Raw genomic sequence first — 72,089 nt, forward strand, 5'->3', positions numbered from 1 at the left:
AATACACTGCTGACAAGAAATTGTCTAGCATTGAAGAGAGTATCAATCAATTGACCCAACATCTGATGAAGAATGAGAAAGCAACTGATCAACGAATCTCCGCTCTAGAACTACAGATGGGTCAAATTTGCGATGCACTGAATACAAGAGAAAAGGGTAAACTTCCTAGCCAGCCCCAACAAAATCCAAAGAGGATATTTCAAGCAGGAACATCATCTTGCAATGAAACCTCACCCGATCAAGCCCATTCCATCACCACTCTCCGAAGTGGTAAGATTGTTGAGAACAATGTAGGCATACCACAATCAAATGAGTCTGAGCCAAGCATATCATTGCCTACACCACCAAAGAACACCTCCAACTTAGAAAAGGAACCTGAGTACATTAGCAAAGCCGACAATCCCACTGTTGTGAATACCCCTCTAACTCCTAATGCTGATGTTGCTCCATATCCTCAGAGGTTAGTTCGCCAACAGATAAGCACCCACTACAATGAGATGTTAGAACTGTTCAAAAGAGTCAACATCAACATTCCTTTTCTTGAGGCAATTAAGCAAATCCCTGCATATGCCAAATTCCTCAAAGACTTGTGCACTCAGAAGCGCAAGATCAATGTGCACAAACGTGCTTTCTTAGCTGAACAGGTGAGTTCCATCATTCTGAACAAAACTCCACCTAAGTTTAGGGACCCAGGTTGTCCAACAATTTCTTGCACTATAGGAAACCACATGGTCAGTAAAGCTTTATTAGATCTAGGTGCAAGTGTGAACCTCCTGCCATATTCTGTTTATGCGCAGTTAGGTCTTGGAGAATTAAAGCCAACACCCATAACTCTCCAATTGGCGGACCGATCCGTCAAAGTCCCTCGAGGTGTAGTTGAGGATGTCTTAATTAAGGTTGATAAGTTCTACTTTCCTGTAGACTTTATTGTCTTAGACACTCAACCTGTACAAAACCCGGATAGTCACATTCCTGTCATTTTAGGACGTCCTTTCTTGGCGACATCTAATGCGATCATCAATTGTCGTAATGGAGTGTTGAAGCTGTCTTTTGGGAACATGACTGTCGAGCTGAATGTGTTTAATGTTAGTCAACAGCATGTGAATCTTGATGATGAGGATGTACATGAGGTCAATATGATTGAGAGTTTGATACAAGATTCATTGACTGGCATTATGTCAAAAGATCCCTGGCAAGCATGTTTGGAAGATGTTAACTTGGAGTTGTATGATGATGAATACATTAGTGAAGTCCAATCTTTGCTCGAATCTGTACCTCAAATGGACATCACCAAATGGCAGACTACAGTGGAACAACTCCCACTTTCTGAGAAGTCTGTTATATCTTCGGATGAGTCTCCTAAGGCCAAACAGGAATTGAAACCATTACCTGATACTTTGAAGTATGCATTTCTAGGTCCTTCTGATACTTTACCTGTTATCATTTCTTCACGATTAAACATAGAACAGGAAAACAAGCTTTTAGGAGTACGTGAGGAGCAGAAAGAAGCCTTAGGATGGACCATCTCAGATCTCAAAGGGATAAGCCCCACCATTTGCATGCATCACATTAATCTGGAAGAGAATGCCAAACCATCTAGGGAAATGCAAAGGAGACTTAATCCTAACATGAGAGACGTTGTTAAGAGTGAGATCTTGAAGCTACTTGATGCGGGTATCATATATCCGATTTCAGATAGTAAATGGGTTAGTCCCATTCAAGTTGTGCCTAAGAAGTCAGGCATTACTGTAGTTCGGAACGAAAAGAACGAGTTAGTCCCTTCACGTACAACCACAGGATGGCGAGTATGCATCGACTACAGGAAGTTGAACACAGTAACAAGGAAGGATCACTTCCCGCTTCCTTTCATTGACCAAATGCTAGAACGTGTGTCTGGACATAGTCACTACTGTTTTCTAGATGGCTTTTCCGGTTATAACCAAATTCACATTGCTCCAGAAGATCAGGAAAAAACTACATTCACGTGTCCATTTGGGACGTTTGCTTATAGACGTATGCCCTTCGGGTTGTGTAATGCACCTGCTACTTTTCAGCGTTGCATGATGAGCATTTTTTCTGACATGATAGATAGTTTTCTCGAGATCTTTATGGATGATTTCTCTGTTTTTGGTTCTTCGTTTGACGAGTGTTTGAAGCATCTTGCCCTCGTGATATCCAGATGTAAAGAAAAGAACCTTGTTCTAAATTGGGAAAAATGTCATTTTATGGTGAATTTAGGAATAGTTCTAGGACACATCATCTCAGAGAAAGGAATTGAAGTGGATAAAGCTAAAGTTGACCTCATTCAACATCTACCACAACCTTGCTCTGTGAAGGAGATCAGATCATTTCTAGGTCATGCTGGTTTTTACCGGCGATTCATCAAAGATTTCAGCAAAATCTCCAGACCTCTGTGCAGTCTTCTCTCCAAAGATGTTGCCTTCAATTTCGATGCTGCCTGTGTGAATGCATGGGAGGAATTAAAAACCCTTCTCACCACCGCTCCTATAGTCCGACCACCCGATTGGAAGCTTCCGTTCGAACTTATGTGTGATGCCTCTGATTATGTTGTTGGTGCTGTTTTAGGACAGCGAGTTGATAGACTGCCATATGTGATATACTATGCTAGCAAAACCCTTAATGATGCTCAACTCAATTATTCAACTACCGAGAAGGAATTGCTTGCCGTCGTTTTCGCATTAGACAAGTTTAGATCTTATCTGATAGGGTCTAAGATCATCATATACACAGACCATGCTGCTTTGAAGTATCTTCTTTCCAAGAAGGATGCTAAAGCTCGCCTTATTCGATGGATACTCTTATTACAGGAATTCGATCTCGAAATCCGTGATAAGAAAGGTTGTGAGAATGTGGTTGCTGATCATTTGTATAGATTAACTTTAGAGTCTATTGATGATTGCGAGCTGATTAGAGAATCATTCCCAGATGAACAGCTGATGTCTATCTCAAACCTTCCTTGGTTTGCCGACATTGTTAACTACCTTGCTACAGGTAGAATGCCATCACATTGGTCGAGACAAGACCGCTCTAAATTCCTGGCTGAAGTCAAACATTTCCTTTGGGATGACCCATATTTGTTTAAGTACTGTCCAGACCAAATCATTAGGAGATGTGTCCCCAACACTGAACAGAAAGATGTGATATCTTTCTGTCATGACCAAGCATGTGGAGGCCATTTCAGTGCCAAGAAAACCGCTGCAAAGATCCTGCAGTGTGGATTCTATTGGCCATCATTGTTCAAGGATTGCCATGATTATTGTGTTGCTTGTGAACGCTGTCAAAAGCTAGGAAGCATTTCGAGGAGAAACATGATGCCATTGAACCCCATTTTAATTGTGGAGATTTTTGATGTTTGGGGGATAGACTTCATGGATCCATTTCCTATGTCTGACAGCAAGTTGTACATCCTAGTTGCAGTTGATTACGTTTCTAAGTGGGTAGAAGCCATAGCAACCAGAACAAATGACCACAAGGTGGTACTTTCATTTCTAAAGGAGAACATATTTTCACGCTTTGGTACCCCTAGAGCTATCATCAGTGACGGTGGTTCACATTTTCGTAACAAGTACTTTGAGTCTTTAGTACGCAAGTATGGCATAACTCACAAGGTTGCTACTCCGTACCACCCGCAGACTAGTGGACAAGTGGAAGTGTCTAATAGGGAAATTAAGCACATTCTGGAGAAGACGGTCAACCCGTCCAGGAAAGATTGTTCATTGAGATTGAATGATGCTTTGTGGGCCTATAGAACAGCTTATAAGACACTAATTGGCATGTCCCCCTATCGTCTAGTGTATGGAAAGCCGTGCCATCTACCTGTGGAATTAGAACATCGTGCCTACTGGGCAATCAAAGAGCTGAACTTCTCTCTGGACGAAGCTGGAATTCAACGGAAACTTCAACTCAACGAGTTGGATGAATTGAGAAATGAGGCTTATGACAATGCCAAGCTGTACAAGCAAAAGATGAAGATATTTCATGACAAGCGTATTCTACGCAAATCCTTCACTCCTGGTCAGAAAGTCTTGCTGTATGACTCCCGATTACATCTTTTTCCGGGAAAACTGCGTTCCAGATGGAAGGGTCCGTACCTAGTACGCACAGTTTTTCCTCATGGAGCTGTAGAGTTGGAGGATGTCTCCAACAAGAACGTTTTCAAAGTCAACGGGCAGAGATTAAAGCCATTCCTTGAGCCATTTCCACCCGACATTGAAACAACCAACCTGGAGGACCCGGTCTATGTGGACTAAACTGGTCCACTCTTTCCCTAAATAACCAAAAAAGTTTTCCAAATCTTTCCCTAAAAACCAAAAATTTTTGTTTTCCCATCAAAACCAAAATTTGTCTTTTTCCCAATTAAACCAAATTTTTTCCAAAAAGTCCAATCCCATTAAAAACCAAATTTTCTTGTAGATAATGTGTTAGTTAAATTTCCTTTTGTATATATGTTGTGCTCATCCATTGTGACTGCTAATATGATGGATTTTTGCCTTGAAATAACGGAGTTTTAATCGAGCTACCACCGTACAATCGGGTATTCTCTCTCCTTTTACTCTACTCAGCATGTTCCTCTTCATATATTGTTTTATAATTCTTTCCATGATTTGAAACATTGAGGACAATGTTTAGTTTAGGTTTGGGGGTATAGAGTAGATGCCATGATAATTTGCTATAATTGAAAACAAAACTCCATCTTTTTGAAAAAAATTGAAAAATTCCAAAAAAATTGAAAAACCAAAAATTCGAAAAAAATTAAAAAATTAAAAAATCATAAAAATGGAGCTCATTTACCTTGAAATGTTGACTCTTGTGCAAATATGTATTTTTATTAGGAGTCTTAGTCTAGATATTTAGGCACCCTGATTCTAGCACAATTCACATAGTGATAAGAAATTGGCACGCGCACGATCTACCAATACATGTATGGCCTCGATCTTCAAGGTGTTTGATAGGAAGTTACGATTGCCAATCACTTTAGAATACTGAACGAAACTTGACTAGCTTGTTCTTTGGTTGGTTGGGATAGAAGGTGGAGGTTACATTAAGAAAGACAACCATCGAATTTAACTGGGTGCATCAAAAAGGGCTACCTCTTGCAAAGTGTCATGTAATTTTTTGTTTCTTTTTGTTATGTATCAAAAGAGCTACCATATGTAAAAATCAATTTCAGTTCTCAAAAAAAAATAAAAAATAAAAAAATATATATATCAGAAAAATACAAAAAAAATCAAGTATTTATCAATTCCATTCTCTCTTGTTCCAAAAATAAAAGAGAGTAGTCAATGTAAATAAGAGTCATGTAAATAGTCATTTTGTTGTTTCATTGTAATAAGCAAGGAAGGGTGTATGCCATTGATGTACAACGCGAGTAATTGTGAAATACCTCCAACTCATTCACAATTCTCGTAAAGTCCGGACAGCTAGCTAGATTTCGACCTTGGTTCTTAGCCTGAGAAACTATCTCTTGGTGATTAGTAGTCATAACTTCAGATCTTTCTTTACACATGTGTAGATACACTTTACACTCTTATCACATGTCTTTTTTTGTTATCAGTGCTAGGATTGTGCCTTTGATAGCTAGATTGACATCTCCATTTTGCTGTGAGCTTAAACTGACTTGCACATGTCACATTTGATGGAATCTGAGCTTATATTTTGACCTAGAACTTTGTAGGTACGTTCTAAGCAAACCTTCACGAGACTTAAATCGTCCACTAGGGACACTTAGTGGTTTAAAAGGCTTAGTGCATACGCTAAATGCATTCGAGAGACCAGCGACAGTGGTATAGTTAGGATTTCCTTAGTTTTGTTTTACTTGAGGACAAGTAAAATTCAGGTTTGGGGGTATTTGATGAGTGCCAAATATTGCATATATTTATCCCTTTTTGTTGGCAATTTAACTCATCTTTTGTGCGTTAATTCTACATTTTATCCCATATTCTGTATTTTCATTGTTTTCAAGAATAAATATTTTTATTAATTAATTTTGCATTTTTAGGTAATAAATAAAGTTCGGATGAGTCGCGGAGCGAAAAGAGCAGAAAAGTAGTGAAAAGCCGGGAGAAATTACGCAAGGAAGCCGCGAAGAATGGTGCACACAACCTCATTTTCTACACACAAAAGCGCCTCCGTTCTCAGCCATCAGATCAGTTCTCAGAAGCATCCGACGGTCGCTCCTTCATAGAGCATCAAAATCTGAAGTCTCTGCCAAGCACCACAGCGCTGAAATTCCAAGCCTTCAGATTAGATGGTAGTTGAATCCAACGGTCGCTCCCTTGCTGTTCATCAACGTTTGATATCTTCGCCTTACACTACAACACCTAACCCCATCTAGAGCCGTTAACTTCGTTGTATAAAAAAATCTGACGGTCGCTACCAACCTCATCAGGAGGAACCATCCGATCCACCTACCAGCTTCGCATCTCGCAGCTCAGAGTCACAGAACATCAAGACTCGATGGATTCGCTCAACACTCTAGCAACCGAACCTATACCAGCTAACCAAACACCACCCTTCTCCCAAACCATCGAGCCCCTTTCTTCTCCACATTACCCTGCTGCAAACCACCATTACCCTGCAACCGTACCACCACCTTCTTCACCTCCACTGCCACCACCACACCGCCACCAAACACCACCAAACCAACCCTAAACCTAAACCCATCACTACTATCATCACCCCCCTCTTTCTAGCCCCCTATTTGATTGATTTTTCTTCTCACCTTTCTCTGAAACCCTAGAAGAAAAATCAATCGATTAGGCGAGTCTAGAGTAGCAATTGGCGCGTGGGAATGGAGCAGGAGAGTCAGAGGAAGGATGGGTCGACGTCAATTTGAAGATTAGGTGAGTTAATTTCACTGTTGGAATTTGGGGATTTTTCTATAAACCCTAATTGTATAATTTAGGGATTTGGGTATAAATATGTATTGTTGGGTTGTAACTGTGGACATCTCTGGGCTAGCCAGTGAACACATGTTTTAGTTTTCATTTTACCTCATATATCAGTAACATTTTTTAGTTCATGTGGAATGTTGGTTATGCACAAAAATTGACTGTGAAGTGTGTTGTTATCATGTGGAGCATGTGTGTATGTGTTAATATCATGATTATAAGCATGTTCATGTTCTAATTCTTTTGCTAGGGCTTAGAGGAAGCTCTTGATCATATGCTAGGATAGTAAATGTATATGTATTGTCTTGAAATGCTTTAACTGCCTTAGGATTAATGAAATGCCATTTGAGTTACTTCACTTGTGATCAGCTGTGCTGTTAGAAGACAGCTGATGCTAGGAGTGCAGCTAGGTCAGTGTGTGAGAATTTAATCCATTAGAGAGACTGCATCAAGCTTAGTTAGCTAGTTGAGCTAAATACTTGTGATCAGTTGTGCTGTTGAAAGACAGCTGATGCTAGGGGTCATTTAGCTAGGTTAGTTACTCTATCCTTCTTTGTAATCTTTCATGAAAAAAACAAGACATACATTGCATCACAATTTCCTTAGCCTAGGGTCAGGTAGTGGAATCAAAAGCCTTAGTACCCTCCCTTGAACTCAGAAAACCTTAGAAACTCCCCAAAGAGAACTTTAGCAAATCCTCCAAGTCCCTGTGGACAAACCCTTATTTACTCTTTCTTGCTTCAACTTCCCTGTATACTTGCAGGCTAGTTTGTAGGTTACTTTTCCCTTCACACCACATCTCCACTGGCTGACCTTCTAGAGCTTCTTTTAGGTCAAGATGAACAAGAGCATCCATGACGTCTGTTCTCCTTAAACCAAAGTTAATGGTTCCTGTAAACTTTTCTACCTTGAGTTGTGATCTATGTGAATGAAGTATTTCTTCTTTTGTTTCTTTATCTTTACTTTTGGACTCCGAATGTTCTCCTAAAGGATCTTTCGGATCAACTGGTTTATCCCCGTCAACCATTGTTCTTAAACAACCAAATATAGATAAAAAACAGAACCTTTGATATTAGTATTACCTCAAGCAATCTTCAGAAAAAATACCTTCACTTCAACTTCAATTTGAGTACTCGTATCCAAGAGCGTCTCCTTGCTCTGATACCAATTGTTGCGCCAAAGCCTGCGGAAGCGTTAGGTTTACACTACTACGAGGTATCTCAATATCGCCAAGAACACAATCACATACACAAGAAGAACAAGTATTTAACGAGGTTTAATCCTCCGGAAGGAATAAGCAATTTTACATATCACCGTATAGGTTGGAATATACAAATCCTTTAGACGAGAAGAAGAGAACTCTTACTTAGTTCTGGTGTGTTTTCTCTAGTTCTCTCTATGGCTATTTATACACATCAATAGGAGTGGACACATTCCTTAACAAGGAAAACTTTCCTACAAATATAGGGTTTCCTAACTTAGCTCTAAGAACAAACCTCTTAAGCTTCTATACTTAGGACACAAGTACTTGGTTTCCTTAACCAACTAGATTTCCTAATCTAGTCCTTGACCATCCTACCAACACCAGTTTCGAGGAAAACTACAGAACCTCTTCTATGCTGATCGTATTCGTCATGAAATTGACCTAGAGAAGTATGACACCCGTGAGACACTAACAAACCGTTTAGACAACTCAAAAGAAAGATTAAATATACAATCACTTGTATTCAACCAATACATTGTTGGTTCATGCAATGGCTTAGTTTGTTTTCTGTCACAAAACACAGCAGAAGGTCACTATGAGGACTTTATTATTTGCAATCCTATAACCGGTGAATACGTTTTTTACAAAGATACGACAGAATACTAGATGCGAAACGGAGTGATCTAAAATTTGGATTTGGTTACCTTCACTCCACCAATGAGTATATGGTTGTAAGAATCGATTGCAAAAGGAAGACAACACATGTGTATACTCTTGGCAGTGGCGTTGATTGGAGAATCATCAAAGACGAATTCCTTTACATATTTGAGGGTGTAAGTATCTTTGCTAATGGATCTATTCATTGGCTAGAATCCATCAAAGTATGGGAGAATAAGATAGTGGCTTTCGGTTCGGCTGATGAGAAGTTTACATTTGTCCCATCACCAACATGGGAGTATTATTATGCTATTAGAAATCTCGCACTGTTGGGAAGAAATCTGTGTGTTGTTTCTTACCATATCCGTGGTTATCGTTGTAGCTTAGATATATGGGCATTCAAGAAAGCAGGGAATGGTACAAAAGTACTCTTTCCCACAGTTGTTGGCGGACAAGAGTATTACGAAAATATGTGGAGTTGGAATAAGGAGTTTTAGTATACCATACGAATCCACAGAGTCGTACAAGCCATTCGCAATTACAGAGAGCAATGAAGTTCTTCTATGGATCAATAAATATTCATCCGATAAGTCAGAACCAATCTACATCTACTGTTATGACCCTAACAATTCTACTCCAAACATATCTTCCAGTGCCTACTACCGCAATACTTGTGGTTTATTCCCTCAAGTATTTCCTCATATGAACACACTTGTTTCTTTGAAAGAGATAGGAGAATGATGGGAGGTTAGCACATAGGGTTATCAATGAGGAAGAGCTAAACAGTATAACTATTCCGTTCCATTGGTTCAATTATCTAGTTAATCTGTTTTAGTTATCTTTGATTTTTTTTTATACCTATTGATTTTTACTTCTTCTTAAACTTTTTGTGCGCCGCCAATATAGACATCTGAATCTTTTTTTTTTGTTGAGAAAAATAGAGTATTCAATCTTGTTCTTTAATCTTCTTCATTTCTAAGTTATTTATCACTCTATACCTTCTTTTTTCTATCATTGTTCGTAAAGGAGCAATTTTTCACAATACCGCTTGTAAAATGATATGATGAATATTGATAATTCTTTTACTAAATTTATCGAATAATCAAATATTGAAAGTCCCAAGTCACCTGATCAAATCGATCTAAACAGATCAAATTCGTCTTCAGTTTCTTCAAACCACAACTAAACAAGAAATCAATGTGTGAAACAGACAAAGACACCGTGGTGTAAACGTTATCAGTGACGGTCATATAGTTCCGACCGAGTCCAAATTTGTGCACCCCTTTAAAATCGGGATGCAGATTTCTCTCCTCCCTATCGGAGGAAATTGTTAAGTAAAACAACCTATTTTTATTCCAATTTCTTCGACATCTCCACTTAATTTCCGTTCTAAAAAAAAATAGGAACAATGATGTTTTTTTTTTTGAAGTAAGATCAATGAATTTTGAAGTTGATTAAAATTCAAAAAGCCCTTATGGACTGTTTTCATCAAAACTGGATTTGGTTCTAAAAAAATCTGAACCGTGAATTTTTAAGTTGATTAAAATTAAAAAAAAAACCTTATGGACTGTTTTAATCTAAACAGGGTTTATGATAAGCTTTTTGATAATTGATAACGATTTTTTTTGTAGAAATTAGGGATAGTTTATAAGATTTATTTTATAGATATACTTAATTAGGATCGTGAATTTCATGATAATCACACAATAAATATGCTAGAATAGTATATGAGAAATACCTTATAGCGCAATCCTTAGTCTGTGATCGATCAATTTGGAACAAGGGTAGTATCTTGTGGATGTCATGGTTTCTCTCTCTTGACCTTAAGCATAATGAGTAATTCCTTAAATACAACAGTAATGGTTATTGTTTCCCTTTCATAAGTAGACAGAGCACCAAGTTCCTAGGGTTTTAGTATTAGACATGAGATCTCGACCGTCCATCGAGGAAGAGCATAAATAAGATACTAACTCCTTATATAAACCATATATTAGATATTAGCAATATCCTAAATATAACCAGATTCTCATATGGGCCCAATAAAAATAGTTATCATATAAAAAATTATCTTACATATTTGATATATATGTGATTTTTTTTTGTTTCGTTATCATTGTCAAAGTGTTGCTGCAAAAAATATTTAGGAAGACTAGATTCAAAGGCAAATATTTATTATTGAAAATCTTCTATATGATCAACAATCCTTTGAGAAAAGCTCAACAGCATGAAATTGAGGAAGCGATTGAATAGTTGGTTGTTTTTTTGTTGATAAAGGAATAAAATATATTGAGTATTAAGAAGGTTCAGACAGCGGATGCCTCTTTACATAGAGTTAACCTATGGACTATAATCCATGCATTCCTCTAAACATAATTTATCAATCCTAACTTTCCAAGATATATATCAGCTATATTATTTCTATATCTCAACATGGGAGATTTTGAAAATTTCAAAAGAAGAAGAGATTATTTTAATATCCTTAATGAGATTATTGTTCTCCAATCACGTTTGACTGTTGGAAGTATTGATAGAATGCACCACTACTTATGCCTCTGCTACCAGGTGGACACTTTGAAGATGTAATGATTTAGCCCATCGTACCGCTTCCAGAATAACAAAACATTCACTAACGTCTGAATCAATCACTCCGTCTGCATAGGTTCCTTTGACACCTCCATAAGTACCTGTTATAGACAGTAACACCATACCCATACCATTAAAATTAGATAAATAATCAAAAGATGCATCTACGTATATTGCCTACATGTTATATGTTGTATGATCAACAATTCTAGGAACTGCATTAATGCTAAGTGGATCATGAGCATGAGGAGTAAAGCTGATGAGATGATGTCTAATCCTATAGACAATGGAAACATGATTTATGTTCTTGTTTTGAAAAGTTGCATTTGTATCTTTCCTTCCAGATAAATCAACTTCAAACCATCAGTATGTACATCCATTCTTTATTCTTTGAGATTGTTGTATTTTGGGGATTAGCGAACCAAGAAATAACTCATTCTCTAATTGAAGTACATGTAGCCGCAACTTGCGAAATATTAATGTTTAGCAGGCTCCAGACCTCTTTAGCATGATTGCATGTGACCAACATATGCAATATAGACTCCTCTGGATGATTTCATATTGGACAAGAAGTATCAATCTCTCTGTTCCAATGAGACATCTTGAACTTGTTAGGACAATTTCTTTGAGTTATTTCCAGATGAATAATAGAAAACGATGGGGAAGTTTAATTTTCCACAGTTCCTTCCAAATCTCCCTAGGAACAAGACCGGTGGAAATTTGATGTTGAACTCTATCCTCAGACAGTTTATTTTAAGCACTTTTCGTTGTGAAACATCCATCCTTATTACTTGGTTTCCATCTGACAATATCTTCTTCCTGTAGATTTATTGGCATTCTACTAATTTGTCCTGAAATTTTTGGAGGGAATAAAGTATTGAGAAGATACAGATTCCATGAAGAAGTTTCCTGTATAATAAGCTCACTGACATTAACAAAGTTGTAATGTTCAGGTTGAGAGGGTATTGGTTTAGTGTGAAGATTGATGATCCAGGAGTCATGTCATATTCTTATTTTAGAACCAGTATTAACCTCCATACAGACATTGTTTTGGTTTATCAGATGATTGGATCCAGCTTGTTCAACAATGCATAAGTACCACTTCCATGTCAGTCCTTCAGAATGGGTCTCCTTGTGTTGAATTCCATCCTTCTAGAGGAATTGGACAAGGAGATCCCCTTTCTCCTTTTTTTATACTTGCCATGGAATGGTTCTTTTGAACCCTCACTTTAGCACATCAATTAAAGCAGATCAAGGGTATGAAAGCAGCTTGAGGTTCTCCTCCTATCAACCATCTCATATTTTTTTATGATTGTCTAATCTTTACTCATGCAAAGTTAACCAGTGTGTGTAATCTCTTACAAGTCCTGTAATATTTTAGCTCACAATTTGGTCAAGTCATTAATTTTGCCAAATTTTCCATACTATTCAGTGTTAACCTGGATCTAACAGCATGTGCAATGCTCAGCAATATTCCTGGAGTTAAAGATATGGACAAGAAGGAGAAATACCTTGTTTATCCTCTTCTCATTTGCAGATCTAAAGTGCAGTCATTTGAAAGATTTCTGTAGCTTTTGAAAGAAGACTAGATCATTGGAAAAGTATTAATCTTAATCAGGCTGGCATATCAACAATGGTTAAGGCATTAGTCAATATAGTTCTCTCATATCAAATGAGTATTGTAGTGCCATTTACTATAAGGCGTGATCGTTGTATCTTGGGAGACGGCATCCGTAAACCATGAGAAGTACTATCTCGAAAGTCCAAAGGCTTTAATGGCCTCACTAATTTGTACTGTTGTATGTTATCTGCTGCATTGGTTATTTGGTCATGAAAGGGAAGAGTTAACTGTGTTTAAACCCACGATTCACTAAGAAATTCTGATAGCATAGACCAGCTAGTTTAAAAAATTTCTTCCTCAAAATAGTATTTAGATCCTAAGTTTTGGTAGTTTTATATGTTCATGGAATTACATCAGTAACTCAACTATTGATGCTAGCTTCTACGGGTATAAGGGGTACTCTTATCATGTACTGTTTGGTTAGAATAAAAGAAAAAGAAAGAACGGATAATAGTGGGAGAAGGGAACTGGGTTCCGTAGTTCATTTCTCTTCTTAATCTCATCTGTAAAATTAACCCGTCGTTGGGTATTTATAGGAAACTAATAAGTGATTAGTCATCACTTATATTAGATAGTACATGACACGTAGATGCTTTAGTGTCTTGTTCATGTCATTTAGAGTGGGATCCACGTAAAATGGTCGGCATCCACATTCACACGTGGTTTATAACGCTTCCCCTTGTATGCCACCATTCTAAAACGTTGCCTCGTCAAAACTTTGCCTAAAAAAAAGAAACAAAGGGATAAAAAGTACAACATTTGTTGACGTAAAATGATGATGGTAGTCACATATCTTTTCCTGTCGCCGAAAACATGTCAGGAAAACCATTTAGAAAAAACCTGAACTTGAAGTGGGATTGGTCATCGCCATGAAATACCTCCTCTGTCAAAGTTGCGTCAGGAAAATCTTTTAGGACAAAACCTGAGCTTAGAACGAGGGTGGCCGTCGCCACAGAATATTTTCTTTGACAAAGTTGCATTAGGAAAACCACTTGGGACAAGCCCGCACCAGGAAAACCACTTGGGACAAAACCTGAGTGCCCAAAGTTCATAATAATGCTGACGTCGATGCTAATGTTGCCTCGTTAAAAACCTCGTCTGGAAAACCACGTGGGAAAAATCAGACCAGAGGAAAAGAGTACAACGGACGTAGCCTGATAATGGTGCTGAACACGCATATGCTGCCTCGTTAAAACCTTGACAAGGAAAAACCCAACGGGACAAAACCTTGGCAAAGGAAAAAGAGTACAACGCGTTTTAATCCAGCCAAAGATTCTACGAGTTTACTCCTCCTGAAGCATGACTTTTTTTTGTGCAAACATTATATAAACTTCAGAAAACCGATTTACCACTTGTAGTTTATGGAGGATTGACTGCAGGTCTTGCGCCGGGTGCACAATCGTCATTGTACACCTCGTATTTAAATCCTTAGTCCATTGCACACCAATTTCAGTTTTCCGCTTTAAATTTAGGCATAACCATGAAAGGCCTTTTGTAAACTCATAAATACCGTAGAATCAATTTCAGCCTCTAAAAGTTTAACCTGCAAAAGAAAAGTTGGAAAAACAAGATAATGCATGCATTATATCCATGTATGGTACTTCTGGATCATAAATTTAACATACGTATCAGATAGGTCGACACTTCCCAGTAATGGTGCTAATTTAGAAGCACGATAAGTATTACGATTATTAAAACTAGATACACTGGTATATACATACAAGTTTTATTATGCCATCATGTCCTCGAACTTCAGGTCGAGAAAATATTTCGATCTCAGCGAGATCTACCAAATCTAGTTCAAGCGTGGGTTTTAGCGCTACTAAGGGTTCTTTCAGAAGCCAAAAATGATATCATCATTTCATCCGGATTTTAACCTTATACCAAGAACATAAAATACACAAGGATTGTTCATAAATTTCTCCTCTTCAAGATTGTGATTATGACTAAATTTCAAACCTGACGTAATTCACAAAGTCAGGTGGCTGCCTGGCCTAGGAAAAGTCGAATCCTTCAAAGTCTCAAATATAATCACAAAGCAAGATGCAATTAGAGTCCTTCAAAGACTACCACGCTAAGGTGCATCAATATTAGGAGAATACTTTTAGTTTTACAGAACCAATCCTGAGGTTCAGCAGGAAACTCTAAAATCGCACCTTGAGCGATTATATTACTCTCTCTGCGCTTCATCAAAAACACAAACCTGTATTATTCAGGCCTAATGATTTTACGGTGTGAGTCGGATTCGAATATTGTGCTTTTTCGAGAGATTCCATTTTCTACCTTAGTTTGAGGTAACATGTCATATGCCTACCAATAATAATGCCGATGTTCCTCTGCATAGGGGTGCACAACCATTATTGTAAACAGTAATCGATAATCATATACGATCTAACACATTCTCTAGTGCATGCACATTCATGAAAATTTCATAGACTGGTACAAGCGCCACTTCAGGGGCATTATCATCTCCTCATCTTCAATAAGGAGTTTCAAATTTAGAGAATGTGGTTCATATTTTGATAGTCTCCATGAGCACTATCTATAGTCTCTGTTCAATAGCACTACATATTAGAAAGGTGATTGGACTCTCTTTTAAGAGGCACATATGAGGCAGTTATTCAGGCCTCAAGCGTGTTTTAACACACGACTTCGTCACTGCGAGATGCATGATTTAACCTGCTGAGACAACTTCCCGTGTCTGCATCCTCAAGCAAGTGACCAACAATATTTTCCCAGAGCTACTGCAGTTATTTGTTTTAATCATGAGTAATCTCCAACACCTCAATTATATTCAATACCTTGGTGTGAGAAAACAAATTGAGATAGTTTCACGCCAATCTCTAGTGGCAACTAAATTTTGTTTGATCAGGATAAACACTTAGTCAGATAACATATTCAATTGTCGACATTGTTTACTGCAACCTTTAGGTGGTTCCTGTCATCTCCATGACTTGAAGGGAAAACCCTTAAATTTTGTCGACATAATACATGCCATCTTTAGGTGGCAGTCTTTCCCCCCTTGGTTAAGGAGGGAAAAACCCTTTTTAAGTTATCATAATTTGCACCATCCTTTTATGGTGACGTTTCTCCCCCTGACTAAAGTGAGAGAACCTTAAAGGTTATCAATCTTGGTCACACCAACTTCTGGTGGCGGGTTGTCATGCCAACTTCTGGTGGCATCTTAGTCTTCCGAGCAATTCGTGCTGATAACGTTTTATATGTTCATGGAATCACATCAGTAACTCAATTACTGATGCTAGCTTCTACGGGTATAAGGGCTACTCTTATCATGTATTGTTTGGTTAGAATAAAAGAAGAAGAAAGAACGGATAATAGTGGGAGAAGGGAACTGGGTTCCGTATTTCATTTATCTTCTTAATCTCATCTGTACAATTAACCCGTCGTTGGGTATTTATAGGAAACTAATAAGCGATTAGTCATCACTTATATTAGCTAGTACATGATACGTAAATGCTTTAGTGTCTTTTCATGTCACTTAGAGTGGGATCCACGTAAAATGGCCGGCATCCACATTCACACGTGGTTTTTTTTGGGTCGCTTGACCGTGGATTGATTGGTGAAGGTTCAAATATTGTAACCACATATTAACGAGAAAACCATCCGTCATTTTAAGCACCAACACCGTCTTCTTTTGCTTGAACAAAAACACAGTTACACCCAAACTCGCAATCTTTCTTAGGCAAGACGAAATATACTAAATCACCGGAAAGTTAATCAATCTAATGGATTTCTAATTTGTTGATCATTTGTTTAGAGGATTTTTTGATGGCTGACATATTAAATCACCGGAAAGTTAATCAATTTAATGGGATTTCTAATTTGTCGATCAACTATTTAGAGGATGGGAAAATAATCGTTTGGTCTTTTTTTAGGTGGTCCTAAGTCTGTTTAGTCCTTTCATAAATTACATTTTCCATTTGGTCCATAATTATTTAAAAATATTAAATGGACCAAAGTGCCTTTCCGTGTTAATTTCAATTTAATATTTCAACTTTTTTAGGTGGTCAATAATTATTTAAAAACCTAGATAAATCAGAGTTCATTTCTGGAATAAAATCCTGTATAAACCAGAGTTCATTTATGGAATGAATTCCTGATAAAAACCTATATAAACCAGAGTTCATTTCTGGAATGAACTCCTGCATAAACCAGAGTTCATTTCTGGAATGAAGTCTACATCTCCACCTAATTGATGGACTTCATTTTCTGGAATGAAGTATACATCTCCACCTAATTGACGGACTTTATTTTCTGGAATGAAGTCTACGTCTCCACCTAATTGCTGGACTTCATTTTCTGGAATGAAGTCTATGTCTCCACCTAAAAATAACAGAGTTTATTCCAGAAATGAACTCCATAGAAAAATCTAAAAAACAGAGTTCATTCCAGAAAATGAACTCCATATAAAAACCTAAAAAAACAGAGTTCATTTCATAAATGAACTCCATATAAAAACCTAAAAAAACAGAGTTCATTTTTTGGAATGAAGTCTACATCTCAACCTAATTGTTAGACTTCATTTTCTGGAATGAAGTCTACATCTCCCACCTAATTGTTGGACTTCATTTTATGGAATGAAGTCTACATTTCCACCTAATTGCTGGACTTCATTTTCTGGAATGAAGTCTATGTCTCGATCTAAAAAAAAAACAGAGTTCATTCCAGAAATGAACTCCATATAAAAACCTAAAAAAGCAGAATTTATTCCAGAAAATGAACTCCATATAAAAACCTAAAAAAACGCATAAATCTTCATCTTCTTCATCATCTTCATCGACTTCAACAGCAACAACAACATCAAATCTTCATTAACAACAACAACAAATTGTCTTCATCATTTTCGTTTCAATCTTAATCTTCTTTGACAACAACAACAACATCGTAAACAAACAACAATATCTTCGTCATCTTCTTCAACTTCAACAAGAACAGAAAGAAAAACATCGTTATATAAACCATCATCTCATCAAAAAAGAGAAAGAAAAACAAGAAGAGAAAGTAGATCTGAAACATCAAAAAACATCATCTCCATCATTTTTTTTCAACAACAACACCATTGTCTTCATCGAAAACATCATCTCCATCGTCTTTTTTCAACAACAACAATAGATTAAATCACCATCGTCATCATCGAAGAAAAAAAAAACAGTAGCAGAAAAGAAATAGAAAAAAGAAATGGGGAGAAAAAAACTAGATCTAAAAACAGGAAGAGAGATAATGTAAATTTGAGAAATAAGATATTTTTTTCTAGGATTTTTTTCTATATATGTGGTCCCAAAAGGATATTTCTGTCACACCATAATGAGAATTACATCATCCATGACGTCATCGTAGGACCAAACTATAATTTTTAAGACCAAACTATAATATATTTTTTCAAAAAAGACCAAACAGACAGTTGACTCAGTCAACTGGACCAAACTAGTTCTGGTATATTATTTCTAGAACCTATTAGTATTTCCTACTTAGAGGATTATTTGATGGCTGATATTTAGGGAAAGGAAAGTTCTTAGGATTTGAAAACTATTTATATTCGGTTGGGCTTCTGGTGGTTAATTCCAACTCTTGATGGTCACGTCGAATGGTTGCTTTACGGTGGAAATGGCAAAATGAAGAGATTGACGGTAAACCTCTTATAGGTATGGTGGTCGGAAGGTGGGAGAGTTCTTTGAAAAGGAAAGATAAAAATTAACGAAATTAAGTTAGACAATGAAAGTTTAAGAGACAGAATGGCATTGGTGTGAATAAATTTTCAAACAATTTAACTATTGACCGGTCAATTCACGGTCAAGTAACTCAAATCCATCAACCGACAAACATAGGAGCCAAACACTAAAATGTACCAAAAATTTACGGCCTAAACACTAATTTGCTCTCTTAATTAAGATAATACCTACATTGATCCCATATAATTCATTAAGATAATACCTACATTGATCACATATAAATAAGAGAACCTGTAGGTAATACCTACTGCATTGATTAATCACATATAAGAGAACGTGTAAGACGCCGTACGCAGTGGGATCCGAGGAGTACTACACTTACCGACACTTGCTCCCTCAAAAAGATCCCGATACGGATCGGATGGCTCATGCATTATTAGTTGGTGAAAGTGGGTCCTATGTTATGTTAGTGGTGAGATTTTAGTGGGATCCCGTTATTGGCTAATACTCGGTAAACCTAGCATCTTTGGTGGGATCCCGTTATTGGCCTTTTCATCTTACCATAAATTTTCAATGACTTTCGTTTCGCAGTTGCGAAAGCTTTTCCATTAGTTTCGGACCCATTGGAAGTTGCAATATGAAAATGTCTGCTTACTCTGATAGACTCATACGCTGACTTAGTAGTCTGTTACTTTAAAATGGCCAATCTACTGAGAGACCTATAGCGCGTTTTGTACAAATCTGATTCTGACTTCTATTTTTCTAGAAGTAGAAGTCAGAAGTAGAAATAAGATTCAAAACTATTTTGCTTCACAAAAAGTTGACTTTTCTAATTCTAAAAATCGTTCTAAAATATTATTACCAAACTGATTTTTGATTTTTTAGTTTCCAGAAATTGAAAACCCACTTGTGAATGTGTATCCAAACGCGCTTCTGGTCATACACGGCTATAATTTTCGAACTTATAAATAAACATGATTTCTCTATATTTGAGTGCAAAACCAGCCAATGCGCACCCTTCATGACTTCTTGATGCTTAGGAAAACACTTGAGTTGATCATGCGACACAAAAACATGGGTTGTTTTAATCTTAGATTTGTCTTCTTCATCATCATGTTTTGTCTTTCTAACTCACTGATTACCATACAATGCACAACTGCAAAACCAAATTACGTTTATCATGTTTGTTTAGGAGATAATAATACTCCAAACAGTACATTTCAATCTAATCTCAAAATTCTTCTTCCTTCACTTTCATCAGCCAACCCTTCAATCATCAAGAATAGATTCTATAACACCACAGTTGGTCGAAGCCTGGATATCGTTTACGGGTCTTTCAGTGTAGAGGTGATATTTCATTGAAAGATTGTCAAGATTGTGTTGAAGTCGGTACTAAAGAGATGAATGAAAATTATACATGTCCACATGTTAAACAAACAATTATTTGGTATGATGAATGTAGGATAAGTTATTCAAATGAAAATTACTTCGGGTTGCTGCATGAGCTACCAAGATTTTATTTTAGGAGTCATGGTATTGCTACTAATCCGGCCAAGTTTAGTCCAGCATTAGGTAATTTACTGTATGGTATAGCAGGAGAAATTGTGAGTAAAGCGGATTCTACTAATTTTGCTACCGGAGATGCCATGCTTAATGATTTTCAAAGGGTATATGGATTAGTGCAGTGTACTTCCGACATACGTTCAAATAGTTGTTATCAATGTCTTTTAGCAGTCATAGCTGAAATACCATATTATGAGGGACAAGGTGCAAGATTAATTACACCTACTTGTAACTGGAGATATGAATCATATCCTTTCTTCAAATCTAAGATTAATCCTTCACCACCATCGTCGACAAAAACAACTGCACCAAATAGTAAGTAGTGTTCCTATCTTAGTTAAGTGATTATATATTCTTCATCTGGTAAGTACTGAAACAAAAACGCAAAACGAATTTGGATTTTTTTTTTTCTATTCATTTTTCGTGACAATAAATCTCAAAGAGCTTTTATTTTATTTATTTTGTTTTTGAAGAATTTTATAAAAATCAAAAAAAAAAAATATTGCCAAGATAGCACCATGAAGATATGAGCATAGATATTAGAGGAGAGCTATCAGTTTATGTTTGTGCTAGTTAGGATTGTTGTTCTCATATCAATTTACTCGTACTAATTTTGCTCAATCCCTAATTGAAAACAGATCCTAATCGAGCTGCAAACCGCAAAAACTCGTCCAAACTTGTTATTATTAGTATAGCCGTCCCGTCGGCTATCACGGTACTTTCTGCCACTGCCTTGTGGTTTTTCTGGTTCTGGACAAAGAAGACAAAGTTAAGGAAATTCGACTGTGAGTAGTTATCCATCAAACTTCACGCTTATATATATATATTATTTTCTCCGTTTCAAAAAGATAAATTTGGTTTATTTTTTGGGCATCTCAAAAAAAAAAAAAAAAAAAATAGACTTGCTTGTTTTGATGGAGAGTTAAATTTTATAAATTTACTCCTTTTTCCGTGTTATGGATTATTTTTTTTTAATCGATGAAAAAATATTTCATTGAACAGAAGAAGGTACAAAAGGTTTTAACCACCCAAAAAAAGGTTACATCTCTATCTCTTAATAAATGTGGAGAACATTTCTCTCTCCTCTTTGTCTCTTTAAAATATCAACGAGACCACTTCTATCACGAAGGATACACTTGGAAAAAAGATGAAAAGGTGGCTTCAGTGCAAAACCAAACAAGCGTGTCTTTCTAAAACGGAGAGAGTAGTTCATATAGTAAGTCCGTTAGTTTTCCCAAGTTTGATATTCTTACTGTTTGGTTTAAACTTAATGTCATTTTTCCATGAAGATGTCAATGATGAGATTAGAAGTACAGAACCCTTGCGATTCAACTTCAGTACTATAAGTGCTGCAACAGATATTTTCTCTGAAACCAATAAACTTGGACAAGGTGGACTTGGATCTGTTTATAAGGTACTAAAATTGTATAAAAACCATGTAACTTTATACTTAAAATATGAATCCTTATTTGGTGTTTCTTTTCTGATGTCCCCAGGGTACACTTCCCGACAGGCGAGAAATAGCGGTGAAGAGGCTATCGAAATCTTCTGGTCAAGGTGATCAAGAGTTCAAGAATGAAGTCACATTAGTAGGTAAACTTCAACACAGAAATCTTGTGAAGCTTGTTGGTTTTAGTCTGGCTGGTGAAGAAAAACTACTGATTTATGAATTCATGCCAAATCGAAGCCTTGACCAGTTCTTATTCGGTTTGCATCTTGTTCTGTCTCTGTTTATTCTTATTTTGTTAGCTAGCATAGTTGGATATATAGATACTTATCTTAGATTTAGATGGTGGTCTGTTCTAAAAGTTTATGCTTTGGGTCGGATAACTGTGTAGATTCGATTAAATGCACATATCTGGATTGGGAAAGACGATACAAGATAATCGGAGGGGTAGCAAGAGGACTCGTCTATCTCCATGAGGAATCTCGTCTTAAAATCATCCATCGGGATCTCAAAGCTAGCAATATATTGTTAGATAAGGATTTGAATCCTAGAATTGCAGATTTCGGTATGGCTAGGCTTTTTGTGCTTGACCAGACTCAAGCTAGTACAAACAGAATTGTCGGAACTCAGTGAGTTGAACGTCGTAGTAAGTGCTAGTTCATAACTGTAAATATCAAACAAAATTAGGAGATACTTCTTTGGTTTTCGTTTTGCAGTGGTTACATGGCTCCAGAATATATATTGCATGGAAAATTCTCTGCCAAATCAGACGTTTTTAGTTTTGGTGTCTTAGTCTTGGAGATTTTAAGTGGACAGAGGAACAGCTCTTTTCATGGACCAGAAATTGCTCGGAACCTTCTGAGCTATGTGAGTACGAATAATATGTTTTCTGGCACCTATTTTCTCTAATATTTTTTTATTATACAATGAATAGCTTAAAGAGATGAGAAACCGATGCAGGCATGGAAACTTTGGATAAATGGATCTGCAGCAGAATTATTAGATCCAACTTTGGAGGACACATGTTCAAGAAGTGAGGCGACAAAATGCATCCATGTTGCGTTATTATGTGTTCAAGAAAATGTTGCAGATAGACCCACAATGCCGATGGTTGTCCAAATGCTAAACGGTTCTCTGATCAGTCACGAATCACCATCACCACCTGGATTTTTTGCTGGTAGTACTACGAGACATATAGAGCCTCGGTCGAACTTAAACCTAGGCTATATTAAAGAACAAGGAAATGCAAACGGGCCAATTTCAGTAACATGTAACGTGAATGAAGCTTCAACTACTGAATTATACCCTCGATGACATTCCACTACTTCAATAATTATCATCGTTCATTCAAGAATTCGAGATTCGATTCTGATTAAAAATAGCATTTTGCAGAAAGTTATTGTTTTTAGTTTCTAATGAATCTGTCAGCTATGTTAAACTGCTGACTAGAAAATTGTCGCCTTAATTAGAATATGAATCATGGCCAAAGTCTAGTGGAACTGTGTGAATATCAGTGTTCGTAACAAAAAATATTTCCAGACACAGAACACAAATGATGATGATCTGAACTAGTGTTTTACACAAAAAAAAAACATAAATAGAAAATCACGAATTAACGTGGTTCGATAAGCTTTGTCCACATCCATTGACAAATACTCGTAGGGAGAGAGATATTTTTCTGATCATTTTTAGGGTTTGCTGGTGTATTTTCTTCTATGAGGGTGTGTCCTTTTAGGGTTGAGACTCCCCTCTATTTATACATTTGAATACATGGGTTAGATCATAATTTCGAGATAAACTTCCTCTGCAAGTAACTTGGCTAGGAAGATATCTAGAATGTTCCAGAGATTTCTTTGCAGCTTGGTCAGCAAGTTATCTAAAAACTTCCAGAATCTTCTTTCAGGGTTTTTACACTGGATCGTTGGAAACGGATCAAATCGACATGAAATTGCGGGTTTGACCAACGACCTTCACTTTGACCGGCAAGGTTGACCTTCGCTAGTGATGCGACTATCGATCTTTGACTGGAAGACCACCTTTATTGGAGACTTGGTTAAAGACTAGATGACATCATAACTGGCAACATGGGTGGAGGCTGGCTGGCAGCCGGCTAAGTACTTGCCTGGAAACTAGTTGGCAGCGTGACTGACAACCTGGCTGGAAATTGGTTGGGAGCACGACTTGGCTGCTACTGTTGACCGACAGTTGACTTTGACTAGTGACCATGTTGGTTGACCCGTCGTTAACTTTGACCATCGACTGGTCGTTCACTTTATGTAACACAGGTTGCGTTGGTTGGATGGTTGACATGTTTGGATGACGACTAAATGGTGATCCAGATTATATTCTGGCCCATTATGTTGCAATTTTATCATGTTACGAACAATCCGCCTATATCATTTACGTTCTGGAAGCAACTACACCATGCTAGCAGTACATATTCATCAAACTTTAAATGCTTTCTATTTTGTTTCTCTTCACCCATGGAAGAACACACAAAGCTTCACAGACACTATTCGGTCAACCACCTAGTACTTTTTATGGAATTTTTAGAGATCACATACCTTACGCTGGAAGTGTTTCAACTTCATAACCGAGTACCAGAAATTCTGTTTGGTCTTTTCTTTCCAACTGTACAAACTCTGAATGACTATCTTCATCCGATCGACTAGGCACATTACCTTCATGAACTGATAGGCACCGACCCGTAGGCCAACCGAGCATTGTTAGTCCAGCACTATCTATCAGTGACAACGAAGGACCCACCCAATTCAGTTGTCTCCCAAAATTTGATTTTGATACCGAGTGACTGTAGGTGAGCAGTATCAATCATACAACTGAATTAGCTAGGAGTCTAGGACAGCTTTATGTGGTTCATGGTTATCTACGTAACTACTCATTCATCCAACTGATGTTCACGTACTCTTTTCTACATAAAATTAAATGCAATTTTTTATTTAGGCTTTAAATTCAAAGGATCATTTTCTTAATTCGGGACCTCCATGATTTGTCCCCTAGCCAAACTGTTGCAACTTAGTACGTTGCACTAATCTAACTAGCTAGTCTGCCAATAACATGTTTGTTTTCTACTTTATATAGGTAGAGGGTTCTTACCTCCATCTTTATATAAAAACCATTATATAATGCCTCTTAAATTTATGTTTGAAACATGGATAAAGTTCCTGTTAGTAAACTGTGTCCTGCTTGATGAAATATTACTACTACATTTCCAGACTTGATTTCTTTATCCTCTTTTTTTTCTTTATTTTTCTCTTTTTGGCAGTTCTCGAGTTTATCCATGGTTTGTCACTTAATCTTGCGAGTCACCATATTTATTTACAATAATTCTATACGTACCGCTAAAAAAATTATATTAAAACAACATCCTGTGTGGAAGCTACGTGGAGGATAAAAAGCAAAAGCATGTCTGTCGTTTTGCAGTAAGACACAAAAAACTGTTTGTTCAATTACAGTCATCCATTTAATTATAATAATAAGGAATTATTCTGATCCATCGGATCTAGATGTAAGTTCTCTTTTATTTTTCCTCTTCTTGTTTCTCTCTCACAATTAGAATTCTCCTGACCAGAGAAAGCCATGAAGATATTTTTTTCATGCATTAACTCATTGACATCAACTAATTTTTCCATTTTTGCAGACGTCAAAAATAGAAGTTTCAAGAATTGTCTCTTTTATGCCGTAATATTATTTGTCCACGGCACAACCTAGTGGTAGTAAAAGTGTGCATGTATGATGATTTAAATTTAGTTGATTATAACTGCAGTTTGGTCTTTAAAGCATGGTAATAGCAAGAAAAAAAGTGAGTAATTGTTAACTCTAAAGAGTAATGGTTAACTTGAAACGTATAATGTTCAACCACCATCACCAAAAATTCCCCATTGTAAGAACATAATCATGTGGAAATCCAAAACTCCCAAAAAATATGCAGTAGTAAAAAATATAAATTCCCAACGGAAGTAAACTTTAACACATAAAATTCACCTAAAATTCCATTATGAGAAAACCCTTTTCTTAAATTATCCTGCAATGATGGTCCAGATTTAAAGTTAGGTGATACAAAAATTAGCTCCATGAGATGGTCCATGTAATTGAAATCCTCCGTATGTTGGTCCGTAGCACCCATAATCCCATCGATGAGGTGCTCCATGTGCGTTAACAACATTCCAGTAAGGTGAAATGTGAGGTACACCCACCATGCAATTTGCTAAAGGTCCATCTCCATAATTTTGTGATACTCCAAGCTGCATACTCCGAAGGAAAGATTTAAAATAAAATTTGCTCTGTCATAAAGTCTACTTCATAGTCCAAAATAAAAGAAAATCCCCATCGATCAGCTTGTAATTAGAATTCATATATGCTCACCAAAAGTTGATGATATTCACCAGTAACGTTGACAGTTCTGGCTTGAACTGTACCAAACATGCTTTGCTGCGTCGCGATTTCTTGCGTAATCTATAACACAAAAATGCGATCAGTAACAAATACCCAAAACTAGTTATACAAATGTATCAAGAGTAGTCAGTAGGTTACCTCAATGTTTTCTTTTCCTTTCTTTGCCTTTTTTTTTGTATTCTTTAGGCTTCAAATCTTCGATCTTTCTTTAGTTGGTCTGCCTTTTCTAGGACCTACTGGAGGATCTTCGATAACTTCAATTGCTTCATTGACTATAGAACTAATCACTTTCGTGGAGGCAGCTGATCTTTTTTCAGTTATTGCTTCCAACTGTTCAGATATCCATTTCCTAATGTCATTGCACTTGTCGTCATTTATGAAGGATACATCTGCAAGCTCTGCAAAATAGTCGCACAAGTCCTTGTAACGCATTTGATCGGGAGTTAGTTGCCAACTACTAGAACTTAATGGAACCTTCGTATGTGCTAATTTGGAGTCTATTCTCTAACGCCTTAGAATGTAATATTCTGGAATTGATGTTACATTGTTATGAAGTAACACGAAAATTACATAAGTGCAATCGGTAAGACACGACAACACAATTCCAAACACAGTAATAGAAAGATGGTGGCCGACAACGCACACATTCCATTTTTTGGATTTTGAAATCAGCAAGCTCGTTACTTAACTTAATATAAATATTTTAAATAATATAATATATTTTAAATAATTATTACATAATCAAACGACTAAAACATAATTGATTTAATACTTGTAATAGGAATTACGTCCCTTGATTTGATTTCATTTGTGGGATCCCAAGTGGAGTGGGAGACCCGCCGTCATTCAACCAAGACGAATGGGTATCAAATCGTATGAGAGAATCTTTTTCCCTCGTTTTTGGATTTCGCAAGTGCAAGTCCAAAATAATTGAAAGGACATGAGATTAAATGTGCGGCATTGAATTCTTTCCTTACCCAAGTGTTGACGGTGGTTTTTAGCTTAGGATTAAAATCGTAAAATCCTTACATCCAATGTGACGTCATTCTGTAAGGAAGTGCGACCATGGATGCAAATCCTCTCCACTGACACATTTATTGAGTCGTTCAATATATTGTAATGAAATTTATCCAGAACTGGCGTTCTGTAAATTTCGGCGCATTGCCTATAGCCGCTTAATATAAATTCTAAGAATTGGCCTTGCCAAACCATAACTCACCGCGCCATTCTAAGCCTTGACCTTACCAAGCCCTAACTTGGTCGCAGCGCCATTCTAAGCCTTGGCCTTGCCAAGACCTAACTTTGGTGCAACACCATACTAAGCCTTGGCCTTGACAAGCCCTAGACACCGAGCCTTGGCCTCACCAAGCCATGCCCATCGAGAAATTTTAATCCTTGGCCTTGCCAAGCCATAACCTGGCCACTGAGCCATTCTAAGCCTTGGCATTGCCAATCCATAACTTGGCCACCACGCCATTCCAGGCCTTGGCCATGCCATGCACGCGCCATGCCTTGGACGCTCCATGCCATGGCCGCTCCATGCCTTGGACGCTCCATGCCATGGACGCTTTACTCCAAGGCCATGGCCACTCCATGCAATGGCCGCTTTACTCCAAGGCCATGCCGCTGCATGCCATGGCCGCTCCACTCCAAGGACATGGCCGCTGCTTTACTCCTTGGCCATGCTCGCAACATTCCGAATCTAATAGCATCACATGATGTTTTTTTACGGAAAGTCTCTTAACTTTGGCTTACCACACATAGCAAAATGTTAAAAAATTTCCATGAAAACACTCGAGACATCAAACACATCACAAACTGGGGGATACTCACTAGGGTATTAGTCTGGCGGTTTATAGCATATGGCATGCAATATTCCCGTTACAAGAAAGTGTTATAAAGTGAGGCGGTGATTAATGACAAGAAGTAATGGAATAAACGTTTCCTTCATCATGGAAGCATAAATTCTAACGTTACACGTTACTCCACTCTTCCATCCACCGTTTCGACTTCCTACGAGACCAGGTTACGTTTCATTATGACTTGTATAAATAGGCTTCACCTATTTTTCACCAAATAACAAGTTGGCTAGGAGCAATGCAGTATCCAGAAATCACCTGATAGCTTTCTACTTGCTAGCCAGTTCTACTTTCTGATACAAGTCGTAAAGCAACCACACCTTCACAACCAACTATCCTGGTCTCAACACTTACTTCGCTTCCCTTCCTTAGACCAACCCTTCTCCTTCACTTTATGACTGAAGCAAACCTGGAACAACCATTTCTTGGCTTAGGCCAGGGTTGTACAGATTGATCTCTCGAATCAAAGTACTCCCGTGCAGTATATTTTTTTGTGTCTAGACTCGTTTCTCAGACACACACACGCAAAATTACCAAAATCTGCAGAAGATGTTTTCACCACAAACACCAAGACAGAAATTCAGATCATGTAGATGACTATCCTGAACTCGAAAGGGGTTTATCTTATGGGTACTGGGTCAGACATTGTTTCCAAACTCAAATTTTGTTTCTCATGTTGGTTGGCTTCAAGCGTTTGAAGATCTTGACAAAGCACCAGATTATGAATTGGGGTCTGTAATTTTAGCAGAAGTGTATTATGGGCTGGATGTAGCTTCCATTGGAGGAGGTACCTTCACTGGTTTTTGGGGCATCATAGAGGTAAATATCAAAATTATTATTTTTAGCGGAAAGATGGTTTTTATGAGCAAACGTTGATTAAAAAAATATATTAAAATTATGAAATAATTTGCAGTATTGGTGGTATGCCTACTTATGTATTGGTACTCCAATCCTTGTAGACCCTTCCCCTAAATTTCCAATGTTGGAAATGTACGTCTCGAACAACTTAGCGAGGAAAACTGGCAATGCTATCGCGAGTTCCAGTTTTGTACAGAGGCTTCATCATATGACTCGAAGCCACAATAACCTCGTCGTTTGCCCTTATATTGAGTTTTCTCAGTATGATGGTGTTGTTGCAAGGGATGTTCTTAATTGTTCTATGCGTAGAGTTGTTTTTTACAGTCCAGAATCGAAAAGAGGGGTTTGGTATCTGGGAGAAAGAGTTTGTTCGACAATAAGACATCTATCACGAGTTCATTTTACAATTTGAACTATAATAATGAACTACTATTGCGACTTCATTCTTAATAATGAACTACTTTTATGAGTTCATTCTACAAAACAAATTGCTAGCATATACGAGTTCATTCTACGAAATAAACTGATAGAATTATAATGAATTACGATGTTCTAAAATAGTCTTCATTCTCGGATATGAACTACTATTACACCAAAGAAAAATAAAAAATTTGAAACATAATATAATGGGTACTCGTTATGTAGATCTCGACGAGACCTTTCCAAGTATATAAAATTTATTAATTTTCGACTTATATTTTGAAAAATATTTCATTTTTTATTTTTTATTTATTTATTAATGTTAAGAAAAAAGATAAAATAAATAAGAAAGAAAACAAAAACAAAAAGAAACGGTGACGAAGAAAGTAAATAAAAGAGAAGAAATAATTTAGATACTTTAATATTTTTGAATAAATAAGGAACAAATAAAATACTAGTATTTTCTTCATAATTGGACCCCGCTTTTTTCTGATCCAACGGCCAGCCGTTCGAGAAACAAATAAGTTGGATTTTCGAGAAAGAAAACAAAAACAAAGAAGTTGAATTGTGAGTAGCTATTCCTTAAATATGACACTAAGGGTTAGGATACCTTTCCCCTATTCGTTAATCTTACTTATTTGGTTCGCACTTTTTGTTGTTTTTGCTATGAAGATGTGGATGATCAGATTCCAAGTATAGAATCTTTACAGTTCAACTTCAGTACAGTAATTGCTGCCACATACAATTTCTCTGAAGCTAATAAACTGGGAGAAGGCGGATTTGGCTCTGTTTACAAGGTACTAAAACCCCTAATATCACATGCATATTTAAACTTAGAATAAAAACTCTAATAGGTGATTGTTTTTAAATCTTTCCAGATGGCTTGAAAATTCAAACTTATTCTCTTATTTGTATCGTTTGATGTCCTCTGGGCACACTTCCAGACGGCCGAGAAATAGCCGTGAAGAGGCTATCGGTCAAGGTGACCAAGAGTTCAAGAATGAAGTTACCTTAGTAGCTAAACTTCAACACAGAAATCTTGTGCAGCTTATTGGTTTCAGTCAAGCTGGTGAAGAAAAGCTACTCATTTACGAATTCATGCCAAATGCAAGCCTTGACCAATTTCTATTTGGTTTGGCTCCTATTCCCCGTCTGTTATTTTTATGCTATCAACATAGTTGAATATTATGGATACTTATTTTAGATTAAAATGGTGGTTTAAAAGTTTGTTATTTTTATGCTCCAGAGTACATAATGCATAGAAAAATTTATGTGAAATCGGACGTTTTCAGCCTTGGTATCTTAGTTTTAGAGATTCTCAGTGGACAGAGGAATAGCTCTTTTCATGGATCAGATATTGCTCGGAACCTTCTGAGTTATGTGAGCTATATTGTAAAAGGCGCTAGGCAAGGCGAAGCGCCAATCCCAACACCTGAAATTTAGAAAAAGCCATAATTAAGTATAATTTAGCCTGGCGTTTTTAGGGGCCACTCAAAAGGATTTAGGGGCCAACAATAAAACAAAAAAGGTCACCCAAAGGGAAAATGTAGCCAGCCCTTATCTCGCGTAATTCGTAATGGCGAAATTACCCTTATATATTCGGAAGATATGATAACATTGTTATCCTCCGATTGTAATCGGAAGCCAAAATATTTCCCAGACTTCCGATTGTGGTCGGTGCAGTATTAGAATGATTTTTGTTTCATTTTTTCATTTCTTTTGCATTTGTGAGTTATTAGAGTTATAGAGAAGAGGTTGAAGGAAAAAAGGGAAAAACCATTTTTTTCACTACAAAAATGGATGGATATGAAGAAGAAGGTGAGAATCATGACGAAGAACAAAATGTTGAGGGTTCACGACCGTTTAGAGAAGACGATTTGGGGTATATGTTGAATGATCCAAACTTTTGTGGAGAGGAAAACCTAGACGACCCTTTCATGGAAGAAAATGGAGAATCGCCCGATATTGAAGCTAACGATGCATGTAAAACACAGGTATTGTGTTAAGAAACTCAAATACTCGATTTGCATGCGTTTGTGTGCTTTTGTAAACAAGAAAAACCGATTATTGCATGCATTGAATGCCATGAACTACCCAGATTCGGTAGATAATTTCTATATTAAACTTACAAATATAACACACTGAGTACCAAATATGTATATTCGGTAGTTCCAAGATACTAGTTTACTGCCGAATATGAGAAAAACCCCAAACTGGTTTTCCAAAAATATCTACATTCGGTAGTTATGTAGAGTTATTTACCCCCGAATGGCCCCAAAAACGAATTCCTCAGAAAATTTCAAAACTCAGTATTCTTATCCTTTACAATCGGTAATAGTTTAACATTATTTAACTGCCGAATATAACAGTGGCCTCAAAATAAAATTTCTGAAAACTTGAAAATCGGATGTTTATCGATTAAAGTTATCTCCCGGTTATTTATATTCGGCTGGTTTACTATATATTTTAGCTTCCGATTATATCATTTTTTGCACTCAGTAAACTGTGTACATTCATTTGCATAAATCGGGTGTTTTGGGTAACCGATAGGATTCCGAATATAAAGTATTCAGAAGTTTGACTTATTTAATGACCGAGGAAATTTACGAATGTAACTTGAAGAAATTTGAGGATGAATACGGCATGGACTACCCAAAACCGGTTGAGTATTGTAAAACACAATGGTTAACGATTAAAGAGAGGTTTGTGTTTGCATGGACATATGAATATCGTAACTTCAAGAACGAGGCGACAAGCATTGCGGAGGGGTCTCATGGTCGACTAAAGAAAATACTAATTGGTAGTCAAATGGAGTTGTGTAGATCCAAGAAGCAATCCATGAATTCACCAATCGTGATCTCGTAAAGATTAGGAAATGTATGCAATTCAGTGTACACCAATTCCCGATGGAACATATTAAGGAAAAATTGCTTCTAAGGGGAGTTGTTCATAAAGTTTCAAGATGGGCAATAAATTGCATGATGAAACAATTGAAGTTATATAAAACTTATGATGACGAGAATACGGTTTGTGTTTGCAAGGATATGATAGGTATTGGACTCCCATGTCGTCATAAGTTGGGTAGGTATGTTGAAGTGATTGACATCGATGATATTCACCCATTTTGGAAGCAATTAAATTTCACTCCGAACACCCCGGTAGTTGATGGTCCGTCTTTCTCCGAGTCGGAATTGTATGCACGAATAGCCGAGCGTTACGCTACATCAAACGGCCCCAAAAAGCAAATATTGATGCATAATTTGGAGGAAGCCCTTCACCCTTGTTTAAGGGAGGTTGATGAACCTATTAAGAAAAAGAACACCGGTAGGACGAACACCGAAGTGTCGAGGACCATCCAAAGAAAAGAGTTGAAGGAGTATTTGTCTAATAAAAGAATATTGTCTAGGCACGAGTGTTTGGAAGCCGAATTTGAAGATGAGCCGAAACCTAAGAAAAGAGGTCGTCCAAGAAATGATCAAAGTGGACCAACCACCCAACAAGTAAGGCTAAAGATCTCTACAGAGCCTTCTCAAGTAAGTCAACCCAATGTTGTCGAAGAAGTTGTTGAGCAAATGAACGCCTCGCAACAAACCCAACCAATGGAAATTCTTACTATAAAAGAGGACAAAGGTACTCTTCGTTGTCCTAGAGATCTTAATGGAAGACCAAATCGATCCACATATACAATTTACAAAGAGTATTTGGAACAACTCCTTCCACTTATCATTCCATTTGTTTTGTCGACCGACGAGGTTGATGGGGATGGAAATTGTGGGTTTCACGTTGCTACGGAACAAATGGGTTACTTTAGAGAGGCGGATATCGAAGATGTCACCCAATGCCAATATTTAAGAAATAAGATGGCGGTACAACTAGTGAAGGACAAGGGTTTTTATATGGAAATGATGAGGCGAGGAGATAGATACGACAAAGAACAAGAGTTCAAAGACTTAGTTGCGCGTGTGAAGTGTCGAAAGGGATTGAAGACAATCGGATCCAAGTATTGGATGACAATGCCTAAATTTGGATATCTCCTAGCGGACGTTTTGAATTGCGCGGTACATTTCTTTGTTCCTCCTATGTATGGACTTAGCATGACGTTTGCACCCACAAGAACGGCTTGCGACGAGTCGGTTAAAGATAGAAGAATCGTAATGGCATTTGTGAATGAAATGCATTTTATCGGTTTAAGAGTAAAGAAAGATTGTCCATTACCTCCGTTGAGTAAGTGGCACGATTACTTCCCGATGAACCATTGCAAGGATTGGGTGAAACAATATGAGTCCAACATGGTTGATTGGGATCGTGTTATGGACAACAACTTTCCCGCTGAGTTACTCGAATTGATCCCCTCGGATGATGACGATGTTTGATCGTTTTTTTCGAGGCACGATTATAATTTTTTTTGAAACTATGTAATCGGAACAACAATATTATAACACTTCAATACGATTAATCATATTCGGGAATTCCATATTTTATCAAACCGCCGATTAATATTAAAAATTTGAATTTACAGCACTCAAACATCACATGTTATTCTTTTTTCCCAGTCCGAGATGCAACAATCAACGCGGCTTCGAAATGTAGAAACGACTCTCCTCTCCACTTGGAATAAGCATCTTGGGCGGCAAACCTGTCGTCTCTGTTCCTAGCAAGAATACGGTTGTACTCGGTGCACAATTTTATAACATGGTGCACCCTTGAAGAAACATGGGATGGTTCATAATTTTGGCGTGGCTTCTTGTACTTACCAACAAAAGGACCCAATGAAAGGTTAATCCAAAATATACGATCGTCCTGCTGTTCTTTGGGTAGATCTTTCACAATGTAATAATTTTTTATCCATTCGGTCTCTTCCTCAACTTGTTTTAATCTTTCTCTATGATGGAATTGTTCTTGACCTCGCTTCTTAGCCTTGATTTCCTCTTCCTCCTCCTCCGTTGCCACTAACGATGGTTTAATTTTCTTGGGTTGTTTGTTCCTTTTTTGTATTTCTTCTTCCCTTGTTGCAATTGATGTAGTTGTTCGCTTGCATCTTCGAAGTATGTTGTCGATTGATGATGGACTTGCCATTGAAAAGGTTTTTCATTCAGATTTGTTACTCAATAATAACTGAGAGGGGTTACCCTCCTTATATAGATTAGAGTTCCAACGGATCTAATTTTTGAAAATATGGCCGTTGAGGTTTCTGAAAATATGGCCGTTGAGGTTTCTGAAAATATGGCCGTTGAGGTTTCGTATCATTGGTGCACTACAATCGGTTGTTAACGATACACGTATTCCCTCCGAATATGACATTCGTTGGCAAACTTAAATTCTTATATACCGATTAAGTTGGTATTTCTAAACACGACTATATTATTCGGAGGATAATTGTTTTGTAAAGTCCCGAATGTACGATGGCCCAAAAATCAGAATTTGGGAAAAACTTATACTTTTCAAATTTTGAAATTGAAATAATCGGAAGTATAATTAGTTACCCAAACTTCCGAATATGGGTTGTCTAACATTCTATATTGTCCCTTGGAACCACCTAGAGCCAAGGCGTGGTTTGTTTTGAACTTGCTACATTCGGAGGATAATTATTTTGTAAAGTCCCGAATGTACGATGGCCCAAAAATCAGAATTTGGGAAAAACTTATACTTTTCAAATTTTGAAATTGAAATAATCGGAAGTATAATTAGTTACCCAAACTTCCGAATATGGGTTGTGTAACATTCTATATTGGCCCTTGGAACCACCTAGAGCCAAGGCGTGGTTTGTTTTGAACTTGCTACATTCGGAGGATAATTGTTTTGTAAAGTCCCGAATGTACGATGGCCCAAAAATCAGAATTTGGGAAAAACTTATACTTTTCAAATTTTGAAATTGAAATAATCGGAAGTATATAACATTATATTTTCTTCCGAATAAATACTGGCCCCAAAATGGGATTTTTCCTATATCAGAAATTTTGAGATTTTTTCAATATATATATATTCGGTAGTGAGTGTACTTCCGAATACTGTGTGTCTACTTAAATATATTCGGAAGCCAAAAAATTCATTAAACTACCGATTATTACCAGTTTGTATCCAGGAAGATATGACCAACAATATTTGGCCGATAACCATAAAATATTTCTCCCGAATACTGTCGGTGTTCTTGAGAAATGAAGAACACGACTACATTCGGAAGTAAAGGAGCATGAATATCGCCCGAATCTGGATAAATAACCGAAAACCCTAGAATTATTTTTTCTCGATTCGTCGAATTAAAGCGAAATAAACCCCAAAAATGATAGATTCTTACCTAATTGGGGCCATTTGACTTTGGAGTGGAAATTTTTTTTTTCTTCCACAATCGGAAGATAATATGAAACTGGAAGAAGAAGAATTGAAATGAGTAGAATTGTTTTTGATTTGGTTTTTATACAGTTTTACCATAAGGGCATTTATGTAACTTCAATATCATATAGGGTACCCCTTAACTAGGGTCTTTGGCTGGGTATAAATTGATGGCCCCTAAATCCTTTGGGATGGCCCCTAAAAACTCCAGGTAATTTAGCTCCTGGGCGCCTTTTTTTTTTTTTTTGCCAGGCGCCAACCCTACGCTTAAGCGCCTTTTAGATTGTGGCCAAAAATTATTATCTTCAATGCCTTAAATGCTGTCAGTAGTTTAGCACATTTCCTATTATCTAACCTTAAATGCCTCCTATATATTATCTTCACCTATCGAAAAAACAAGACGCTTCACGGACACTATTGTGGCGATAGCCTGGTACTTTTTATGGGTCTTTGCAGAGTACAGATTACATTACAATGGAAGTGTGTCAAACTTCATAATTACTGAATTCCAAGAATTACGTTTGGACTTTGGTTTATTTACCTTCGACATTCGAGTTCATCCACCCGCCGGCCAAGCTATTTTGGAATGAGGCATCAATTGAAACTACACACAGGGATTAGTGCGATTCTGAGGAAGGGAAGTGAGAGGATGATGATAAATTTGATTGATTGGAGCTCTCTGTATCAACATCAAATCCTTCAGTAACACTCTTTCAGATTCATATTTGATTGAGGTAACAAAAGGTCAGTTCAATTCCTTTCTAGTTCTTGGTTAGGAAATCTTTAGATATCTGAGTGTTAGAAATCCAATTGCATGCTTGTTATCTATATGAGAAAATGCTTGACTAGTCTGCTTATAACATGACTGTTAATATGCCTCACTGTGAATATGCTTTATTATTATTTTGGTGGCATAATGATACTCCCTACAAGATAGATCAAGGGTGATACAGTATATAACTTTGTGAACATGAATCGATAAACTTTCAACAAACCGTCAAATTTCGCCAGCTACAGAACCGTTTTATTCTTTCGTATTCATACCTCACTGAATGGAATCCCCTTGATTTGTCCCTATCACCTTCCTATTAGTTGAAAGAAACATTTTTAGTTGCGGTAGATTATTCTAAGTTGGGACCCAATTATGAAAATTTCTGGTTGACACTTGCGTTGCACTAAAATATGACTATTGACTAGTGATAAGCTGCCAAAATCTTTGAGCCTGTGGAGAGAATTGATTTCTCTAGTCTTCATAATGGACTTTTAGTGCAAAACCACCCAATGCACCCTTCCAAACTGGTTCGCGTTTATCATGAAAACAAAAATAGAAAGCACATGATCATCAGAAACAGAATCATGGGTAGTTTCAATCCTGGATTTGTCTTCTGCATCTACTTGTCTTTTCTTTCTAGCTTACTGATCATCATACAATACACAACTGCACAACCAAATTATATTTATCATTTTTGTTACGGAGATAATTTCACTACTGGCAGTACGTTTGAAGCTAATCTCAACCGTCTTTTTCCTTCAACCATCAGAAATAGATACGATAACACCACAGTTGGCCTAAATCCGGATATTGTTTACGGGTCTATACAGTGTAGAGGTGATGTTACATTAGATACTTGTCAAAGTTGTCTTGATTTTGGTACTCAAGATATCAAGGATAGATGTCCGAATTCTAAAAAAGCAATTATTTGGTTTGATACATGCATGCTAAGGTATTCAAATGAGTATTACTTTAATATTATGCAAGTTAGTCCAGCAGTTTATATATGGAAAACAAATAATATTTCTAATCCGGAGCAGTTTAACCAAATTTTAGGTAATTTTATGAATGAATTAGAAAAACAAAAGTCTATTTCTTCTAATTTTGCTAGTGGAGATAAAAATCTCACTAATGGTAGAATATTATATGGATTAGTCCAGTGTAGTCCGGATATACCTTCAGATGATTGTAGTCGATGTCTTGTTGGAGCTATATCTGAATTACCAAATTGTTGTGATGGGAAACAAGGTGGAAGAGTTATTAGACCCAGTTGTAACATTAGATATGAATTGTATCCCTTTCTTCTACTTCAATACATCAATGTTCCTTCACCCCCTTCAGTATCATTACCTGTTCCTCTCCTATCACCACCTCCTCCCGTATCACCACCATCGGCGACGAATACGACTACACCAAACTGTAAGTAGTACTCCTTTCCTTTGTTATGTCATATATGATTCCAAATATGTAGCATTTTAAGAGTTTTCATAGAAAACCAAGATTTCATGATTACAATTTGTTGCTTTTCAGAAATTTTTTCAATGTTATCCATACTGTCACTCTGTTCCTGATTTGAAAATGTTCATATTCGTGCAGCAAATGCGAATAACTCATCCATACTTGCTATCAGTATCACCGTTCCTTCAATTATCGGAGTACTAACCACTATTGCCTTTTGGTTCTTCTGTTTCCAGAGAAAGAAAACAAAGACAGAGTATTTTGACGGTAAGTTAGCTATCCCTCAACCATGACACCTAAAGATATATGCTGCTGCATATGGTTTGCTACCTTTCCAAAATTGTTTCCCACTTATTGGTATGTTTTTCATGAAGATGCTGATGCTGAGATTCCAAGTACAGAATCCTTACAATTTAACTTCAAAATAGTTAGTACCTCAACCAACAATTTCTCCGAAGCTAGTAAACTTGGAGAAGGTGGATTTGGCTCTGTTTATAAGGTACTAAATACATATTAAATGCATGTAACTTTAAACTTAGAATTGAATTGCTACTAGGTGATTGTTTTTGATGTTATTTAGATAGCTAAGACCTTTCATTTTTTGGTTTCGTTTTCTGTCCTGATCAGGGTACACTTTCAGACAGCCAAGAAATAGCCGTAAAGAGGCTATCGAAAAATTCAGGACAAGGTGAACAAGAGTTCAAGAACGAAGTTACATTAGTAGATAAACTTCAACACAGAAATCTTGTGAAGCTTGTTGGTTTCAGCATGGCTGGTGAAGAGAAACTACTCGTCTATGAATACATGCCAAATGGAAGCCTTGACCAAATCCTATGCGGTCTGCCTCCCATTCTGTGTCTGTTTATTCTTATTATTATCAGCATAGTTGGATGCATAGATATTTCTTTCAGACTAAAATGGGGGTCTAAAAGTTTGTTATATTGTGTAGATCCAATTAAATGTACACAGCTGGATTGGGAAAGGCGATACAGGATAATAGGAGGGATAGCAAGAGGACTTGTCTATCTCCACGAGGAGTCTCGACTTAAAGTCGTTCATCGGGATCTCAAAGCTAGCAATATATTATTAGATATCGAAATGAATCCTAAAATTGCAGATTTTGGCATGGCTAGGCTTTTTGGTCTTCACCAAATTCAAGATAGTACTAACAGAATAGTTGGAACGCAGTAAGTATAAACTCTGAATCATTGAACACCTGTGTGTATAATTGTATTGAATCACTTTTTGATACTCGTATTTGGGTGTTGGGATTTGCAGTGGCTACATGGCTCCCGAGTATGTATTTCACGGTGAATTCTCTGTGAAATCAGATGTTTTTAGTTTTGGCGTCTTGGTCTTAGAGATTGTTTGTGGACAGAGGAACAGCAATTTTCGTAAATCAGATATTGCTCGGGATCTTCTAAGCTATGTGAGTGTCAATTATGTATATTTTGTATCCAATCTTCTGTAATTCTGTTTACAGAATGGAAAATGAAATGGTGGTGAAACTGATGCAGGCATGGAGGCACTGGAATAATGGAACTGCTATAGAAATATTAGATCCAACTTTGAAAGACACGTGTTCTAGAAATGAAGCGGTTAGATGCATCCATGTTGCATTATTATGTGTTCAAGAAAATGTTGAAGATAGACCCTCAATGCAGACTGTTGTCCTAATGCTCAACAGCTACTTTTCAATCAGTCACAATTTACCTTCAGCGCCTGCGTTCTTTGCTGGTAGTAGTAGAAGTATGGAGCCCAAGCCGACCTTATATTCAGACTACACTGAAGAACAGGGAAGCTCAAAGAACGAGTCAATCAGCGAAACAACAATGAGCTTGAATGATGTTTCGGTCACTGAACTACACCCTCGATGACACTACAATCTTGTTCATTCCTCTTCTTGTTTTATTTTTTCTTTTGTAAGTTGATCGTCGCTCTATACTATGTTTTCACTGGGAATACTTAAAATTTTATCATCATTTGTTCAGAATTGGGGGACTCAAATAAAATAAAATAAACTGAAATCAATTCCGGCGGTTTTACTATTAGCATGACGGACTGCGAATCACTATATACTACAGTAATCTAGTACATGAAAAACTAGTACAGTGGCATCGTCAGGATGGCCGAAACTGATACGGGGTCTTCATAGGCATTAAGAAAGACGTTTTAAACAACATCACGAAAAAGCATTTACTAGAAGACATTCAAGATTCTCTTAACATGTGTAGAAGGATTTGTTCCGATATGGTAATCTTAAACCTTTTGTGGTTCAAAACTTTAGGGAGCTTGTTGTTCCACTAATCAGTGTGGTGTTTAGTTGTGCAATAAGGGTATATTTGTCCTTCACAATAGGATGGCATAAGTATTACATATCTCGCGAATGGGCCATTCGAAAGTTGTTCGGGCTGCTTTCTTGTACCACCAAGTCAAGAATCCACACGCCACGTCAACACCCATTTCAACATTAAAACCTACTGTATAAATATCAACCACGACCACTTCCTCATGTTTTTCTTCTCCATTTCCCTCACTCTGTAAAGCCTAGTGCCTCAGTATTCTCCTCCGTATGAAAGCAAAAATGTTCTTCAATGAACTCTTCTTCCCACTCTTACTCAATCTTATCATTCTCATTTACCTACTACAAACTGTTTTAGGCCAAAATAATCAAAACCCGAAATTCAAAGCTTGTGAACCCAAGAAATGTGGCAATAATAATTTCACCATAAGCTATCCATTTTGGATTGATGATGAACAAGAATCCTACTGTGGTCACCCTAACTTTAAGATATCTTGTACTGATCATAAAATTCCTATTCTTCGTATATCCGACGGAGATTACCTTATACGGGATATCTCTTACGAAAACCATTCGCTTTTAGTGACCAATGCTGCTGCAATTTATGACGAACCAAGTTGTCCAATTCCTCGTAGGAACTTCACCGTCATTGGTTCGCCTTTCTCGCTTTCTGATTACCACCTTGATCTATATTTCCTCTATAACTGTAGTTTGGCTCCTAAAGAATATTTCGTATTTCCTATTCTTTGCTCGAAAACTTCGAATGAGAGTCTTACTTCTTATGCAACAATCATCCATCAAAAAGGAGGTAATTTATTTTCTATCTCAGAGAAGTGTGAGGCTGTAGTTGGTGTTCCAATTGAGATGGAAGAAGGGGAAAATTTTAATACTTTGATGGTAACGGAATACTCCGACTTCGTGAAAAACGGTTTTGTTTTGACATGGAATTCATCAGTGAGTGAGTGCCATGAATGCCAAAGAAGCGGAGGACGTTGCAGTTTCGAAAACACCAAATTCGTGTGTTTTTGCCTTGAAGGATCTCATTCGAAAAGTTGCAAACATGGTAATTCTAACTTCATAATCCCCTGTTATTGCAAGAATTTTGCATGAACCATTTTGCTTTTCATTGCATAAACATGAGGTTATGCCTAACCATTTTGCTTTAAATGTTCAAATGCATTCTATTTTTAGAGGCATAAGGCGATACTAGAGAAACTTGGTCCATTCCTTTCACAATCACTTGTCCCTATAGTTCATCTCTTTCCATAAGTGCCTTGGTGCCATATTTAACAGAGGCAGATCCAAGGAAAGGCTAGTGGGTCAACTGTTATGTTCATAATTTTAGGCCAAGTTTCTTTCTCTTGATTACCTTTAACAGAGGCAGAGCTAATGCGGTATAGTTTTCTTCAACTGTTATGTTCATAATTTTATGCCAAGTTTCTTTCTCTTGATTACCTTTTAGGTTGCAGATGAATTTTTAACCCAGGTCTCAACACCTTAAATTTTACATCTACTAAGGTATCCATCCGAGCCAATTTCTTCGTTTTTGATTGCATAGGACAGTTTTCTGTTTGGTTTAATCAAAATACTAAACTTCTCAATCCTTTAGAAAATACAACCTTTCATACCCACAAAATCGCCCTCTGTTAGTCCCACAACTAACTACACAACACGTTGCCCTTGTACTCTTGCACCAAATAATCCGCACAGCCCAGTTTCTCCTCCTCTGATTTTTGACTTGTCAATTCAGATATTAATCAATCTAACTAAAAAATCTTTGATTCCTACATATGTATTTGTCCTCTCTGTGTTCATTTTGAGTGGTGTTCGATTTTTCAACAACTCTGTAGCTTATATTTTTCGTATGTGGAATCTTTATAGATCTTAAAATTGGTTTCGTGGAAAAATATGTGTCTGGACCTGGTGTTGTGAAATTTGTTGTGAAAGTCATGTGTTCAGAGAGAGACCAGTTTTCACAGCCAACGGTCAGATTAACCCAAGCGAGAAATCTCAAGATTTCTCTTGGGTTTATCATTTTTGCAGTTAAAAATCATAATCGATGTGAGAAAAAGAAAAGTCGTTGGTTCTCTCACAGCAATCACTTTGTGGTTGGTTTGCACTGTAGTTTCATGGGAGCTTCCTTACCTTTCAATTTTTCCAAGTCTTCAAGTCATAAAGTCTAAGTCAACTTATCGTATCAACTTGGGAAAGTGGAAAATATCATTGGTCTCTGTTTGCTTGAATACTGCCTTCATCCATCTAGGCTTCTTAACTAAATTTTTCTTATTGGTCTGCAAAGAGTGATTCTTTATTGGGTAATCATTAGTTGAGGAACACAATGATTCCAATTGTAGTTATCCATTTCCTCATCTTTCTCTTCTTAATCAATATCACCTCGGCCGAGCAAGCGCCAAATTGTGAAGCTTTTGATTGAAGAATCCGTGGAAAAGTGTATCCCCTTAATTGCGCCAAATCCGTGGTACTAACAAAGGGTATAGAAGCCATCGTGTTGGTGCACATAATCCCCACGTACCAAAAAAGAAGTCACGTATCCACAAAGAAGCCATCCCGTGAAGTTCATCTCACGAAATTAAAAATTTTAATTTTTTTTTCTACTCCCTCAGTTCTTTTTTAATAGGCCAATTTGTATAATAAAATTTTCAAAAAAATAGGCCAGTTTCTTTATTGGGAAAGTCGAATGTTATTTTAATTTTTGGGACCACTTTTCTCTTAACTTCTTTGGATGACAAGTGTCATGTTGACCACTTCACTTTATTTGCTAACAAGTGTCACGGGGACCATTTCATTTCACTTCTTTCATTGACAAGTGTCATGAGGACCACTTTCAATGATTAGTTCTCTTAATTTCCTTAAATTTCGCTAAAAACAAAACTGGTCTATTAAAAAAAACGGAGAGATACCTTGTTTACACCTAGCCTGACCTAACTAGCCCACGAGAGTGACATAATCCCCACTTTCTTTTTCTTTCCCAAAACAAAGTTGCAGAGAGAATCCGAGATAACGAGGATAAATTTTGTGAGATATTTTGGGTTCAAATTAGGGAAAGTTTGTTAGAGGAAAAGGGGAATTAGAGGTTATTCATAGAAGATTTAGTTTGAAATTTTGGAAATATTTCTGTATCGTCATAGGATGAAAATTTGATGAAAACAGGAGTATATTGGGAAGTAGTGAAAAAAGAAATCTAGCAGGAATAATCTTAGGTCAATTCTTTTTCGATTTAAACCCTAACATTTTCATTTTGGGAGGGATGAAAGCAAAAGAAAATCCTTTTCGGCGGAATTATTCCCTCTTGGTGTTTAGGCATATCTATAAATTGAACCCTAAAATCAGTCTAGGAATGTTAAGAGATACACCTTTTTTTGGGGATTATCAGTTCCGAGATCAAAAATATCCAAGGTATATACTAATAAAGAGAGTGCCCTCGTACTGGTTATTGAAACAAATGACAGATGTACGTGGGCAACCATTTACCATATATATCAGCTGTGACATTTAAATCAGAACAAGACTCAATTTGGAAGAACAACTGATTTGTGGTCACATTTATTTTCCCTCAAAATTCAAAGTAACTTTATTAGTTGCGACAGTTTTTTCTTAATTTGGGACCCCCTTGATTTAGCCATGTGAAAACGCTTCATTACCTGCTAGACTTAGTCTGCTGCACTAATATGACTGGTATTTAGACGCTTATTAGGAAACAAAAATAAAAGAACACATGAATACATGATCATCAGAAACAAAAACATTATGGGTTGTTTTACTCTTGGATTTATCTTCTTCTTCATCTACTTGTTTTCTCTTTCTAACTTATTGATCACAACTGCGCAACCAAATTATGTATATCATGTTTGTTTAGGAAATAATTACACTACTACCAGTACATTCAAAAAAATCTCAATTTTCATTTTTATGATATATATCTGTGTATATTTATGCTTGTCAGGATTCTTGTTTGCCTGTTTCTCATAAGAAAACACAAATTGTTCATACTTGGATTCTGTTCCTAATTGAGAAATGTTCATGTTCATGCAGAAAATAAGAACAACTCATCCAAACTTACCATCCGTATAGCTGTTCCATTCGTTATCGCAGTACTTTTCACCATTGCCTTCGGTTTCTTCTATTTTGAGAGGAAAAAAGCACAGAGAAAAAAGTTTGATGGCAAGTACCTACCTATTTCTCAAACATGACACTTATATGTACAGTATAAATTTCTGATGTCTCTTGCTTATGGGTTTGCACTTCTTGTTGTTTCCTCATGAAGATGTCGACGATGAGATTCAAGGAACAGAATCTTTACAGTTCAACTTCAGTAGTATATGTGTTGCAACAAATAATTTCTCTGAAGCTAATAAACTTGGACAAGGTGGATTTGGCTCTGTTTACAAGGTACAAATAGTATATGAAATCCTTGTAAATTGAATTATAGAATATAATCCCTAAAGTCAATTGTTCTTTTGAAGTTTTCTAGATAACTAAGAACCTTATTTTTCTGGTTTCGCTTCATGACCTGAGCAGGGTACACTTTCAGACATGCAAGAAATAGCCGTAAAGAGGCTATCAAAAAATTCAGGACAAGGTGAACAAGAGTTCAAGAATGAAGTTACCTTAGTAGCTAAACTTCAGCACAGAAATCTGGTGAAGCTCGTTGGTTTCAGCCAAGCTGGTGAAGAAAAACTGCTCATCTATGAATTCATGCCAAATGGAAGCCTTGACCAGATCCTATTCGGTTTGCCTCCCGTTTGGTGTCTGTTTATTCTTATTCTATCAGCTAGCATGGTTGGATTCATAGGTGGTCTAAAAGTTTGCATTTTTTTGGTCGGATGAATTTGTAGACCCAGTTAAATGTACACAGCTAGATTGGGAAAGACGATACAAGTTAATAGGAGGGGTAGCAAGAGGACTTGTCTATCTCCATGAGGAGTCTCGACTGAAAATCATCCACCGGGATCTCAAAGCTAGCAATATATTATTGGATGCAGACATGAATCCAAAAATTGCAGATTTTGGCATGGCTAGGCTTTTTTGCCTTCACCAAATTCAAGATAATACAAACAGAATAGTTGGAACATAGTAAGTGTAAACTTGGAATCGTTAAACATTTAATTGTTCATAATTGTATCAAAACAAATTTTGATATTCCTATATTGTTTGGGTGTTGGGATTCGCAGTGGCTACATGGCTCCTGAGTATATAATGCATGGTGAATTCTCTATGAAATCAGACGTTTTTAGTTTTGGTGTCTTAGTTTTAGAGATACTTTGCGGACAGAGGAACAGCAGTTTTCATAAATCAGATATTGCTGGGGACCTTCTAAGCTATGTGAGTATCATGAGTTATACATTATTGCATCCAGTTTTGTCTACTTTTGTTTACACGATGGATACTGAAATGATGGAGAAACTGATGCAGGCATGGCGGCATTGGAATAATGGATCTGCTATAGAAATATTACATCCAACTTTGAAAGACACTTTTTCTAGAAAAGAAGCGGTGAGATGCATCCACGTAGCATTATTATGTGTTCAAAAAAATGTTGAAGATAGGCCCTCAATGCAGACGGTTATCCTAATGCTCAACAGATACTTTTCAATCAGTCACAATTTACCTTCAGCGCCTGCATTCTTTGCTGGTAGTATTAAACGTATGGAACCCAAGTCGACTTTATATTCAGACTACAGAGATGCACAAGGAAGTTCTAAAAACGAGTCAATCAGAGATACAGCAATGTACAGCGTGAATGATGTTTCAGTTACTGAACTGCACCCTCGATGACAATACAATCTTGTTCATTTGCCTTCTTCTTTTCTTTTTTTGTAATTGCAGCAAATTCTACAACATACACCCTTATGATTTAAGCAAGAACAAACTAAGACATGATAAGAAATGTACAAGTGTTTTTATTAAAAGTTAGAGGAAGATACAAATGAATTAAGAGAAAACCTAACTTGGAGAACACAACAACTTTCTCTCACCTAAATTTCTCAACACAACTCTTAGAAATCAGATCTTTGTCTCTCTACCATGGCTTATGGTCCCTTTTACAGGGTTACATAGTGGATGACAGCTAATAAACCTCTTATTTTCGGAAATAAGAGGGTGACATAATCGCCCTTACAAATGAACTTCGCATTAATACCGTGTTGATCTTCACATGTTTGGTGTGCCTTAGTGACGTCATTGCATTCGTCAGCAGAGATATATTGGGCGCGTCATATTCGCCTGCTACTAATGATCTTTGTCGTTCCTATTGGTTGCGTGGTATTTTGTTCCCACATTTTGCCTCTTCTCGTGTTGTTCTCTCAAAAAAAAGAACGATATGAGAAGTTTTATTATTCTGCATCAACCTAACCCTTCGTATTCTTCAGATTTACCGACACTTCTCCGGATTTTCCACAGGTCCTTCTACACGTATTGATTATTCATCATTTTGACTGACACATTTTTCCTTCTGACTGGGTACTTCTTTTCAGCGGTTTTTCCTATTTCAATAACTGTTAGGAGGAGAGAGAATTTTTTTCACTCTTTCTTCTCTTTTGTAATTCTTCTTCCTCATATTAGTCATCATCTTCCCTCTTTCCAAGCTCCCTTCTACGTCAATTCATGGATCATTCCAGGTTAGTAGGTCTTTCATGTTCCATCATTGTTTTACTTAGATTTTCGTTTCTTTCTATTTCATATTAGATCGTCGATTATTTTTGTCATTTCTGCTGCTGCCGTTGTTTTACTCATGTTCTTCTTTCTGCTGCTATTGTTGTTCTTCTTGGGTTCTTCATATTCACATATTATTTTTTGTTTCAGCAAAAGTTTCTCATCTAACAAACTTGTGGTTAGGGTTTCAAACCCTAAGCCCCCTTGTGGTTATAGAAAGTGACGAATCTCATAAAAAGGAAATCTTCACACAACAAGAAAGTAAGAAATACTCTTTATTTGTTTATATTTTCTTTGTGAAAAAACAATATTGTTGTCTCTGTTTCTTATCCGGTTGTTGTGCGAAGGTTCATGAAGCCCTAGATAGAACAACTAGGGTTTTGGTTTCACTTAGAAGAAGAGAACGAAACTTGTTTTGTTATTAACTCATACATATCAATTGGTTTTACAAGACATATATATATACAAAGTTTTCCTTGAACTACAAGGTAAGATGATTTCCAAACCTAAACCAATTTCCTAAAATTCAAAAGACTTGTAATTTCCTAAAGAGAAAAGACTTGTTTAACAAGATATACGTGTGTTAAGTAACACACGTATTGTATGCCTAAACACCCTCCCGCAAGCGTAACGGGTGATCTTGAACCGTTAGCTTGAACCTTAAGAGAGAGAGCCTATCTTTAGACAAAGATTTTGTGAAAATATCTGCAATTTGATCCTTAGAAGATATAAACCTGACATCAAGAAGTTTCAAAGCAACCTGATCACGCACAAAATGATAATCAATCTCAATGTATTTCGTTCTTGCATGAAATATAGGATTAACAGTAAGATAAGTTGCACCAAGATTATCACACCATAGAACTGGAGGTGATTGAGTAGAAACTCGAAGTTCTGATAGAAGTGATTGAATCCACATAGTTTCAGCAGTAGCAATAGCAAGACCTCTATATTCTGCTTCAGTGCTAGAACATGACACGGTTTTCTGTTTACGAGCACTCCAAGAGATAATATTACCATCCAAAAATACACAATAACCACTGGTTGAACGTCGATCTTCAAGAAAACCAGCCCAATCAGAATCAGTATATGCACTGAAAGATAATTGTAGAGAAGAAGACGGTCGAAGAAGTATACCAAAAGTTGTTGTTTCTTTAAGATAACGAAGTATGCGCTTTACTAAGTTCGGTTTCTTCATCAAAAAGTTTGTTTACGTCGCAAAAAAAAATTCCAAACCGAACTTTTTTAGTTCGATTTCGTCGCAAAAAGTTCGGTTTCGTCACAAAAAGTTCGGTTACGTCGCAAAAAATCCGTTACGTCGCAGAAAGTTCGGCTACGTCGCAAAAAGTTCGGTTACGTCGCAAATTTTTTCTCCTAACCAAACTTTCTCTGAAAGAAAAAACTCCATTAAAGCTGAGTTTGGCTACCTGTTCTTCAGATGTCGTAGCCGAACTTTTTTACCGTGATTACCCAAAACATCGTATTTTTGTTGTGGCTCTTAAAAAAAAAGATCTAACTTTTCTTCCAAAACCCTCATCTTCATTATCATTTTCTTCTTCTCCCACTTAATAATTCTTCTTTTGAAAAAAATTAACTTACTGATTATTTAATCTCACTAATCATTACACTAACTAACTTTATTACCAAAGACAAGTTTGGTATTAAAAAAAACTTAGATAAGGGATGACTCAAAATTACTTCTAATATCCACTCAAAAAATGAAGAGTAGTCCCCCTCCATTTTTGAGTAGTGCCCAAAAAATCATTCATCCATTTACTCTGGATTTAAATCCCTTGCATCAGTATAAAACCGGCCGATCCCGATGAAATATCAGGTTAAATTTTAGGGTTGTACAATATGTTCGTGTTTTACAAAAGTTGCTCCGACTTTCGCCAACAAGTTTGGTGAAAACCTTGGCGGCGAATTCCATCACAACAGTCGTTCTCATAATCAGAGGCTCCATCGATATTGGAACACGATGAATACTATAACTCATCACCAGCGCAAGCAAAAAGCCAGTAACATTCTTCCTGTCCATTTAATCTTGTTTTTGAACTCATTGCTTATAATATTGTTATGTATATCTTTGTTGTTCGATTATATTGGCCGATATAGGATATATATATATATATATATATATATATATATATATATATATATATATATATATATATATATATATATATATATTTGTTTTTTGAATAGCGAGGCTGAGATACTAATGGAGTATCTTATTTTCTTACGATCTATTCCATCCCCTCTTATGGCATTAAAATTTACATGCATCCAACTCAAAACCAATTAACAGTGAGTAGAATGATCCTTCCGTATTATCTTTTAAATTTATTAACGAGATACTAGCAATGTGGGATTATTATCCTTCACACGCCCCCACGTATAGGGCACTCTCCGTGGGACCATTATGTCATACTATAATACAATATGTTTAACCACCCTCTTATTCCTCATGTTGATGTTAGCGAGGAGGAAATATTTAGACCAAAGATAGGTATGACACTGATGAAATAGTCAAGCCAGTAATATATATTGGAACATGATGAATGCTAAAACATGATATTAGCAAGTCAAGCCAGTAATATATATATATGCAACTTGGAGACACATGACAATCTATTAAGGTCTTGACTTAGACTTGTTAGAATGTGGGCATTCAAATCAAATCAATTGGCAATAAGCAGAATGGTTCATAGAGTTATAAACCGCAGGATCTTAGATAATCCAGATAATGTGGGACTAATAATCTGAACACGCCCCCTTCACGTGTAGTCTCGTTGGGTCTAATTCGTGGACAATAAATTGGGTAATGCGAAGTAAAAGTGCGATCAAATGACTCGACACAAATAGCCTGCTCTGGTACTATGTTAGAATAGGGGCATCCAACTCAAAAACCAATTGGCAATGAATGAATTGGTCCATGGGATTATAAACCGCAGGATCTTAGATAACCCAGACAATGTGGGACTAATAATCTCAACACGCCCCCTCCCGTGTAGCCTCGTTGGGTCTAACACGTGGACAATAAATCGGGTGACGCGGAGCAAAGGCGCAGTCATGTGACTCGTCGCAATGAGTGGAGCGGCCCATAGAGTTATAAACCGCAGGATCTTAGATAACCCAAATAATGTGGGACTAATAATCTCAACATGACTGATCCTCCAAACGATCTTATGGGTTCTGATGGAAAAAATCTTGCTAACCTACTACATACATCATGGTCTTTCTTCTAGTGCGAAAAAAAAGGAACCGTGTAATTCAAATTCAAGAGCTTCAGACCGGTATAACACTTTTGGATGAAGTAGGTTTATATATGTAATCTAGATCAGGCTTGATGGAAAAGCGCTAAGTTGAATTTGCCAATTTTGCTCGGCAATAGCCGGAAATATAAAACAAAAGACTTAATATTTATTAACTGATAACTTGGATTATAATCACCAGGAAATACATTTATTCCCTCCAATTTAAAAAAGCACAAACAAAATAAAACTACAAAGAAATCAAATTATCAAGAGGATGTTCGAACCCGTCTTCCTTTTATCTCTTATTCTTCAACATCAGTATTCATTTCTTCCTAATGGATTCAATGTCCAATGTTCATTTAATACTTCACATTGCTATCTTCTTAACCTCAGGTCAACTAGTTCTATCAGCTGATTTTCGGTTTGAATCTTGCAAGCCTAAAACCTGTGGTAGTGGTCCACAAATAAGATATCCATTTTGGACTCAAGATGATTATTGTGGGCAACCAGGATTTAGAGTTACTTGTAAGAACAATGATCCCATTTTATTAACATCGGGGTATGATTACATAATTCGAGAAATCGACTATGTAAACAAGTTGTTTCGAGTGGAGAATTCGGTTGTATCCAATGAAAAGTGTCCTGTCCCTCTGAAAAATTCTGACATTCAGTGATCCAACTCCCTTTAAACCTGGTTTGAGTGTTCGAGATCTTACATTCTATTACAACTGCTCGAATTATAATCCAAAGTATGACAACTTCGCTTCTCTTGTGACTAGTTCTTGTGCAAGGTCTTCCTCTGATAATAACCTTGTTTCATTTGCTACTCTTTTATCTCCGGAAGAATTTCTTATGGATCCATTGATATGCCAGTCTTTAGTCATAGTACCTGTAGAACTGGATGGAGATCCCGGTTTAGGAACTGGAGGCCTGAAGGACAAGAATCATATGCTTTTGCTAGAAAAAGGTTTCACTCTAGGATGGGATAAAGCATCGTGTACTGGGTGTGAAGGAACTGGTGGATATTGTGGATTCATTTCTGTCTCTTCTTCTTTGTTCTCTTTCAACATTAGTACTCATTTCTTTCAAATTAATATAAACATCAGTGTTCATCTGACGAATATTACCATTTTCCAAATATCCCCCAATGGAAAATAGCATCTTTTAGTAACTAATGCCACTGCAGTCTATGCTGAAGCAAATTGTCATTCCTAACTGCAGTTTCACGGTATTAGGAATTTAGGATCTCCTTTATCGTATAATCCTAAATCCTTAGCATATTGTTCTATAATTCTTCTACAGTTGGAGTTTGGTTTTTACTGATTAAGTCACCCTTTCTGTTACCTGAAAAATTTAAACAAGGGAAACTGTATTCCATTTTGACGTCGAGTTAGTCAGTCCCCAGTTTTTTCATGAACCATCCTCTTTTCATGGCATAAACCATGTTTCCTAGCTATAATATGAGCATGATAATGTCAACTCCTGGACAGGAGATATTCCTCCTTATCTCCCTGACACCCCCTACCAATTTGGAGCACTTTTATATAGTTAGAGTTCGACTCCGGATGGGATAGGTTGGTAAGGTGTCCACTGTCCAGTACTTCTTGCTCTCCTTTTCAATATTTCTTCCTTTCAACCAAAAATAGGAGCCATTTATGCACTATTCTTATAAGAATCTCCCAATGCACAAGCTCACCCCTCCAAGTAATATTTTACTAACAGTATCTTTCATTAGAAGTTATCATGTTCACATGTCACATCTATGATGTTCAACCGTAAGACTTTGTAGCCTTGAAGTAATCAAGTTTATTAAAAAATGAGATAAGTTAGACTAATACAAGTGGCAAAGACTAGTCAAATACCACTCCTTAGAACATGTTCATCACATCCCAGTTATGCAACAGTTTCCATCTCTGTCTCTTCTTCTTTGTTCTCTTTCAATATTAGTATTCATTTCTTTCAAATGAATATAAACATCAGTGTTCATCTGATCCTGCTAGTTGGTACTCTTATCGCCTTAAACGTAATTGAAGCAGTTTTAACACTCGACCATCGGTTCGAAGATTGCAAGCCTAAAGATTGCGGAAACGGATTAAATATTAGCTACCCATTTTGGATTGAAAAAGACTACTGTGGGTATCCAGGATTTAATGTTAGTTGTAAGAATAAGGTTCCTATTCTATATGCAGAAGGATATGATTACATAATTCGAGATATCCATTACGGCAGTAGATCATTCCGAGTGGAGAATCCAGTTGCACATAGTTTCTGTCCTGTTCCTTTTATAAATTCTACTTTCAATGATCAAAGTCCCTTCAAATTTGGTTCCGGAGTTCAGCTTCTTACGTTCTTTTACATTTGCACCAATTTCAGTCGTAAGTTATATGAGAATTACATTTATCCAGTGAATACTTATTGTGTAACTTCCTACGATCGCAAGATTTATTCTTTCGCCGGGTTTGTTCCTCCGGGGGAATCGCTTTATGATAGGTTATCATGCCAGTTATCGGTTCATGTTCCCGTAGAAGTGGAGTCAAACTCCAAAACAGGTCAGGTTAACGGTTATATGCCGTTAATAAAAAAAGGTTTCACTTTGGAATGGCATAAATCACCATGTACAGAGTGCCAAGCAAGCGGTGGATATTGTGGAGTCAATGAGAAAGGTGTCGTCGTGTGTTTTTGTAAGGATGGACCATATCAACAAAAATGCGGTATAGTTTTCTTCAACTGTTATGTTCGTAATTTTATGCCAAGTTTCTTTCTCTTGATTACCTTTTAGGTTGCAGATGAATTTTGAACCCAGGTCTCAACACCTTAAATTTTACATCTACTAAGGTATCCATCCGAGCTAATTTCTTCGTTTTTGATTGCATAGGACAGTTTTCTGTTTGGTTTAATCAAAATACTACACTTCTCAATCCTTTAGAAAATACAACCTTTCATACCCACAAAATCGCCCTCTGTTAGTCCCACCACTAACTACACAACACGTTGCCCTTGTACTCTTGCACCAAATAATCCGCACAGCCCAGTTTCTCCTCCTCTGATTTTTGACTTGTCAATTCAGATACTAATCAATCTAACTAAAAAATCTTTGATTCCTTTCATATGTATTTGTCCTCTCTGTGTTCACTTTGAGTGGCGTTCGATTTTTCAAAAACTCTGTAACTTATATTTTTCGTATGTGGAATCTTTATAGATCTTTAAGTTGGTTTCGTGGAAAAATATGTGTCTGGACCTGGTGATGTGAAATTTGTTGTGAAAGTCATGTGTTCAGAGAGAGACCAGTTTTCACAGCCAACGGTCAGATTAACCCAAGCGAGAAATCTCAAGATTTCTCTTGGGTTTATCATTTTTGCAGTTAAAAATCACAATCCATCTGAGAAAAAGAAAAGTCGTTGGTTCTCTCACAGCAATCACTTTGTGGTTGGTTTGCACTGTAGTTTCATGGGAGCTTCCTTACCTTTCAATTTTTCCAAGTCTTCAAGTCATAAAGTCTAAGTCAACTTATCGTGTCAACTTGGGAAAGTGGAAAATATCGTTGGTCTCTGTTTGCTTGAATACTGCCTTCATCCATCTAGGTTTTCTTAACTAAATTTTTCTTATTGGTATGCAAAGAGTTATTCTTGATTGGGTAATCATTAGTTGAGGAACACAATGATTCCAATTGTAGTTATCCATTTCCTCATCTTTCTCTTCTTAATCAATATCACCTCGGCCGAGCAAGCGCCAAATCGTAAAGCTTTTGATTGAAGAATCCGTGGAAAAGTGTATCCCCTTAATTGCGCCAAATCCGTGGTACAAACAAAGGGTATAGAAGCCATCGTGTTGGTGCACATAATCCCCACGTACCAACAAAGAAGTCACGTACCCACAAAGAAGCCATCCCGTGAAGTTCATCTCACGAAATTCAAAATGTTAATATTTTTTTTTTGTACCTTGTTTACACCTAGTCTGACCTAACTATCACACGAGAGTGACATAATCCCCACTTTCTTTTTCTTTCCCAAAACAAAGTTGCAGAGAGAACCGGAGATAACTAGGATAAATTTTGGGAGATATTTTGGGTTCAAATTAGGGAAAGTTTGTTAGAGGAAAAGGGGAATTTGAGGTTATTCATAGAAGATTTAGTTTGAAATTTTGGAAATATTTCTGTATCATCATAGGATGAAAATTTGATGAAAACAGGAATATATTGGGAAGTAGTGAAAAAAGAACATCTAGCAGGAATAATCTTAGGTCAATTCTTTTTCGATTTAAACCCTAACATTTTCATTTTGGGCGGGATGAAACCAAAAGAAAATCCTTTTGGGCGGGATTATTCCCTCTTGGTGTTTAGGCATATCTATAAATTAGTTGCGACAGTCTAGGAATGTGAAGAGATACACCTTTTTTGGGGGATTATCAGTTCCGAGATCAAAAATATCCAAGGTATATACTAATAAAGAGAGTGCCCTCGTACTGGTTATTGAAACAAATGACAGATGTACGTGGGCAACCATTTACCATATATATCAGCTGTAACATTTAAATCAGAACAGGACTCAATTTGGAAGAACAACTGATTTGTGGTCACATTTATTTTCCCTCAAAATTCAAAGTAACTTTATTAGTTGCGACAGTTTTTTCTTAATTTGGGACCCCCTTGATTTGGCCATGTGAAAACGCTTCATTACCTGCTAGACTTAGTCTGCTGCACTAATATGACTGGTACTTAGACGCTTATTAGGAAACAAAAATAAAAGAACACATGAATACATGATCATCAGAAACAAAAACATTATGGGTTGTTTTACTCTTGGATTTATCTTCTTCTTCATCTACTTGTTTTCTCTTTCTAACTTATTGATCACAACTGCGCAACCAAATTATGTATATCATGTTTGTTTAGGAAATAATTACACTACTACCAGTACATTCAAAAAAATCTCAATTTTCATTTTTTCCTTCCATGTCACGATATAGAAAGACTACTTTCGGTCATCCAGTTAGAACTTCACACACTTGGCGAATTAGAGGTCGGCTAACACTTTCAGGATCTCATTGTTATGATATATATCTGTGTATATTTATGCTTGTCAGGATTCTTGTTTGCCTGTTTCTCATAAGAAAACACAAATTGTTCATACTTGGATTCTGTTCCTAATTGAGAAATGTTCATGTTCATGCAGAAAATAAGAACAACTCATCCAAACTTACCATCCGTATAGCTGTTCCATTCGTTATCGCAGTACTTTTCACCATTGCCTTCGGTTTCTTCTATTTTGGGAGGAAAAAAACACAGAGAAAAAAGTTTGATGGTAAGTAGCTACCTATTTCTCAAACATGACACTTATATGCACAGTATAAATTTCTGATGTCTCTTGCTTAAAGGTTTGCACTTCTTGTTGTTTCCTCATGAAGATGTCGACGATGAGATTCAAGGAACAGAATCTTTACAGTTCAACTTCAGTACTATATGTGTTGCAACAAATAATTTCTCGGAAGCTAATAAACTTGGACAAGGTGGATTTGGCTCTGTTTACAAGGTACAAATAGTATATGATATCCTTGTAAATTGAATTATAGAATATAATCCCTAAAGGCAATTGTTCTTTTGAAGTTTTCTAGATAACTAAGAACCTTATTTTTCTGGTTTCGCTTCATGACCTGAGCAGGGTACACTTTCAGACATGCAAGAAATAGCCGTAAAGAGGCTATCAAAAAATTCAGGACAAGGTGAACAAGAGTTCAAGAATGAAGTTACCTTAGTAGCTAAACTTCAGCACAGAAATCTGGTGAAGCTCGTTGGTTTCAGCCAAGCTGGTGAAGAAAAACTGCTCATCTATGAATTCATGCCAAATGGAAGCCTTGACCAGATCCTATTCGGTTTGCCTCCCGTTTGGTGTCTGTTTATTCTTATTCTATCAGCTAGCATGGTTGGATTCATAGGTGGTCTAAAAGTTTGCATTTTTTTGGTCGGATGAATTTGTAGACCCAGTTAAATGTACACAGCTGGATTGGGAAAGACGATACAAGTTAATAGGAGGGGTAGCAAGAGGACTTGTCTATCTCCATGAGGAGTCTCGACTGAAAATCATCCACCGGGATCTCAAAGCTAGCAATATATTATTGGATGCAGACATGAATCCAAAAATTGCAGATTTTGGCATGGCTAGGCTTTTTTGCCTTCACCAAATTCAAGATAATACAAACAGAATAGTTGGAACATAGTAAGTGTAAACTTAGAATCGTTAAACATTTAATTGTTCATAATTCTATCAAAACAAATTTTGATATTCCTTGTTTGGGAGTTGGGATTCGCAGTGGCTACATGGCTCCTGAGTATATAATGCATGGTGAATTCTCTATGAAATCAGACGTTTTTAGTTTTGGTGTCTTAGTTTTAGAGATACTTTGCGGACAGAGGAACAGCAGTTTTCATAAATCAGATATTGCTGGGGACCTTCTAAGCTATGTGAGTATCATGAGTTATACATTATCTGCATCCAGTTTTGTCTACTTTTGTTTACACGATGGATACTGAAATGATGGAGAAACTGATGCAGGCATGGCGGCATTGGAATAATGGATCTGCTATAGAAATATTACATCCAACTTTGAAAGACACTTTTTCTAGAAAAGAAGCGGTGAGATGCATCCACGTAGCATTATTATGTGTTCAAAAAAATGTTGAAGATAGGCCCTCAATGCAGACGGTTATCCTAATGCTCAACAGATACTTTTCAATCAGTCACAATTTACCTTCAGCGCCTGCATTCTTTGCTGGTAGTATTAAACGTATGGAACCCAAGTCGACTTTATATTCAGACTACAGAGATGCACAAGGAAGTTCTAAAAACGAGTCAATCAGAGATACAGCAATGTACAGCGTGAATGATGTTTCAGTTACTGAACTGCACCCTCGATGACAATACAATCTTGTTCATTTGCCTTCTTCTTTTCTTTTTTTGTAATTGCAGCAAATTCTACAACATACACCCTTATGATTTAAGCAAGAACAAACTAAGACATGATAAGAAATGTACAAGTGTTTTTATTAAAAGTTAGAGGAAGATACAAATGAATTAAGAGAAAACCTAACTTGGAGAACACAACAACTTTCTCTCACCTAAATTTCTCAACACAACTCTTAGAAATCAGATCTTTGTCTCTCTACCATGGCTTATGGTCCCTTTTACAGGGTTACATAGTGGATGACAGCTAATAAACCTCTTATTTTCGGAAATAAGAGGGTGACATAATCGCCCTTACAAATGAACTTCGCATTAATACCGTGTTGATCTTCACATGTTTGGTGTGCCTTAGTGACGTCATTGCATTCGTCAGCAGAGATATATTGGGCGCGTCATATTCGCCTGCTACTAATGATCTTTGTCGTTCCTATTGGTTGCGTGGTATTTTGTTCCCACATTTTGCCTCTTCTCGTGTTGTTCTCTCAAAAAAAAGAACGATATGAGAAGTTTTATTATTCTGCATCAACCTAACCCTTCGTATTCTTCAGATTTACCGACACTTCTCCGGATTTTCCACAGGTCCTTCTACACGTATTGATTATTCATCATTTTGACTGACACATTTTTCCTTCTGACTGGGTACTTCTTTTCAGCGGTTTTTCCTATTTCAATAACTGTTAGGAGGAGAGAGAATTTTTTCACTCTTTCTTCTCTTTTGTAATTCTTCTTCCTCATATTAGTCATCATCTTCCCTCTTTCCAAGCTCCCTTCTACATCAATTCATGGATCATTCCAGGTTAGTAGGTCTTTCATGTTCCATCATTATTTTACTTAGATTTTCGTTTCTTTCTATTTCATTTTAGATCGTCGATTATTTTTGTTATTTCTGTTGCTGCCGTTGTTTTACTTATGTTCTTCTTTCTGTTGATGTTGTTGTTCTTCTTGGGTTCTTCATATTCACATACTATTTTTTGTTTCAGCAAAAGTTTCTCATCTAACAAACTTGTGGTTAGGGTTTCAAACCCTAAGCCCCCTTGTGGTTATAGAAAGTGACGAATCTCATAAAAGGAAATCTTCACACAACAAGAAAGTAAGAAATACTCTGTATTTGTTTATTTTTCCTTTGTGAAAAAACAATATTGTTGTCTCTGTTTCTTATCCGGTTGTTGTGCGAAGGTTCATGAAGCCCTAGATAGAACAACTAGGGTTTTGGTTTAACTTAGAAGAAGAGAACGAAACTTGTTTTGTTATTAACTCATACATATCAATTGGTTTTTACAAGACATATATATATATACAAAGTCTTCCTTGAACTACAAGGTAAGATGGTTTCCAAACCTAAACCAATTTCTTAAAATACAAAAGACTTGTAATTTCCTAAAGAGAAAAGACTTGTTTAACAAGATATACGTGTGTTAAGTAACACACATATTGTATGCCCTCCCGCAAGCGTAACGGGTGATCTTGAACCGTTAGCTTGAACCTTAAGAGAGAGAACCTATCTTTAGATAAATATTTTGTGAAAATATCTGCAATTTGATCCTTAGAAGATATAAACCTGACATCAAGAAGTTTCAAAGCAACCTGATCACGCACAAAATGATAATCAATCTCAATATATTTCGTTCTTGCATGAAATATAGGATTAACAGTAAAATAAGTTGCACCAAGATTATCACACCATAGAATTGGAGGTGATTGAGTAGAAACTCGAAGTTCTGATAGAAGTGATTGAATCCACATAATTTCAGCAGTAGCAATAGCAAGACCTCTATATTCTGCTTCAGTGCTAGAACGTGACACGGTTTTCTGTTTACGAGCACTCCAAGAGATAATATTACCACCCAAAAATACACAATAACCACTGGTTGAACGTCGATCTTCAAGAGAACCATCCCAGTCGGAATCAGTATATGCACTGAAAGATAATTGTAGAGAAGGAGATGGTCGAAGAAGTATACCAAAAGTAGATGTTTCTTTAAGATAACGAAGTATGCGCTTTACTAAGCCCCAGTGAAACACAGTAGGTGCATGCATAAATTGACAAACCTTATTGAAAACATATGTCAGATCCGGACGAGTAAAGGTCAAATATTGTAAAGCTCCAACAATACTATGATATTCAGTAGCATCAGTCAACAAAGTACTATGATCAGAAGATATGTCCCCAGAAGTAGTAAGTGGTGTGTGAATAGGCTTAACACCATCCATTTTTGCACGAATAAGAAGATCATGAACATACCTTTGTTGAGAGAGAAACAAACCAGAGGATGTACGAACTGCTTCAACGCCAAGAAAATAAGACAAGAAGCCAAGATCTTTAATTGTGAAATCTTGTTGTAGACGATCAAGGATAGATTTAATACCCGTAGAGTTAGAACCTGTAAAAATAATGTCATCCACATAGACTAGTAAATAGATAGTACCATAAGAACCGGTGTAGAGAAACAAGGATGAGTCACACTTCGAAGTGACAAAGCCAATTTGCAACAAAAAAGTACTAAGTCTGTGATACCACGCATGGGGTGCTTGTTTGAGACCATAAAGAGATCGATGCAATTTGCAGACATGCGTAGGAAAACGAGGATCCACGTAGCCAGGTGGTTGTTTCATATACACTTCTTCTTGAAGCTCTCCATGTAAAAAGGCATTCTGCACATCAAGTTGATGAATGGGACAATAGGAAGACAAAGCCAATGTAAGAATAATACGTATAGTACATGGTTTAACAACCGGACTAAACGTTTCAGAGTAGTCAATACCCTCTTGCTGATTATAGCCTTTTGCAACCAAACGTGACTTTCGACGTGCAATCTTACCATCAGGATTACGTTTAATACGAAACACCCATTTACATCCAATAACATTCATAGAAGGATTATATGGTACTAACGACCACGTACCTTTTCGAAGTAAAGCATTAATCTCATCATCGGAAGACATACGCCACTTGTGATCTTTGTGATCCTGTGAAATACAAGTAGGTTCGAGAAGAGAATCACATACCAAGGCATATTTTGAATTTGGTTTAAAAACACCATCTTTATCCCTTGTCACCATTGGATGAGTGACAACAGTAGAAGCAGGAGCTGACGGAACATCTTCAGATACAGAAGATGGAGACTGTAGATGAAGAATTAGTGAAGAAGAATCAGTGGCGGCTGAATCCGACACATTAATTGGGACTGTCGGCGGCTATGGCGGCTGGAGATCATCATTGCTGACGGCTTATGATTGGTGATGTCGGCTGATGATTACTACCAGAAATGATTACTAACGGAGGCTGATGATTACCGACGGCTGATGATTGATTGCTGGAGGCTGAAGATGATTACTGGCGGCTAATGATTGCTGACGGTTAATGATTGCTGGCGGCTAATGATTGGTCCCGTGAAGAAGAAGGCACAGAAGCAGTGGACAGGATCGGAGGTAAAGAAAAATTTAAGGGGGTAGAAGAAGTTACCTGTGAAATAGTCGACACCGGAGAAGGATGTGATGTAGTGGCGAAAGGAAAAGTGGTCTCATCAAAAACACATGACGACTAACATATATCCGTCTTGTAGGAATATGAAGACACTTGTAGACTTTTTGAGATGGACTATAACCAATAAAAACACAAGGTGAAGAAAGTGGCTCCATTTTATGAGATCTATATGGACGTAAGTGAGGATAACACAAACAACCAAACACATGAAGCAAAGTGTAATCTGGTGAGAGACCAAACAGAAGTTCATATGGAGAGGAATTATGAATAGAAGTAGACGGAACACGGTTCATTAAAAAACAAGCGGTGTAAAAAGAGTCATACCAATATGAGGATGGTACAGAAGCCATGTTTAGAATTGTAAGACCAGTTTCACGAATATGACGATGACGACGTTCGACTAAACCATTTTGTTCAGAAGTATGCGGACATGAAAAATGATGAAAAATACCAAGTTGCTGAAGATGTGGAGTAAGTTTACGATACTCAAGTGCATTGTCAGATTGAAAGATTTTGATTTTTCGATTAAAAATATTTTCAACATGCTTTTGAAACAAAAAGAATATAGAAAAGACATAAGATTTCTGAGACATAGGAAACATCCAATTAAAGCGACTAAAAACATCAATAAAGATGACATAGTATTTGTATCCTTCATTAGACAAAATATGATAAGGTCCCCAAACATCAGAGACAATTAAATCTAATGGATTTAAATAAGTAGTTTTACTAGAATGAAAAGGTAATTTATGACTCCTATTTTCATGACAAGATGAACAAAACTTAAAAGTTTGATTAGAAACCGGAAGTGAAAAATGGGAAACAACTTTACGCACTGTGCGCATCATTGGATGTCCTAATCTAAAGTGCCAATCTTGTAAGGTAGCACGCTCCCATATGTAGGCTTTAGAAGATTGAAACGAATCATCAAGTTGATAGAGACCACCCCTCCTACTACCGCGAAGAAGAACCTTCTCGGTACATCGATCCTTCACAAGACAAAAGGTTGGATGAAATTCATTAAGACATTATTGTCAGTAGTAAACCAAGAAATAAATAAAAGATTATGTGAAATTTGAGGTGCATGAAGAACATTACAAAGCCACAACTTAATGTTGGGAGTTCCAAAACAGAGGATCCAACATTGGAGATTGGAATAGAAGAACCATTACCCATTTGAATTTGATCCGGACCAGTATATTCGTTAGAAAATTGGAGATGAGAAAGATCATTCGTTATATGATCTGTAGCACCAATATCAGGAGTCCACGGAGGAGTAGACAACAAACCAGTATGAGCAGCATAAGCACGAGGAGCAGAGGTTGGTGGCTGACGTCGAGGAGGACGAAAAGTGCGATCAAATCGATTCCCACAATCAATAGCTTCATGATTTTTGCGACCACATAACTGACAGGGTAGACGCGCATCTGTACGTGAGTTGTGAGGCTGAGACGGAGCTGGGCAGAGAAGAGAAGAATGGTTCTTAGCCGAAGGTGCACTGGGACGAGCTGGGCTCTTCAGAGAGGAAAAATGTTGGGGTGAAGATGCACTAGGCCGAGCAGAAGAACGAGAAAAACTGGAAGCAAACGGACGAGTTGGGCTTGGTGCTGCGATGTTGGCAACAGGCTGGGAATTCAGTAATTTCCTTGGTTTTCAATACGGAGTTCGAACGTGAGAAGATAGGTGATGAAATATTCTAGTTTCATGGCTCCCATGGAAGTTGTAAGAGAGGTAACAATGGCATCATATGCAGTATCTAAGCCGGCGAGAATGCAGTGACGTAACTCAGACTCAGTGACAACAGTATCAGCAGTAGCAAGCTTGTCAACGATGTTGCGAGCTCGATCAATATAATCTCGCATAGAAAGAGATCCTTTTCGTAAAGCCCAAAGTTCACATTGCAAGTGATGAATATGAGCATCTAATTTTGAGGCAAAAAGATATTCAAGAGAAGACCAAACAGCATGAGAACTTTGGAGACGATGAACTTGACGAAGAACAACAGGGGTTAGCGAGGAAAAAATCCAGCCAAGAAGAATACGGTCTTGCTTCAGCCATGGAGCATACGCCGGATTAGGTGCGTCACTGTTGGGAAGAGTTGGAGACGAACATGGATTGTCACCAGTGACAAAACTATCGAGTTCATAACCTTGGAGATATGGGAGAAACTGAGCACGCCAGAGAGAATAATTTGTGTCATCAAGTTTGATAGTGATGATGTGGTGAGGTTGAGAAAATACAGAGGAAGCCATCATTGATTGAGAGGAGTTGAGCATGATTGAAAGAACGGAAGAAGTAGAGGCATCGGAAGACATAGCCTTGGAGTATATGCTGCATGGTCATATAGACCCTCAATGCCGATGGTTGTCCTAATGCTGAGCAGCTATTCTGCGTCCATTCCAGGTTTACCTTCAGCACCTGCGTTTTTTTTTCTGGTAGTACTATACATATGGATCCCAAGTCAACCTACAGTGAAGAACAACGAAGCTTGAAGGATGAGACAAGTATCTCAAAGGATGAGACAATCAGTGAGCGCGCGACGTGGAGCGTGAATGAAGTTACAATTACTGAACTAGACCCTCGGTGACGATACACCAGTAAATTGGCAGAGCATATAATGTTGTTGTTCTTTATTTCTTATTTCTATGTTAGTTGGCACTCCATACCTTCTTCTTCATCTTTTGGCAACGCATAAATTTTTATAATTGTTCATTTAAGAATCGGAGATTCATTTCTCACACTGATACTTCTTTAATTGATTGCAGTTAAACGTGCTTTTAGTCTGTATTGAATTGGAAGCTACCTTATGCTGCAATTAGGATTAGTGTTGCCGCCTTGGTATATAAATATATCTTGGGCCTTGGCCGAGATCTTGAGAAATTGTGAGAAAATCCGCCAATGTCAGGAAGTTATTGATGCACCAATAGTATTAGCAGTATTTACGAAAATCAGATTATTGAGAGGTTTGATCAAGAAGAAACAAAATCCGGCAGCTGAAGTCCCATTAAACAATGAAACTTGATAATTTATTCATAAGAGTATTGAATTTTTGTTTTTGAAATCATTCCAGATGCAGCAGATAAGTTAGCTCAGCGTACGGTAGAGTTAGTTTGCACTGTAGTTTCGTGGGCCCCTTTGCATTTCAATTTCTCCAAGTCTTTAGTCATAAAGTCCAAGTCAACTTAACGGATCGACTTGGGTAGAAAATAGCGGTGCTCCCTGTTTTGCTTACAGGGTGTTTTGCTTACGAAAGTCGAGAAATAAAAAATCAGTTTGAGAACTTATAAAGTAAAATAGTTTCGTTTCTGTCTTTTGTTTCTGATTTCTGTATTTTTTTACTTTTATTTTCGGGGAAGCAGAAACCAAAAACAAATTTGTATCCAAACGCGCTATTAATCAGTTTTTCATTAATAAATTTTCTTACTATTTCTTGATACTATCTTATTAGTTTTTGATTGGGTAATCATTTGCTGAGTAACATGATGATTCCAACACTTGTTTATAAAATAACTATATCAAATCAAATTTGTGGTATTCCTATTTTGTTTGGGTGTTGGGATTTGCACTGGCTACATGGCTCCAGAATATATAATGAATGATGAATTCTCTGTAGTTTTGGTGTCTTAGTATTAGAGATATTTTGTGGAAAACGGAACAATAGTTTTCGTAAATTAGATATTGCTCGGGATCTTCTACAGAAATGGTGGAGAAAAGAACAACAGTTGTAGTGGTAGAAAATCCCACAACTACACCCAATAATGATAATAACACAAAATCTAAGTCATTTTCAACTCAAACATTAATGATGTAGTTCACCACTTTGACACTTATATCACTACTGGAAAACAGCAGTTCTGCGACTGTCAGGACAAGTCATATATACGAGTTATACGGCCAGTTTTAACTGTCTCTGTTAGGGTCTCTGATAAAGCATCAATGTTTGGTACGACCCAAAGCCATGGGTCTCAGAATAACGACTGATTATAAGAGTAACGAGGTACAGACCCTTAACCGTGGGTCTCAGATTTAAATTATAATATAAAAAAAAATATAGATTCAGATTTGCTGAAATGCCTGGCTAAATCTGAAATAATCTGACTGCATCAAAGTCAAGTCAAAGTCAAGTCAAGTCAAATGGAAGTCGAAGTCAAAGTCAAGTCAAATGGAAGTCGAAGTCAAAGTCAAATGGAACCCAAACTGAAATTCAAATTTAAACTCAAATTTGATTATTCCATATTCATTCATTTTATCCATTGGGTTTAAAATTACACAAAAAAGATGAAATTCTGGTTCAAGACAATACATGTCCAAACTAGCTAGTAATTAAGTTCTAACAACAAGATGCTAATAGACAATAAGCTAAAAAAAAACATGTTAAACAACAAAACAATTAGCTCCTCCGATGAAGATGAACTTAGCCAATACTTCATAAATGATATCAAGGATGAAGTTCTGAGTTCTGAACAATACATGTCCAAGCTAGCTAGTAAGTTCTAAGATCAAAAACAACATTGCTAAACTAATATAGACAATTGATTAAACAAAAAATCGGTAAGCTCATCCGATGATGAGCCTAAATTTTGGTGCACCTGCAACAAAAAAGGTTTCAATATCAGTTGACCAAAATAAACTTAGACAGTACGATTCAATTTTAATAATAGCACAGTGAATCACTTATCATCATTCACTTAGTTCTCAAACAAAGAATGGCAATTAGGAAATTGTGTATTTGGAGTGTGATCTCACCTATTGTATATGTTGACAAACATTTTTCCCTATTGATCATAAAGTCATCTGTTGCATCGTCTCACCAAAGCAATAAGCAGTGTAAAGTGTAAAAGCAATTCTGAAATAGATAATGAACAATAAGATTATTACTCTTAACACATTCTTAAGAGAAACTCCAAGGAAATAACTTATGTGGGAGAATCCCAACACATAACATACAGGGAAGTAAACTCATAAAGAGAGTAAAAAACTTGGATGTTTAAACAAATTTGTTGCTCGGTAACAAAAACAGTGGTAGGTAGGGAAGATGGGGTATAAGAGCTCTATGATTAAGCGGTGCAATAAGAATCTATATGAGCTTATTTACAAGCCAGATCATAAGTCACAGATAAAGAAAAAACAATTGTTGTGATAAATCTCATCTACCATGGGGTGGATTCCGGCAATGGCACCACCCAGTAGTCTTACTAAATCCTATCTCATAGTGGAATTCTACCAGATGTAAAGGACATAAAACAAAAACTAACCGGGTGGCACATGGAGTTTTAAAGAAAAAGATGAAAGTGAGACCTCCATTTAACACCTGCTCGTATGATCTCAGGTAAGAAATCAAAATTTTCACAATCAACCAGAATGTTGAGCCATGTATGCATCTAGAAAATTAATCTCAAGATTGAGGAGAAGTAATATGGACTTAGGGATGTCATAATTGAAATTATACCTGTACAGAAAATTCCTATAGAATTCGACATCCTTTTCCACCTTCAGTTCAATAGATATTTCTTTCAACTTCTGTAATCTTTGTTCTTCCTCCTGATTCTACAGCTACCCATAAATTGAAGCTTGGGTCTAGGTGAATTTGGATCTAGATTTTCTATGGCAACCGAAGATGCATCAAGTTGAAGAATATGCGCCTGTCATATATTATGAAATGAAGAACGAAAAACTCAGCAGTCTTATACTATGTTACCAAATCAGAGATCTACAACTAAAATACTTCTTTCTAAATTTATATCTTGGTTGTATAATGATGCCCACCTTCTCTAAACGAAATTGGGCGACAGAAATGATTGTTGGTGTATTAATAGGTCTTTCCAGTGGAATCTCCTGTTTGAATAATATCTAATACGTCTCACTAAAAATTGCACGAATTCAGCAATATAACAAAATCTGAAATGAGTTGCATGAAACAAAATAGAAGCCAATCAAAGTCGACGCAAGTTATCCAAACCATTAACACACCTGAAGGCCTTTAGTATCACAAGGGGGGTAAATTCTCTTCGTACGTCTCGGAATCCCCCAAAGTTTCACTATATGATCTTGCGTCCACGAGGAGTTTACCACTGCAAGGTGAGTGCATGAACCGACAAACCCGTACATCCAGCTAAAAAGTGTATATTAGATGACTTTGCAACGGGATAGCCAAATGCTGCCACAAGGGGATAAACATAAGGTGTTTGATCACAATAGATTAGGAAAACATTAAGCATCATGTAAAATAACATATAAATCATCACGACGACTAATAATGATAACAGTGGCATGCACCTAGAGAGAGTAAATTACCTAATTATATGAATCATATAAAGCCTACAAGACAATAACTTGCCCGCATCACACTAATATTATAAAATGGCTACTGTCATCACACTCAATTTACAAAAGACACTATTGTGTATCATGAAAACGAAGAAAAATGACACTGCAGTAAAGGGGGTGTATCTCATACTGGAGCTTCCTGCTCCAACGTTGGTTGGAATGAATCCAAGCAACCCAATTGGTCATCAAAATAATCAGGCCACACAAGGCTGAGTGTTTGAATCACACAAAAAGTAAAAATACAGCAGAATTCACAAAACTATGCTTGAGAAGGATACCTCATTGCGATCAGAGGGTCAGTATTATACATTGGATCTCGCTGTCGAACTCGAGAGACCATATCTAAACTGATTGTAGGATAATGTGTATAGCATAGAACTTTGCACCCGAACACCCTGGCAAGTGGATTAAGTAAAAGCATAACCACTAGTGTCAATATAAACTAGGGGAGTATACCCAACACAGATAATCATGCAAGGAAAAAGATACAGAGAGAGAAAAAAATCTAATAGAATATTTACAGTGTAACTAAGTGTTCGATAACAGAACTTTTCACAATAAACACCATGGAAAAGTTGGATCAATAGTTGGTCCTGTGTAATAGAAAACAACATTACCAGATGAATTACAAGACAAGTTATGTCCAAATGAGCTACAGGAATTGAGAATAATTTTTGAAAAAACTCGAAAATCTATGCAGTGAGCCTATTACCTGGTCAAGTTAAGTTATGATGTAAAAGATTATAAGTGAGCTCATTTATTAGTATCGAACTTCACATGTCACAGATCAAAAATAACTTGTATGCTTTCACTCACAAGCAGCATACCAGCTAATGGTCTTAGTAATAAAACTCAGATGGGGGTATAAGTAACGTAAACAAATGCTTATCTTTCAAGTAAGCCAGATGTTGCAGTTTAATCATCTCAGCTCTATAGTTAGGGATCATACCCAGGCAAGAAGCACAAGCATTTCCATTATTCCCACATCCTTGTATTATTTTCCTTAATGTTAACTACACAAATCAGGTGCAAGGTTCTGAAATGGAGACAAAAAATAGAACTAAACCATTTGGAGGAATCCAATTCCTTTATAGTTCACTAACCTGTGATGTTATAAGAACTCGTTTGCCGATCTCATTATATTCTCCTCGTATTGGAGCTCTCATTATATTCTCCTCGTATTGCAGCTCTCCTTGTATACTCATTGATGCCAACTGCACAATTCAGGTGCAAGGTTCTGATAACTAGACAATATTAAAAATTAACTTGTGCTTACTTTAAAAGTGCATCAGTAACTAGGGAAAGGAGACACCCCAGGTGCAAGAGTCCATACACATCAGACAACGACTTTATATACATTCAAATAATTAATGATCTGCCACAAACGCATGATGCATACAAGAACACAAACAAAAGAGATAAGCAGTGATGCGTATTTATGTCTCTATCCGATCACTCCAATTTGCTAGTGTAGAAAAGCCATAACAGGAAATGTAACACAAGTAGCTGCAAACAATGTGGTATGCAATATAATTGGTACAGATTACAGAATTGACTATATCAAGTTCAGAGAGAACAGATTATACCGTGCCTGAGGTGTCTCTTCCTCCACAGAGAAAAACATGCCATCAGAGTGGGCACTAGCTGTCGCATACCTAGAAATAAGGTGGAAAATGAACGCAATCAAACATAAAACCTCAAAAAGGTCTAACTAAAATCGGACAACATCATGCATTTACAATATGCAATCTGAATCCAAGAACTACTTAGCCTGAGGTTCTTACATGACCTTTAAAAAACCAGCATACCCACTTACTTGTGATCAGACAAAAGCAGTAAAGGACTTGTGACAAAAAAGAGACTAATTGTTGCCTTACATTCTGGCACAAGGTGTATCGCCTTTAGGATTGAGATTCATCCACCTAAATGGTTTTTGTCCTGTATCCAAAGGCTAAGCATCTGACAGCACTCTCTTGCCTACAAAAAGATCTAGAAATCAATGATTGAAACACAGATTCACAGTAACATCTAAAGGAACTAGAATATAACTTTTATCCAATCCAATTGAAAGCTTGGATAATATTTTATCCAATCTAGCAACAAATCTAAGAATCAAATTATTGCATCATAAGAAATCATCTAACATCACCAGTATTACCAATTTGGTTAATAACTACTGAATCATGAAACTACAGTTAGGGTTAAAGATCAAAATAAATTTATACGTTCAGAATTAGATTTATGGGTTTTGTTTCTTACACTTGGAGAAATATTCTACAACCTTGATGAGAGATCTCGTGAGGAAAAAAAGAAACGGAAACACCTTAATGCAAAAACGATAAAAAATAAAAGAATTAAATAGTTTACAATCCTAAAAATTTATCAAATTTATGAAACAAGAACAACATTGATATTACCCTGGTGATTTCAAGAGCAAAACAACTAGATCTGGTTACAAAATCTCCTCTTGATTTCTTCTGATACATGGGTTTTGATTTTGAGATATGGGTCATGATAAAGCTTTTGTTTGTAACATTAAGATTCAATTTGTGAAGTAATAAACAATTCAGATTTGTGGGTTTTTAGGGTTCTTGTGGGTTTCGTTGATTTTAAAGAATACTAACTAAATTAATGGAGAAGATGGATAAGAAGGTGTTGTTTTGGTGATGGAAGTAGTGGATGGTGATTTTGTTGTATGTGGTAGTGATGGAAGTGGTAAGGTGCAGGCGGAGTGAGCGAAGAAAGAATAGGGAGGGAGAAGGGATGGGTTCGGCTGTGCGAGTGGAGAAGTAAGAATAGTGGATAGGATTTTTGTGGTTATAATAGAGAGAGGGGAAGCGATAAAACCGAGAGAGAATTGTTACCATCCGGCCGTTCTTTTCAAGCGCAAATCGTGACCATTGAATTGTGGGGCCCATCAGATCTGAATCGGGTGTTGAGGGTCGTTACATCGGTAGTTCTATGATGGAAAAATAGTAAATAAATTTTCTAATTCAGAGACGGCTTATTAGGCTCTCGAAATTTTTGCGTTTTTTTACCTGATCAGAGACGGCCATCTATGATCACGTATCGGCTACAGTTACTAAGGGTCTCTGATGTGGGTCATTTAAACCCCATTTTCCACTAATGTATGATCTTTCTAAACTCTTTATGATGAATGTATATTGTTCGTATAGTGGATTCAAGATAAGCTTATGACATAAAAATGGAAAAGTTCGTATAGTGGATTCAAGATAAGCTTATGACATAACAATGGAGAAGTACTAAGATATAGATTAAATTCTACGATGAACTTGAGAACTTTTTCGGTTTTCTTTCTTAACCGATCCCCCTCTCTCAATCATTTCTTCATACTTATATAGGAAAATTTATCAGTTGAACAAAACCATGTATGATTCATGTGCAAGATCATAGCTGATTCATTCTCTTCTAGTTTGTCTTACACGTCAGACTTTTGGAAGTTGTCTTTGTTTGTCGCACTGTTTCTTGGTTCTTCGTTCTTCTTCTGATGGGGTTAGTAATCACGTTACCTTTATCGCGTGACTGTTATTCACGCTCTTTTCTTACTTCCGCGTGGCTATTCTTCGCCTTGTTTTCTGGTGATCATTATGTCTTCGTGCTTAAGGATGTTTTATTTAGTGCGAAGTCGTATGTTTGTCTTGTGGGATATTTCACCCATACATTTTTCCTCTTCTCACGTTATTCTTCTGAAAGTAGAATAATGCGAGAATCTTGATCAAGCTCCGCACTAGCCTTGTCTTTTCGTCTTCCTTTATTCGATATTTTTCTGTGTATTCCTTATGATTATCTCCACTTGTTGTGACTCGTCTCTTTTTAGTTGACACATCGATGTTTCTGCTTTTGACCGGCTACTGTTGTAGCCGGTTTGCTTGCTGATGTGATTTTAGATAGTGGCATATACGGTTGTCGTTCACTCGGATTTGTAGTGATTAAAGTTTTTTTTTAAATACGAAATAAATATATACAAAGACTATTAACAATGGTGAGAAGTACTGAGACTAAGGATTTCACCAAATTTCATTCATGTATTACAAAAAATAATTCCATACAATTATAGCTCAAATATTAAAAATATGAACTCTTATTCTCTGCCAAAAGTAAATTTTTAAAAAGCAATGAATGTAAATCACAAGCATGATATATCAAAAATATAAAAACCAAGCATACATCATCAAACGAAATCACACCCATTCAATAAAAATAATAAATCATTTAAAATTAATGCAAATAATAAAAAAAAAAGTATTATTAAAATTACCACATGCGCGAAATAGGGCTTCCTCCATCTTCCCAGTGTTGGGTTTTAGCTCATCATAGTAAACATGCTCTCAAAATATTTATTATTGCTCAAAAGTGGTTTACAAATGATGAAATGGGAGAAAATGGTTAAAAATTGGATTTTGTGACGCATGTAAAGCGTCGCATAATCACTATTCAAAGAACGATAGAAAGGAAGTGCTATAATCACTATTCCACAGTCGCTAGAAAGGTTTTGCAAACTGTCGCTTACTTGCGACAGTTTCCAACGACTTTCTGTGACGGGTCGTTGTTCTTCGTGTGTCTTCCTCTACACCAGCTGAAAAATAATTTTTGCAACTCCTGTGATCTTCTCTTCCGGTCCCCAAACTCTCTCCTCTCGACCTCAAACTCTCGACATCCTATCTATGACATCTCACCACTCTATATATTTCCAACAGGTGTTCCAAAAATCAACAACAACTCAAAAATCTTCCGCATTCACTCTCTGTAATTTTCCGAGATATTATTCCCTTATATTTTTCTTCTATTCATTCTCACGCGACTTCGTATAGTTGGCACGCTTCAATCTAATTTTTTCTCCATCCAAACACGTAACAGATTGATGATAACATACTCAGGTCACACGCAGTTACCGTAAATATCTCGGGAAATCCCGAGAATATTTCAATCTGTGTTTTACGCGGAAATCTTCTTTTTAAGTTAATCCAATTCACACGCCTTCCCAGTTTAGTCATAACAGGATCATACCAAACCAAATCCCACGAAAAAGTTACGTAAAATAAAGTCCAGAATCATCCCTTAAAACATGCAAGTTATCGAAAATCCATGTTTTCCTTCAATCTCGAATTCTAGTCAAACTTAACCAAAATCCTTGATCATACCATTCCTGTTAATCCCAGAGGAACAAACCAATCAAATTCAGCCGTTGAATCTCCTTAAATCCCGTCCAAAAAATCAAACCTAACTCTGCCTGTGAAGAACCAAATTTCCCGCCAAGAGTAAAATTCAAATGAAGGGGATGAAG

The 72,089-nt window shown here is 36.8% G+C and overlaps 4 protein-coding genes and 1 pseudogene across 9 annotated transcripts; 4 read left to right on the top strand and 1 right to left on the bottom strand.

The window, feature by feature from the left end:
* The first annotated feature begins 19,679 nt into the window (after positions 1-19,679).
* Positions 19,680-23,229, top strand: LOC113330046 (putative receptor-like protein kinase At4g00960). Of its 2 annotated transcripts, none has more exons than XM_026576908.1 (7): positions 19,680-20,544; positions 20,868-21,014; positions 21,519-21,643; positions 21,726-21,936; positions 22,068-22,305; positions 22,393-22,543; positions 22,637-23,229. In XM_026576908.1, exons 1-7 carry the CDS (start codon positions 20,067-20,069, stop codon positions 22,988-22,990), a joined length of 1,704 nt encoding a protein of 567 aa, XP_026432693.1. In that variant the 5' UTR covers positions 19,680-20,066; the 3' UTR covers positions 22,991-23,229. The 2 variants fall into 2 exon arrangements, with proteins under 2 accessions (XP_026432693.1, XP_026432694.1); XM_026576909.1 differs by having other exon boundaries at positions 21,726-21,822.
* A 12,741-nt stretch (positions 23,230-35,970) lies between these two features.
* On the top strand, positions 35,971-39,778 carry LOC113330041 (cysteine-rich receptor-like protein kinase 10). 2 transcript variants are annotated; one of them, XM_026576898.1, is made up of 8 exons: positions 35,971-36,300; positions 37,484-37,747; positions 38,023-38,053; positions 38,161-38,285; positions 38,414-38,624; positions 38,736-38,973; positions 39,065-39,215; positions 39,304-39,778. In XM_026576898.1, exons 2-8 carry the CDS (start codon positions 37,511-37,513, stop codon positions 39,661-39,663), a joined length of 1,353 nt encoding a protein of 450 aa, XP_026432683.1. In that variant the 5' UTR covers positions 35,971-36,300; positions 37,484-37,510; the 3' UTR covers positions 39,664-39,778. The 2 variants fall into 2 exon arrangements, with proteins under 2 accessions (XP_026432683.1, XP_026432682.1); XM_026576897.1 differs by lacking the exon at positions 35,971-36,300 and having other exon boundaries at positions 36,337-37,747; positions 37,925-38,053.
* Positions 39,779-40,326: 548 nt separating this feature from the next.
* Positions 40,327-45,913, top strand: LOC113330044 (cysteine-rich receptor-like protein kinase 10). Of its 2 annotated transcripts, none has more exons than XM_026576903.1 (7): positions 40,327-41,151; positions 44,142-44,270; positions 44,374-44,498; positions 44,628-44,838; positions 44,945-45,182; positions 45,281-45,431; positions 45,522-45,913. In XM_026576903.1, exons 1-7 carry the CDS (start codon positions 40,359-40,361, stop codon positions 45,882-45,884), a joined length of 2,010 nt encoding a protein of 669 aa, XP_026432688.1. In that variant the 5' UTR covers positions 40,327-40,358; the 3' UTR covers positions 45,885-45,913. The 2 variants fall into 2 exon arrangements, with proteins under 2 accessions (XP_026432688.1, XP_026432689.1); XM_026576904.1 differs by lacking the exon at positions 40,327-41,151 and adding an exon at positions 43,473-43,505.
* Positions 45,914-51,870: 5,957 nt separating this feature from the next.
* On the top strand, positions 51,871-56,957 carry LOC113330045 (cysteine-rich receptor-like protein kinase 10). 3 transcript variants are annotated; one of them, XM_026576906.1, is made up of 8 exons: positions 52,296-52,392; positions 52,508-52,728; positions 55,189-55,317; positions 55,421-55,545; positions 55,675-55,885; positions 55,992-56,229; positions 56,324-56,474; positions 56,566-56,957. In XM_026576906.1, the coding sequence occupies exons 2-8, from the start codon at positions 52,584-52,586 to the stop codon at positions 56,926-56,928; spliced, it is 1,362 nt and encodes a 453-aa protein (XP_026432691.1). In that variant the 5' UTR covers positions 52,296-52,392; positions 52,508-52,583; the 3' UTR covers positions 56,929-56,957. The 3 variants fall into 3 exon arrangements, with proteins under 3 accessions (XP_026432690.1, XP_026432691.1, XP_026432692.1); XM_026576905.1 differs by having other exon boundaries at positions 51,871-52,728; XM_026576907.1 differs by lacking the exons at positions 52,296-52,392; positions 52,508-52,728 and adding an exon at positions 54,715-55,035.
* Positions 56,958-64,666: 7,709 nt separating this feature from the next.
* On the bottom strand, positions 64,667-67,299 carry LOC113329434 (annotated as a pseudogene).
* Positions 67,300-72,089: the final 4,790 nt, after the last annotated feature.

Source organism: Papaver somniferum, unplaced genomic scaffold (assembly GCF_003573695.1).
Source record: "Papaver somniferum cultivar HN1 unplaced genomic scaffold, ASM357369v1 unplaced-scaffold_117, whole genome shotgun sequence".
NCBI classification, from domain to species: Eukaryota; Viridiplantae; Streptophyta; class Magnoliopsida; order Ranunculales; family Papaveraceae; genus Papaver; species Papaver somniferum.

Bases quoted from the DNA above. Each gene is read 5' to 3' on its own strand.
- LOC113330041 (XM_026576897.1), top strand. From the start codon at position 36,838: ATGCACCCTTCCAAACTGGTTCGCGTTTATCATGAAAACAAAAATAGA. The intron at 37,748-37,924 runs GTAAGTAGTACT...ATATTCGTGCAG, and splicing joins GAATACGACTACACCAAACT to CAAATGCGAATAACTCATCC. The intron at 38,625-38,735 runs GTCTGCCTCCCA...TATATTGTGTAG, and splicing joins CCTTGACCAAATCCTATGCG to ATCCAATTAAATGTACACAG.
- LOC113330046 (XM_026576908.1), top strand. From the start codon at position 20,067: ATGAATGAAAATTATACATGTCCACATGTTAAACAAACAATTATTTGG. The intron at 20,545-20,867 runs GTAAGTAGTGTT...AATTGAAAACAG, and splicing joins AAAAACAACTGCACCAAATA to ATCCTAATCGAGCTGCAAAC. The intron at 21,937-22,067 runs GTTTGCATCTTG...ATAACTGTGTAG, and splicing joins CCTTGACCAGTTCTTATTCG to ATTCGATTAAATGCACATAT.
- LOC113330045 (XM_026576905.1), top strand. From the start codon at position 51,981: ATGAATATAAACATCAGTGTTCATCTGATCCTGCTAGTTGGTACTCTT. The intron at 55,318-55,420 runs GTAAGTAGCTAC...TTCCTCATGAAG, and splicing joins ACAGAGAAAAAAGTTTGATG to ATGTCGACGATGAGATTCAA. The intron at 56,230-56,323 runs GTAAGTGTAAAC...TGGGATTCGCAG, and splicing joins AACAGAATAGTTGGAACATA to TGGCTACATGGCTCCTGAGT.
- LOC113330044 (XM_026576903.1), top strand. From the start codon at position 40,359: ATGAAAGCAAAAATGTTCTTCAATGAACTCTTCTTCCCACTCTTACTC. The intron at 44,499-44,627 runs GTACAAATAGTA...TGACCTGAGCAG, and splicing joins GATTTGGCTCTGTTTACAAG to GGTACACTTTCAGACATGCA. The intron at 45,432-45,521 runs GTGAGTATCATG...AAACTGATGCAG, and splicing joins CTGGGGACCTTCTAAGCTAT to GCATGGCGGCATTGGAATAA.